Raw genomic sequence first — 66,070 nt, forward strand, 5'->3', positions numbered from 1 at the left:
GGTAGCACTGTCAATGGACAATGGATCGGATTTGCCCCATATAACCGAACCGATTACGTCCGTTATGGACTTATGGTTACGTGGACATGTGGTTTGTCTTCGTTCCGGATTAATAATTGGGCAGGCTTTGGGCCAACCGGTCAATGATTACCTACAACTGAAACACCTTTCGGGATCTATCACTTGCATGTATAACCAATAACGAATGAACACGTACACGATTGATCCGTACAATGCAGATCCGGCTTCTAAACCACCGCCAGCGCCAGGTCCATCAATGGTGATCTGCAAATCCACACATGAATAAGGGCCCCAACTCGATCTTATTACTTATATGAACAAGACTACCGTAGTTGATGAAGCGCATTGCGCAACATGCTTATCCGGTGTTCTTCTCGCCTATCGGCTCGTGGGCCATATTAATTCGTGAAAATTCTACTAGTTTTGCGGACTGTTTGTTTCTGTCCTTGGTTAATCTGAATCTGAAATTTCCCCGCGAATCTGCGAGAACAATCGAACCACATCCTTTTCCCGTTTCACAAGCTAAGGCCTTCTCTGCTCTCACTCTCACCTTCACTTACAGCTAAAAAAAGCACCCACGCCGCGAAAGAAAAGAAACCGAAACTACTCTCAAGCTATAACCAATACGCATTCAGAGGATTTCGTCTATGGCGTCGACATTTCCAGGCGTTCAGATTCGTCTTCCATCACTGTCGAAGAGTTACAGCAGAAGAACTGTTTTTGCTCAACCTCAATTCTCACTGAGCTTAAATGTCAACCCTAGAGCTCTAAAAGCTTTGAAATCATCGAGAGGTTTGAAGACGACGGATGTATTCGTCACAAGAAAATTGGACGGGTTCAGGAGGAGTTCGCGTCCTTCCGTCGTTCGATGCGAAGCTTCTAAGGATGGAAGGGTAATTGTCTAATGTCTATGCGTTTTCATTACTTTTCCTTCTTAGCGATTTCATTTTTTCTTTAAATTGATGTAGTTGAAAGTTTTTTTGCTATCGTGTGTAGTATCTGAAACAGATATGAATTAGTATCGCATGTGACAAATGAAGAGACATGTGTATATGTAGAGTGTAAATTCTGTTCTGTTTGAATTTATCCTTGAATTCGTATAGGATAGTTCTGTTTTAATTTCGTTATGGATTTTACTCGTTGATATTTAAGTTTCCAAGTTTTTTCCTATGTTGTCATCCACTGACGAAAATTTGTGAACGTTCTTATTGGATTTAATTATCTTTTTTTTTTTTTTTTATTCCTATGTTTGTTTTTTTTTTTAATTTTCTTTTTGGTTCTTGGTTAGTATTACTCGAGTTGATTTTTTCATTTGGTGTGAATGTTCCTTCATAGCTAAATTATCTTCCCTCTAGTTCTTTGAGAAAAAAATGATAACATAGAATTTGTTTCTCCTGTCCATGATACTGGTAATAGATCTCTGCACGGATTGGTTTAGTTGAGTATTGAATTTGATTTCTGAAATCTTGACAGATTACTCAACAAGAATTCACTGAGATGGCTTGGCAAGCAATAGTTTCTTCTCCAGAGGTGGCAAAAGAGAACAAGCATCAAATAGTAGAGACTGAACATCTGATGAAGACCTTGTTGGAGCAGAAAAATGGGCTTGCTCGTCGAATCTTCTCCAAGGTGGGAGTGGATAATTCCCGCCTTTTAGAAGCTACTGATAGGTTCATTCAACGGCAACCAAAGGTATATGCGATGATCTTGGGTTTCCCTGACCCTTTCTTGTTGAACAGTTGCAGTACTAACTGTTATTCCCAGTAAAAGGCACCTCGTTGTCTTCTGGTAGGTTAACGTCATTTGACTTTATACATTATTGTTTATTTGGTGTCTTAACTTTCTATCAGGGTCCATCCAATCAAAGCCGCACAAACATTGGACATGGTTCTTGTATAATTAGAAGCTCTGAATATTCATGTTTCTTTTTAACAATTGATGAAATTTGGAAACTTAGATGGTGTTCATCATCAATTCTTCACCACGAGGTGATTAATTCAGGAATTAGTTTGAGACGAAAATGATTCTTTTGCAAACTCAAATTTCAGCTTCCAAAATGCACTCCTGAGAATTAGGTTTGGGGAAGGAGACAGTAATTCTGGTGGTTGTTGCATATCTAAACTTGATCCCATCTTTAGGAGCACGATAACCACTAAAGTGTATTCTCAAAAAGGCCTGCCAAGTACCATTTCAAGCTTCATATTTTGAAACATCAGGATGACATGAAATGCTTTGTGGTAGAAGACATGAGGTGATGGATGGTTACTAGTCTAATGGTACATATGGGATTTCCTATGTTAGAGGCTTGCACACCTGTCTGTTTTGCGACATTTGCTCTTAAATTGCATATGTTTAAATTGTGTATATTACTTCCTTAGTCATGACTTGAACATATCTATACTAGCACATACCCTTTACACAGACAATATTTATCTGAAATAATGGAGTGGCAAAACAGGATTCACGTGGCTAACCCCATATAGTTGGGATAAGGCATGAATGATGATGATGGTCCAGCTGTAAGGATCCTTACATAAAGGACCTATGCCATTTTATGTGTCAAGATTCCACCTGATCTTGACTCTTAAGACTTTGACAGATCAACTAAACTGGTTCCTTAGATTGCAGATGTATTAAAAATTTCTTGTACTTGTTGTATGAGAATGTAAGGCTTGGTTGTTCATTGAAATGAAGCATTAGAATTGAATTTTGAACATTTTCAACTCGATATAAGGTATCCAAGGTGAGTGCTTCACCCTGATTGACTACCTCATTTGAATCATGGGGCCTCCTGACATGCAAACATATTTGTTTAAAAGGTCCTTTGCTCAAGGAAATCTCCCTCCTTCAGGGGTGTGTGGGAGACCCTACTGTGTAAGGGGTGCTTGTGATCTGCTTTTAGCAATCCTGACCAGAACTAATAGATGCTTACTTTGAATGCCCCCTTTTGATTGTAGGGTTGTTGGATTTTACTTGTAATTTTTTTTGTTTAATTTATGCAACTAAAACCTCTGTTGGTGCCCTTTATTTCAATATTTCTATCTGATAGCCTGATATAATTTTTTTTTTCCGGGGGGGGGGGTGTTATGTTTTCCTTTTGTATAATTGTGAAACTACAATAGGTTCTTGGTGAGTCGGCTGGATCCATGTTAGGACGGGACTTAGAAGCTCTGATTCAGCGATCCAGGGAGTACAAGAAAGAATATGGGGATTCCTTTGTGTCAGTTGAACATTTAGTCCTTGGTTTCGCACAAGATAACCGTTTTGGGAAACAATTATACAAAGATTTTCAAATTTCTGTGAAGGCCTTAAAATCTGCTATACAGGCTATAAGGGGACGCCAGTCGGTTATTGATCAAGGTGAGAATGGCTTCTATTTTTGACTTTCCATGATGATGTTATATCTACCATTTTAGTTCTATATAGTTTGAAGGAAAAGACTTTGAATAGAAGAAGAATACCTGCATAAACAAGGTAAAAGTTACAATGAAGAAGTATCCCACTTACTTCCACCTAAGAATCCGATCCTAACCATCTTAGTTTCTATCCCCTTTTCTCTCTTTCTTTTGATACATTCTGAAGGGCTACACAACAGGGGGGTAGGCCATCCCTCAACCCATACCCCCCCCCCCCAATCCAGGTGCAGGCGGGATTTGATCCCAAGTCTCCGCTAGGACCACTACCACCAGCAGGAGACCTTACCAACCAGCTGGTTGGCACCTTGCTATCCCCTTCTCTTTTGTCTTGTGCCATTCTTTAGACTTCTTGCTTTGACCACATGGGATAAGCATTTATTAGGTTTTGGTCAATTGTGTAACTCTGAGCCTGGGGGATATTCAATATGAGACATAAAAAGGAGAATTGAGTTCATTCATGCACCAATGCTATGTCATTATGGTGCTAATATGGAGGGAGGCTTCTTTCATCCTCCAATGCTGATGCGCATATTTAGTAGTGTAAATTTTTTTGGTCAGAGTTCTGCCAATGCTCAATGAAAAGGCCATTTCTCCCCTGTCCAGCTTTCTTCATGGTTCTTAATGGAAAATTGGAAATACACCTACTCCTCTCTCATTCTTGGTCAAAGTTCCACCTGTCTAAAATAAGAACCTTTTGTTGGGAAGCAGATCCAATGCAAAACCATTATCTATAAGATGATCCAAAATAGTTTGAAGACCTTGAACTCCTGTGCTTGCTTAGATACATATTGTGCAATACAAGGAATGAGTCAACACATTACCAATTTATTTTTTGTGACCATACTTCAAATATTTGGAACATTTGGTTTAGGACAGGCAGGCATTTGGCAAGCTTTGACGCCTCTATGTATTGCATTGTGACAGATCCTGAGGGGAAGTATGAATCACTAGAGAAGTATGGGAAGGACTTAACAGCTATGGCAAAGGCAGGAAAACTTGATCCAGTTATAGGAAGAGATGATGAAATACGGAGATGCATACAGATTCTATCGAGGAGAACAAAGAATAATCCTGTACTAATTGGTGAGCCAGGGGTTGGAAAAACTGCAATTTCTGAAGGGTAAGTGCCTATTTTTCTTTTTATACTTAAAGAAGGCAATGCCTTTGAAGTGCAAATTCAGATGGGTTAGGATATATTGGCTTGACTTCAGATCTTAATCTAGGGCTTGAAGTCCCTAGTTTGGTTTTCAAGCTCTAGCCCTCTAAGGCAAGGGAGACGTGGCACTTGCCAGTCTCACTAAAAGGGTGCTTTGACAGATTGTGTATTATATGTAACTAACTGATTCTTTTCTACTTGATAAAATTCATGTTATCCTTCAAAAACATAATTTCTTAATCTCAATATTTTGATGCTTGACCCTGCTGTGATCTGGCTAATCCAACTGGAATCTTTCCAATCTTATTTTTGCTCAAGTATCATGAGGATCTTTATTCATGGAAGATGCTTAGTTAACCTTTGCTTTCTTTTTGACAGGTTAGCACAAAGAATAGTGCAAGGTGATGTGCCTCAAGCTTTGATGAATCGCAAGGTGCACACTTTGTCAAGAGGCCTTGGTTATGAGCTATTTTGGAGAAAACTTGGTTTTTTTGTGGTGTAAATTGACATTATCCTTTTTTTCTGTTCTCAGTTGATTTCTCTTGACATGGGTGCACTTATTGCTGGAGCAAAGTTCCGGGGGGAATTTGAGGATAGATTGAAGGCTGTGCTCAAGGAAGTAACTGAATCTGAGGGACAGACAATCCTTTTCATTGATGAGATCCACACAGTTGTTGGGGCAGGTAATGTTTAAATGTTTAATTTTCAATTCTTTTAGATGCTCGTTAGTCGTTACCAAGGCTTGCTATAAACAAAGTCTACAAGTTAGTAATCAGTTCACATTCAGGAGACATGTTTCTGACCTGAATATCCAATTGAACTTTTCAGATATACTTGTTCATGTGTGTTTTATGCATGCCAGGCATTGTGTCTCTTGACTATGTTGGGTTGGCAAGTTTGTTTTTTGATCAGTAGAAAAGTAATTTAATTAAAATTTGGAATGAAGAAATGATTAGTACAGCTTTTTAATCAGAGTGCTAATCCAAATTACATGGGTGCCCAAAACAGTTGTTGCCTCATAACCCCTTGTTTAGCTAGAGAGTCATTTAAACCATTTGCACACCTTCTAACCCATTTAAATTCAACCACTATTTCTTTTGCAATGGTTTCCACTTCCCTTGGTACATATTGAAGGGACCAAGGAATACGCCTATTGGATTTAGGATATGATTACTTGTGAGTCTCCTTCCACCTCAATCATCCTAAATCCCAACTGCTTAGCTAACCTGAGCCTTGCAATAAAGCCAACAGTCCAGCCTTCAAAGAATTTCCAAGTCCAATTGGTCCTGAGAAGATAGGCAAGATCAACCTGATGTATTTTGGTTTCTGTCAGGTGCTACTAATGGTGCCATGGATGCGGGTAATCTTTTGAAGCCTATGCTCGGTCGTGGAGAGTTGCGTTGTATTGGTGCAACAACACTGGATGAATACCGTAAATATATTGAGAAAGATCCAGCCTTGGAGCGTCGCTTCCAGCAAGTTTATGTTGATCAACCCACTGTGGAAGATACAATCTCTATACTACGGGGATTGCGTGAAAGGTATGAGTTGCACCATGGGGTTCGAATCTCTGATAGTGCACTGGTGGAGGCAGCTATTCTTTCAGATCGATACATCAGTGGGCGCTTTTTGCCTGACAAAGGTAATTAATTTGACAAGTACTATGAAATTCGGTATTATTCAATAAATAACAGCAAAGAAAAAGGAAAGATGGCTATGGCCAATTTGCCCTAATTAGGCCATAAGCTTAAAAATGTTCTAGCTATAAATGAAACATCATCTCCTATTTTCTTTCCCCATTATTTTCTTGTTTATGTTAACTTGTGTTCTGTTTCTTGATGTCTGATAACTATATTAAAAAAAAAAAAAAAAAAAAAAAACAAGCAGCACTGCCAAGTGGAAATGTGGGGAGACTGGGCTGGTGACTTGACAATAAAGGAGATCACTAACCTCATGGAGTTCTGAATTTGTTACCTTCTGGTTTGCAGACATTCCAGCATTACTTTCTAGGTTCTATTGGTTTCTAATTTTTCCAAGAGGACATGATAGATGTGGCTAGTAATATTCCTATTGGGCTGATCCATACAATGGCTTTTCCAGATATGATCTACTGAAATAACTGTCTAGATTCCATTTGCTCTATCCCTATATTCTGTTTCTGGAAGGCAAAATTAACGACTAGATTATGAAAGATCAGAGTAAGCTGAAATAGTATATTCTTCCAGGTGGGAAAGCCTGCCTGTAGAAGGAGACTTCTATTAGATCGATTGATGGCTAAAATAGAAGGCCTGTGGATCATGAGACACTTCATTAGAGAAGAAAAGGACTTAGCAACTAGGCTGAACAGCTTGTTAACATGGATTCCCAGATACCCAATGACATTGCTGCACCATCTTGGGAGATTGTGGGCAGATCTGAGCTAGTTTGGGGGATATAAGGTCTGGGACTTCAACTACAGGGCTGTGTCATTATTCTATTATATTTTATTTTATTTTTGTGATTATTTGCTAAGCACATTCCTGTGTTTCCGACCTTTTAATCTTTTTTGTAGGCCTGAGATTTTCTCTATTTTGATCTTCCGTAACATTAATAAAATCTTTGATTAATATTATTGTTAAAAAATAAAAGTCTATCAAGATGGTTCTATCATGTCTAGAGAACTACCCACTGCACCAGTGACAAGTGATTTGATGCACATTCAGGGTCCTAATAGAGATTATGGCTGAGCTGACATGGTTGTAGTCAGAAAAAGATGTGAGATTGATGAATTAATAGAAGATGTGACACTGAGAGGAGCAGAATGATGGAATGGGATTCATGTAGCCAATCCATAGTGATAAGGTTTAGTTGTGTTTAGGAAAAGAACCCTTGTTAGTTAAGTGAAATAAGTTTAGTATGGCCAATCACAAATTGTTAGGATGAGGCTTTGTTGGCTCGAGTGTGTTAAAACTTAAAAGGTGTGTGACTCACCTTGGTTTGAGGAAAACATTCTGAAGCTTGTGCTAGAAGTAGAAGGGCACATGATTCACACCTTGAAATGCCTTGTGTCAAGAAATGTGTTTCATAAATTAAATCAAGGCGGGTCTACAGGATTAATTTAAAGTAAAAGTTAAGTTTTTGTTATATTTTTCTTTTTATTGATTTGTTTATTTAAATTTTTAGTTGCTGATTGTCTAACAAAGGCTAGGGTGCATAGAGATGGATTGTATAGTATAATCGAATGCATAGAACTGAATTGTATAGTGTAGTCAAATGCACTGATTTTTGTTTAAGTGCTTTTTATTGGGTTCATTCTGTCAAGTTGATGTTGGAGGACCTGAACCATGTTATCCATTCTCCTTTTCACTTTTTCATATATTCTGACTTGTTTGTATGATACATATAAGCAACCTAACTAGTACATAAAATTAGCTGCAATACATGACAATGTTATAAAACATTATAAGTAATAGTTGGGAAATTAAACCTATATTGTATGTCAAATTTATGCAAGCAACAGTATGAGAATGCATGTGATAGATGAACAATGTGGTGCCAAACATTGTCCCATTGGATTTTCCCACCGTTGGTATGCAACATGCATTTTTTGTTGTTGCTTCCTTATTTTGCCTGTTTATACTCTTCACTTACATTTTAAGGGAAATAGAATTTATATGTGCACTATCTGGTTCTTTTGTTGCATATTTGAAAGGCCAATGTCAAGTATACAAAATTGTTTTCTTGTATGCGTTGCAAATGTATCATATACCATGCATTTGGAACAGTTGTTTTAAGTTGGTCCCCTGCTGTCACTACATACGGATTCCACATGCAATATTCATGTACAGTACATTTGTAAGAAATGTAAAAGAGTTATGATTAGCTGGGTGGTGTTAGCATTTCTAGTTGCTTTGAGAGGTTAAAAGTGCTAATGCATTAATTGCTTGTCAGCTATTGACCTAGTTGATGAGGCAGCTGCAAAACTGAAAATGGAAATAACTTCAAAACCAACTGCTCTCGATGAGATCAACCGTTCAGTGTTGAAGTTGGAGATGGAGCGCCTTTCTCTCACTAATGACACAGACAAGGCTTCAAAGGATAGGTTGAGTCGCCTTGAGGCAGAACTCTCCCTCCTGAAGGAAAAGCAAGCAGAGCTTACTGAGCAATGGGAACATGAAAAATCAGTCATGACACGCATTCAATCTATAAAGGAGGAGGTAGATATAACTCAGTTGTTTTTGTTTTAAAGTTTATCAGTATGAAAACGCCATCTTATATTTTACATATTTGGGAAATAAAGGGGTACATAACATTTTTTTTTCATAATTAATAAAGTCTTTCATTTAAAAAAAAAGTTCCTAGTCAGTAGACAATTTTAAGTAACTACGAAAGTACATGGAAGAATTTGGCAAGTTTAAGATCTGTTTCATCTTTTGTAGGTTTTCTTACTAGCATTATATTGAGCAACTTTGAATGTCTTCCTAATTTTGCATGATAACTTCTTTTCAATGTATATTACATGATGGAAAATGAAAAGCTTCAGATGTTTGCACTTTTCTTTTTCCCTAGTTGGAAAAAAATAGTTCAACCAATTGCCAAGTTTCTAAACATGATCAATTGATAACTTTATATAAATTGTTATTTCACTCAATTTGAATGTTAAACTCGTCATTCTAATTGATTCCTATTCTCTTAATGCAGATTGACCGGGTAAATCTTGAGATTCAACAGGCAGAGCGGGAATATGATCTTAATCGGGCTGCTGAACTGAAGTATGGCAGCCTCAATACTTTGCAGCGCCAGCTTGAAACTGCAGAAAAAGAGTTGAATGAATACATGAATTCTGGGAAGTCAATGCTAAGAGAAGAAGTGACAGGGAATGACATTGCTGAAATAGTGAGCAAATGGACTGGTATCCCAGTATCGAAGTTGCAACAATCTGAGAGAGAGAAGTTATTGCACTTAGAAGAAGAGCTACACAAACGTGTTGTGGGTCAAGACCCAGCAGTAAGATCAGTGGCTGAGGCCATCCAACGATCTCGTGCAGGTCTCTCTGACCCTCACCGTCCAATTGCTAGTTTCATGTTCATGGGTCCCACTGGTGTTGGCAAGACAGAACTAGCTAAGGCCCTTGCTTCCTACATGTTCAACACTGAAGAAGCTCTTGTGCGGATGGATATGAGTGAATACATGGAGAAGCATGCTGTTTCAAGATTGATAGGGGCTCCACCTGGTTATGTTGGGTATGAGGAAGGTGGACAGCTGACAGAGACAGTTCGGAGGAGGCCATATGCTGTTATTTTGTTTGATGAGATTGAAAAGGCTCATTCTGATGTTTTCAATGTGTTTCTTCAAATTCTTGATGATGGAAGGGTCACAGACTCACAGGGCCGCACTGTGAGCTTCACCAATACTGTCATCATTATGACTTCAAATGTGGGGTCGCAGTACATACTCAACACAGATAATGAGAACTTGTCAAACAGTTCAGCTTATGAAACTATTAAGCAGAAGGTAATGGATGCTGCAAGAGCGATATTTCGTCCCGAGTTCATGAATCGAGTTGACGAGTATATAGTTTTCCAGCCCTTGGACCGCGATCAAATAAACAGTATAGTGAGATTACAGGTAAGGCATGCTAAATTGATGTTTTTCCTTGTTGGATATATTTTTTGTTTTGTTTTCTTTCTTTTTCTTTTTTGCCATCAATACAAGCATAAGAAAGAAACAGGAGGGTAGAAGCTGAAGGTCCTTCTTGGGCATTGGTATCTGCTGGTTACCTATTGATGGGGTTTCCAATAGAAACTCACCTTCGAGTAAGTACAGATTCCTGCACAAATGCAGTACGCAGTATGTACTTACACACTTAAGGTGAGTTTCTATTTGACATCCAGCAATTGTTACTGCTAATAAGGTAACCAACAGATCTGGAGTGTTTTTTTTGCTGTTGTTGGGGGTTTTAGGGTGGGTTGGGGGGGGGGGAGCTGAACCCATCCTTGAAAGGGGCATGCAAAACCAAGATATAAGATATGGCCAAAGAAATGGAGCTTCTACACATTGATAGAGGTATCTAATAACAACTAAATCCCCAACCTTTGTTGGCTTTACTATCCACTATGCCCTATGGAGTTGGCTGGTTTAGGGATTCATGTAAATGAGAGTCACTGGTGGAAGCTAATCCTTTTTTTTTTTTGGTAATAAATGAAAAAGAAAATTTATTAAGAAAGCAAAGAAAGAGATTACAAGAGAGGTGATAAGAAATCACCCAACTTACAGAAAAAAGGGACCCCAAAACCCTACAACCCCTTTGAGACTTCCTACCTTCCAACAATAGCTTCCACCAAAACAAGACAGAGAAAAATACCCAACCTTGGCCCAGATAAACCCCAGCAATACATCATATATTTGAAATTTAAACCGCTAAATCACCTGAAAGAAACAACCTAGCCATCTGATCTTCCTTGAAGCAATCCTCCATCCACTACATAAAGTTCTACGCCCATCAAGCACATTTCCCATCAAAGAGTCTGCAACGCCAATTGTCGAATTACTACCTTCCAACATCAGTCACTGTGGAACTTAATCCTTTACCTCTAACGGAATGTTTTGATCTTCAAAGTAGTGCTAAAATATCTCGTTCTCTAGCTAATGATCATCCAAGTCACTTGAGGTTGTTCTTTTATTGACAATTGCAAAGAATATCATACTTACTATTTGATGACTGTAGCAGCATTAACTGGCAGTTTGTGGTTCTTAGGTAGTAATTACCAACGGCCATCTCCTGACCTTATCAACTTTTGAGAGGATATAATAATTAACTAAGGATGGAGCCTTCAGTGTTATTTGAGTCTCTTCAAATTTTTTTTTCTCCTCCCTTTTCCAAATTGGTGCTAAAGCATGTTTGGGTTATTCATGCTCTTTAATATTATAACTAGTATTATAACTTGGTTGTTACCTTTCTATCTGAAGTTCTCTTTAGCTGAACAACACTTTCAATGTTCTCTGGAGTTGATTTTTTTTTTTTTAACCCAGATTCGTGCTCTTTAGTATTATAATTAGTCTGTACAAATAATTTTATAGTGGAAAATGTCCAAATAAATTATAGATAGGTAATGTTTTCTGGAGAAATGTAATTGTGAAAAACATTTAAATTTTGTAATCATACAATACCTTTTTTGAGTGAAGATCATCTCGTCTCATTTTGGAATTGACCATTATGGAAGTCAGATTGAATGATCTAATTGGGGTAGGGATTTCTAATAACAAGGAAATGAAGGAATACTCTAGTGGAAAACATGTCTTATCTATTTGATCTGGGGTGTATATTCCTTGTTGTTATTGGAAGAAATTCCATGCTGCTATTGATGATAATATTAGTGGTTCATTGCATCTCCTAGATTTTCATTCTGCCAGTCTAATCGGAAGCTCAGACACATCCCATTGCCACACTATTATCCAATTCATTCTTGGTCTTTCAAAATTTCAGTTCATCTTTTGTGTTAATATGCTTTACTGTAAATATGCTATTGTCTAACCTCACTTTGGCATTCCAGTTGGAACGAGTGCAGAAGAGAATTGGTGATAGGAAGATGAAAATTCAGGTAACTGATGCAGCAGTTCAGTTGCTAGGGAATCTTGGGTATGATCCTAACTATGGTGCCAGACCAGTCAAGCGAGTGATCCAACAGAATGTTGAAAATGAGCTTGCCAAGGGTATTTTGAGAGGAGAATTCAAGGATGAAGACACAATCTTAATAGATACAGAGGTAACAGCATTTTCAAATGGCCAGCTTCCCCAACAAAAGCTAGTCTTCAGGAAACTATCTTCTGATTTAGACATGCCAGAAGCAGAAGATGAGAAAGCATTTTCACAAACCGTCTGATTGTGACTTCAAAGTGTTTCTTCTCTCACACTCGAGCGTTGTATAAAGAAAGCACAATTCCAGGCATCCACTTGATAATATTTTGTTCTCATAGCACTTACAATCCTGAGAGTTCCTCTGTCCAGTCCAAAGTTGGAAAACGAAAAGAAAGAAAATAGTTTCTACTTATTCATGGTAGGTATCTTTTTTCAATGAGTAACATTTCATGAAATTTTATCAAGGTAAGTTGATGCTATAGAAGTCGCAGTAGAGATGGTAGTGTGCCTTGGCCTCGTATGATTAATGGAACAAGCGCTGAGAGTTCATCAATGAAAAGTTGGGAAACTTGGTGAGAGTATTTATATGTATCACATTGTATTGTGCGCATACTTGAAATACTCAGAGTTTGGGGGTTTTGAATGTTTCAGATGTTAGAAGTCATCCTCATTAGCCAAATTGTCAATTATTAGGCTGGCAAAACAAAAGAAAAAAAAAATAGTATCCATTGTTCGAAATACACAACACACAACACAATTCATTTTCGTGTCGTGCAAGTTATATTTTAAGCCTTCGTGAGATAGATTTTTAAAAGACAAACATCTAGCTTCACGTCTGGAACATCTCCCCACGTTAAGCCCATCAATTTAAACATAGGGTAAATTACAAAGACCCCCTCTACTATGGGGTCCATGAAAATTTCCCTCTGGATTCTCATTCAGTTGTTTAATTTTTTATTTTAAAATTTCAAATTACACTTTTGTTATTCATTTGAATGATTTATGATTGGATTTGTTTTGTAAATATAATATTGAGATCCTCTCAGTGGTTCCTATAGATCCTTGCAGATTTTTGACTGGATTCAATATCCAAATGAAATGGTAGAGGTTTGTTTCTGATAGATATAAATTTAGGGTTTCATTTGTTTTGTTTTTTTTTGTTTTTTTAGTTTATTGAAGGAAAGAGTGCATAGTTTTTATATTTTAAGATGAAGGGATATTAACAAAATTTAAATAATTTTTTTTTTATATTAATAGAATGATTCTTATTATTTTAGTTGGTTTTGTTTGGAGAAAATGGAGGTATTTTTAGGTTAAATAGGGTATAAGAAAAAAGAGAGAAAAAATAAGAAAAGTTTAAATAGGTATTTTGGTAATTAACATATTATGTTTAGAGAAAATAGATGTATTTTTGGGTCAATTAGAGTTTAAGAGAAAAGGGTGAAGAAAAGAAAATAAAAAAAATTCAGGCGAGTATTTTTGCAATTTAACATCATCTGATTTGATGGTCAGGGATATTTATTGTAAAGTATAAGTTCAGGGGTTTTGTTGCAAATGAAAGTTCAGAGAGGGTAATATTAATTGACCCAAAGATCTTAAATGCATAAGATATTCCTGATGTGCGGCTGAATGCACAAACTTTGATTTTAAGAGATCCGGGCTCTAAACTTAGGTTGGTTTTTACATTGTTCATTGTATCAGTTTATTTGGCTAGTGCAATTGTACGTTAACGTTGCTCATATCTGTCTTATGCTTTATGTTATGGGCTGTCCTTGAAGTGGTTTGGGTCACGGTTCGTCAACGTAAGTGTTAGTCGTCAGATAATTGAACTTACCATGAGCCATCTGATAAGTGATAATTGATATAAGGAACTATTTATGGCAGGTTTTCGGCGTTGAGCAGAATCGGCTCAAAATTTATAAGTCATGAAATCGTTCTGTTTCATCGGTTTTTGGGTCAATGATTTAATTTTTTGGTTCAAATAGATGGTTTATTCTGATAAAAAAAATTAAAAATAAAATAAAAATAATTAAAAATAAAAAATGATAAAAAACTATTAAATAGTTTGATGGATCAGTTGTAGGTCAATGAATTATTGACTGATTCAACATTATGGCTAAAGATCAGATTTAGAGTAAAATGAAACCGATTACTTGAATAATTCCCAAGCCGAATAGTTTGACCATTCGAATCAACGGTGGTTTGAAAACCATGACGATCTCTTGGTTGATCACGTAGTGGAGTTTCCAAGCTGGGCGTTATGTTAATCTGATCAAGTGATTAAACTGAGACAATGGCAAGATCACCAACCTCATCTAATAATCAAGCATATACAAAATTGCTGGTTTTCCCTAAATTGGTCGACTGCTCTTGTTTAATCGGCTTCTCTAACCATGTGCTATACATGGTATAGGCACCATGGTATCCCTGAAATGAGTTTGGGCTGCTTCTCAAATCTCAATTTTGATTAATCAAAATTGAATTGACCATTTGACCCATGCTCACCCTACCCAGTACCCCATCCTGAATGACCCCTGTACCTGGTTTTTAATACATTGATTTTTTTTTTCTCTCTGTCTTTGAATAAATCAATAAAATATAACATGACAAATAGTGTAAATGTGGTATAAGGAGTTGGTCCACCTCTATGATAATCAAAGCATCTCATTTTCTTCCAAACATGAAAAAACATTAAAATAAATTTCATATACACCAAGTTCTAACTAATGGACAAAAATACTTTATTGTTGTAGTAATAGTAGTAGGAATCAAGGTTTAAAGTATTGATATGTATTAGCCCGTAATGATTGATACGTATTGTTCCGAGACTTCACCGATATGTCCCTATAGTGGGTGTATTGGGGATCTGACTGATTCAGGGGATGGAGGAGACCTAAACCAACCCTTTGAACCAATTTCAGAAAAAAATAAAAAGACAAAAAAATAATATTGATTTACCCAATACACCCATACCAACATATCAGACATATCGATATTTTTAACCTTGCTAAGAATGGATGGAAAGAAAAAAAGTATGGAAGTGACAGGAGTATTCATGGATTCAAGCAAGGAATACCTAACTCTTAAGTCTTAAGAGTTTGGTAAACAATGAATTTCAATATACATATCTTTAAATGATAAGAAATTACAAACATGTCCTGATCCTCTTCATCTCCCAATACCAATGGTATACCCATAAAAAGTTTAGAGCCTTTATACCACCAAAAAAAACATCTATGTAATTTAATTAAATTATTAATTCTTGTCCTACTGAGGATAGAAAATACAGTGCAGGCTGTACCCCTGTTTTCTAAAAAGGTGGGAATCTTCCAAGGCAAAGAAAACAACCTCTCTCTCTCTACCTACTGCACCAAATGTACCACGCTTGGTTTCTGAAAGTCTTTCTGGGGTAGTAGTATCGACGAATATTTCTATAAAAAAGAGCTTACCGTTCGGTGCCAAAGAGCTAAGGAACTCATGCCGACACGATGAATCTGACAGCGACTTGCTTGTTGCTTTTCACCTGACCTGACTTGATCCTTTGTTGTAATTGTTATGGTTGGTGACGAAAAGAGTAGAAGCAAAGCAAACCCACTAGAGAAACTTCCTTTTTTTCTAGCAAGAATCGTGCCATCGTTAAGCTCTGTTGTCCTTCAGAAAATCAGAAGGACCAGTCCCAGGTTCGATGTGATGTGATCTCCCGACGCTAGTAGTGCTGAAGTATGGTCAATGACTCAATGAAGGTTGGTTTTTTCCACTTGAGTTTCTTTGAAAGTTACTATCCTTTGTTGGGAGCTCTGAGTTAGGCGAGAGATTTGTTGCTATCGAATACAACTATAAGTTTAAGATACAATTTCTCTTCTTTTGATTTGTATAGAGCTCAATCTCTTATCCCGGGCTATGACTTTATTTTTTTTTTGTTTTGTTCATTCACCAAGCGTTCCAATTTATAACACTGCTGCTTTGATTTTACTACTACCCAGATAAAAGTTTACATATTTTATTAGTAGAGGCACCGACACCGGACATAATTTCTGTCGTTCTGAATTGCTTATAGATCAAATTTCAAGATCCATTTCTTTTATTAACGATACGCTTAAGGTTTTTGGTGCAAAAATGCCTTCATTTTCCGCTCTTCTCTTTCAGCTTTTATTGCTTCTTGAACCACCACTTCTCTGTTCTTGACTGGTTAATACGGTGATCTGGTCGTAAGGAAGAGAATTCGGGTTCTGTACACTCAATTTTCTATCTATTCGCAAGTTCAAATTGCATAACATTTACTTCTGTCGGTAGAAACGGAGGATGGTGTGTATCAGATGTTAAGATCAGCCGTTTCATTTGTTAGTCATTTTTCTTTTGGTTGCAGTTCATTTAATTTGGTCGCATCGTAGCTGGAACTGTTGTAGTGATCTTAGAATGGCTTCCCATCTCTTTGTCTTGCTCTTTCTTGCCTCTCTTCCGGGGATTTTGGCTCAAGAGACTGCAGATGCAACAATTGTAGTCAAGGGGTCTACAATTATAGCTGAAACAGACCATAATTTCATCTGTGCTACTATTGATTGGTGGCCTCATGATAAGTGCAACTACAACCAATGCCCATGGGGAGAGTCTTCTATTCTTAATCTGGTATGAGTTCAACTTAGATCTTTGCTGTTTCAAGTTATGATTTACTTTCAGTAAGACCAAGACATCTGTCTAATATTCCAGCTAATAATAGTTTATTTGCTGTTTTTCTTTCCAGGACTTGTCCCATCCTTCTCTTGCTAACGCCATTCAAGGTTTGTGGTTATGATTATTGGGTTAGCATCACCAATTACTTGTCTGTGGCTTTTCATGATATTTATGGTGTATTTAGTTCTTCAGGACAGTTTCAGACACCTAATACTCTTCCAATTCGTATTTATGGTGTGCAGCTTTCAATCCTCTGAGAATAAGAATTGGAGGCTCTTTGCAGGACCAAGTTGTGTATAATGTAGGGAGTTTGAATTCTCCATGTCAACCATTTCAAAAGAAATCAGATGGGCTGTTTGGATTTTCAATGGGTTGCTTGAACATGGATAGGTGGGATGAAATCAACCATTTATTCAATAAAACAGGGTAAGGATTTGCATTTGCATATTAATTTCTTTTCCGTTTAATTGTTATGTCTTCTAAGTTCATTCATAAGCTGGAAGTAAACACTTAGCTTCTTAAGAAATAGGTAAACAAGTATTTTATTCATTGATTTCTTACGGTTTGCAACCGATAGTTGATCCTACTATTTTTGTTTGTGGCTAAAGAAGGAAACTACATCTGTTTTTTTTTTTTTTTTTTTCCAATGCTTGCAAGGCTATATTAGTCAGCTGAAACTGGTGACCTAGTAGATACTTGAAAAATCTAAACCCTTTTGAAGTCTACAAACATTCTTTTTGAAACTTTGGTGCCATAAGATGTATTCCAACTTAATCAGATTTCTAGTACAGGGGCTTTCCTCCATTTACAAGAGCAGCAGAAATGCTAGACCTTGGAAAAAAAAAACGTTTCTTGGAAGGGATGTGATACAAATAGACCTGGCTCTGCAGGCTATGGTCAGAACTGTATATTCTGTGTGATGACCACCTTATTGGGAAGGTGCTTTACATCAAAGATCTCAGACCCAGTATAATGAAATAATATAAATCTGCAATACCCCTTCCTTTTTCTTTTTTCAGAGTCTAGGCCATTGGATATTCTGTCTTGTTTCTTTTGGAATCTCTTATAGTTGTTTTATGAGAGCTGTTCTTTGAAGATCTTTTCGTCAACAGAGAAGTATTTGTTATACTGTATATTTTTGTTATTCTGGTTTCTGGTCAAACTCAGGAAACGTTAAACAAAATGCAGATCTCCTTTTATTGATTAATCAAGTATGAACTTAAGTTCTACCATCATCTGTTTGGGCATTTAATGCTTTTACAGGAGAGCTTCCCATCCTCATGATTCTACTCAATGCTTTAATGGAATCTAAAAATCCATGGTTGCAGAGCAATTATGACATTTGGTCTGAATGCACTTTATGGAAGACACCAAATCAGAAAGGGTGTTTGGGGAGGTGCTTGGGACTCCAGTAATGCTCAAGATTTTATAGAATACACCATTTCCAAAGGATATGAAATTGATTCATGGGAATTTGGTAGTGTATGATTTATAAGTGAAACCTTTTAAGTTTCCTTCTCATCCTATTTTCCCTCACCTCTACTCCATGTTTACTCTCTACCAGGAAACGAATTGAGTGGAAGTGGGGTTGGCGCAAGTGTAAGTGCTGAGCAGTATGGGAAAGATCTGATCAACCTTAAATCTATCATCAATAAGTTATACAAGAAATCCGACTCTAGACCATTGCTTTTAGCACCAGGAGGATTTTATAATCAGGATTGGTATGCCAAGCTTCTTCAGGTTTCTGGGACAGATGTGGTGAATGTTATCACACATCACATTTACAATTTGGGTCCTGGTATGTGAGGCAACATACAGTCTGCCTTCTATTTATAAAAATCAGTATGACAATATGAGTGATTTTATCTAACATAAAATTTATGCATAGAATATACAAAAAATTGTTTAAAACAAATGTTCACTGATTTTATTTTAATAATGGACTCCAACCTATATGATTGGTACCATTAGATAATTGATTTGTGGAAAAACAGACTTTACATAATCACATATGGGGAAAGGGTCTACCCTAATTTTTATTTCTAGCCATTAATGGAAGTTTCTTTATTTAGCCGAAAAATTTTTGTTCGTTGATACCCATGCTACTTGTTCTGTCAAAGAAGTCCACATTTCCAATCTGTGCAAGTATTCATGTACTTCCAAAAACATTCCTATTCTTTGGTTATTAATTTTTCATTTTAATTTTAAATAGGAATGCATTTATCAAAATAATTTATATAGGGATGCAGATTTTACCGAATTTCTCCATTTGTTGTATATACAAGTTTATCAAATTACTACCAAAGTGTAAAGTGATTTTTTAAATTAAAGGTCTGCATTACCCTGTTTATTAGGGTATTGTTTTCAAAGAAAATTCGACATATTTTTAAATTTCAAGTTAAATAAACATCTTAAAAAACCTATAAAAACAAAAATGATATAATTTTCTATCCGTTTCTCTAGAGATCCAAATTGCATTGAAAAAAGCTCTGATTGAAAAGAATCTCAAAGTTCATAGAAACCAAGTTATTCATTTAATCAGACGATAATAATGAATCAACAAAAGTGATGCTTTGAAAAGAAGAGCCATATTAATATTCTAATATCTAAAAACAAAATAAATGCATAATATTTTATTGGTTTTTATGTAATGCTTTAATTTTTTGTGGTTATCTTGTATGATATTAAGGTATACTTGATGCTACTGTTTGTAATTTTTTAAATCATTCTGCTTTATTTCATAATGACTAACCTGTCCCACCTCAGCCACCTCTTAGATGAAACAATTGGATGAGAGTAAACATCTTCTATGAAAGAGCATTTTTATTGAAATTGCACCTTATTTTCTCCGAAAAAGTGTACCCTTACATGTGTACTGCCTCAATAGTTTATTGTGCCTTTAAGCACCTCTTACCAATACTATCTGTAATTTATGACCTCTCTTTTCAGGTGTTGATCCACATCTTGTGAATAAGATATTGGACCCTCATTATTTAAGTCAGATTTCTGGAACATTCAGAGATCTTGAGGTCAACATACAAAAAAATGGTCCATGGGCTTCTGCATGGGTTGGAGAATCTGGTGGGGCCTACAATAGTGGTGGCCGTCTAGTATCTAATACATTTGTAAACAGCTTCTGGTAACCCTGTTCTCTAATATCCTTTTCGGCCTTTATACATTCCCATCCCATTTTTAGGGATGGAGTGGATATTTCTATCCTGCTAGCCTCACAAATATATGCATGAAACTTAGGTACCTGGACCAGCTTGGAATGGCATCCAAATACAATACAAGAGCATACTGCAGACAGACTTTAATTGGTGGGAACTACGGTCTCCTCAACGCAACCACATTTGTTCCCAACCCTGACTTTTATAGGCAAGAGAATTTAAGGCTATATACATTCTTGAATGATACAATAAAATTTGAACATTTTGCTAATGTTGAATGGATTGGTTATGACAGTGCACTTCTCTGGCATCGGCTAATGGGGAAAAGTGTCCTTACTGTTGATAGTGATGCATCGCCATTTTTACGTGTTTATGCTCATTGTTCAAAAGGAAGAGTAAGTCTGGTCATATTCTGTTCATAGACTTCCTAATGTGATGAATCCCATTGAATTTCAAGAATTAGGGTCCATTTGGTTTGCAGGAGTAGGGGTCTGGAATCGGAATGGCCCATTCCAATTCCAGCACTTCGGTTGGGCAGAATGGGATTCCAATTTCCGTTCTTGGTAGAATAGCGTTCCTCCATTTGAGGGAATGGCCATTCTGGCATCCCCCTGGGAATGAGAATCACATTCCAGCCGGCAAAAGTGGACAAGTGACTCAAAAACCCCAAACCCTATTTCTCTTTACTGGACGCCAATCCAATCCTTCATGGGAGTTGTGCATATCTTATGGATCCGATTCCGATTTCCAGTATTTTGATTCCAACCACGACCATCATGCCCATGATTTTTCTGGATACATAAGGTGCCCAAAATGGATTCTATCTATTATATCTTTTGTCAGCTCAGATATGCCTGGACCCAAATTAATCCATTTACTTCCGTAGGATATCTAGGTTTTGTTCAAGTGTCTAATTATATTTACCAAAAGGTTTCCTAATTAGGTGAATTAGGGAAACTTACTAGATCATGATCCAATCCATTGACAACCATAAAACTATACAGAGTTTCCCACCCTGAATCAGACAAAAATTCATCGAATATGCCTACATATTTTATCCGTACATGTAAACATAATGGCATCTAAACCAGCCCCACCAAATTTAACTTAGATTAGGTTAGTTGGTTTTGTTGAGCCTGCCTCAAGCACATAGTTGGAAGTCCATAATCAACTTAAGGTGAGGACTACCATTATTATTTTAATCCCTTGGTTATATACTTATATTAGTTGGGGTCTTGTTGCAGGCAGGGATAACTCTCCTCCTGATCAATTTAAGCAACCAGACAGACTTTAGAATCACGGTCCAAAATGATATCAACATCAATGTACGAAGAGGAGAGCAGACCATTCAAAGAAAAGGCTCTTTCATTCATGGTCTGAAGAGAACAGTTTCATGGGTTGGAAGGAGAGCATCGGAAATCACAACTATGAGAGAGGAATACCGTTTAACCCCAATGGATGGGCAGATCCGAAGCCAAACCATGGTTTTAAATGGCACTCCGTTAGAGCTTACTGAGAATGGAGACATTCCTGCATTGGATCCTGTTCTTGTCGATGTAGAATCTCCTATATCTGTTGCTCCCTTGTCCATTGCATTCGTTGCACTCCCCCACTTTGAGGCTGCAGCTTGTGTATGACTTTCTTGTACATTAATCCCTTTAGCAGATAAGCTCTTATACTTGTGTATTGTATTCTATATATATATTTTTAGTGCAAGCTCACAACCAACTCAATGTACCTAGTGGTTTCCAAACCTAGTGTTTATTGAGAAAGCTTTTTGAGATTCTGGGGTGCATTGTTTCTTACGCTGATGCAAATTTGTTTTTGGTAAAACTGGTATGCTTATTTTCTTTGAAGTGTATGGATTTCATATTTGCTCACTGTTATGAAATTTGATTCAACTATTTAATTTCGTTTTTTTTTTCTGTAAATACAACTATCTAATTTCAAACCATGTAACTCTGCAAAATGCAAAATATGCTTTGACATTGACAGACACTTCCTAGTATTTAAATAAAAAAAGGAAAACTTTACTTCAATGGGGCTTCCATTCTCCCTTTTCAGCCCCCAAAACTTAGCCTCACAAAATAAATAAAAGAAAACCCTAAAACCTAATATCTATGTCCAAAATAATCTCTTAACCGCAGGCGGAGCCTTGAAGCCTTGAAGGGTGGCAAAGACGACTGAATCAGGGGCAATGTTGATAGGGGAAGAAGGATCAACCTTAATGGGATTCAAAGGTGGGATATCTGAATCTTCTGTGAGCACCAAGGGCGTCCCATTCAGCAGCACAACATCACTCTGAATATTACCATCTTTGGGTGGCAAAGACGACTGAATCAGGGACAATGTTGATAGGGGAAGAAGGATCAACCTTAATGGGATTCAAAGGTGGGATATCTGAATCTTCTGTGAGCACCAAGGGCGTCCCATTCAGCAGCACAACATCACTCTGAATATTACCATCTTTGGGAGTCAAATGGTACTCTTCTCTCTGTTGTCCACTTTGAGCCTTTGAACTCTGCTTGTTTTGAGATAGTGGGTACAGGTTTAAATCGTTGACCACAGAAACATTGAAGGAAGTGGAATTGGACATATTAATCAGAAGAAGAGTTATGCCCGGCTGTTGCAAATGGATATTTGAATTTTTCATGTTAGAACTCCAAAAATATCAAAAGAAAATAATTTTGAAGGAAATCTAGAGAAGTTGCATTGAAGTTCAGATTAAGTGTTACCTGATGCTTTGAACAATGAGAATATACACACAAGTAAGGGGAGCCATTGTGAGTTGTTGAAAGAACATTCCTTCCCATTAATCGGTACCAAAGAAGAGCACTGGTAGCAGAAAATAAATAAAAGGATGGGTAAAAAAATATAAGAGAAGAAATGATTATTTTCTTTTTTCTTCAATAATCAAGCAATGGATTAGCTCTCTAGAGGTAGATTTTGCATGAAATACCTACCCATAGTAATCTGGGTTGGGGATAAATGAGGTAGTATCGAGGAGAGCATAGTTTCGACCAATCAAAGCCTGTCTGCAGAAAACCTTGTGATTGAAGGTTGATGTCATACCAAGCTGATCTAAGTAACTGTTCGTGAACAATACCATTGAGACACCAGGTTCATACAATTCTCACTGGTCCACTGTAATAATGGAAAAACATAGCTAGAAGCTTCTGTCTCATTTCAATGAGAAAAAAAGGAAAATCAATCCTCACCAGAAGCCACTGACGAAGGTATGTGATACATCTTTGCCTCCACTGTTGTATGCTCCACCAGATTCCCCAACCCAAGCAGATGACCAAGGACCAAGCGCTGGATGGTTGTTAAAACGTCCTTGTATGTCTGAGCTATCCGACTAAGAAAATATGGATCCTGGACCTTGGAGAGCAATGCAGGATCGTTACCTGTATATATACCAGAAATATAATTTTCCATCAAAAACCAAAATCATTCATCCATGGATACAAAATTGCATTATCACTTCAGTCATACCCCATTCTGCTTCAATGTAGTATGAAAACTATGTTGAGAAAACAAGAAAGAGATACCTGGGCTAAGGTTGTAAATATGGTGGGTTACTCCATCGACAACATTAGGTCCAGAAGCCTGAAGGAAGACCGAGAACCATTCTTCATCATAGAAAGTAGAAACCTCCTGGAGCCAGTAGCTGTGGTCGTGTTGTGGCATCCTTGTACAACTTATTGATAAGTCGTCTGAGAATTTTTACGTCCTTTGCATACTGGTCAGGCAGTATTCTTGCAGCAACCCCGCCTCCACATAACTCATTTCCTGATGAAATTAAAAGACGATGACATTATATAAAAGAGAAATATGTCAAATTGTACAAATTCGGATTAAGATCTTAGTTACCCAGTCCCATGAATCAATCTTGCATCCCTTGGAGATGGTGTATCGCATTAAATCACGAGCATTCTTTGGGTTCCAGTTACCCACGTAGAGATTGTTGTCGTCGGATACCTTCTTCCTCCCAGTGAGGGCATTCAACCCAAATGTCAACAAAGCTCTGCAACCGTGAGATAATATGCCACTTGAGCTAAAATTCTAAACAAAGTTGAAAACAAACATTCTAATTTTGTTCTGACTTCTGGCAAAAGAGAAATAAAAGAAGTAAAGAAGATAGCTATTTAGGAATGAAAAATTCATCCAGTCTGTCCTAGGAAGCTATTGATCTGGTCCCATCTTTCCATTGTAAGGCAACCCTGGCTGAATCCGAACAACCCCTTGGTATCATTGCTGAAGCTGGGGCATTCTTTAATCGCATTTCCTACCTTGTACAAGATCTGATCTTGCAATGATCCTCCAATTCTTATCCTCAAAGAATTGAAAGCTGAAAATTTAATCTAGTCAATTAATAAACTAGCAAAGTAAAACTTCATAAGTGTTAATAGTGAGAATGAAAATCTATCAAGATCATCTAATCAAGCAGGAAGTTGTTTGTTTAGATGTATGCATAAGCTACATGTGAAAGAATATAAATCCCTTTTTTCTATTCTTTTTTTCCCTCTTCGTCCCCCTTGTGACGTGTAATTGTATATAACAAGCAGAACCAGAAAACAAAGCTAATCAATCAACCAGTAGTTCCCAAAAATTAATCCAAACCCACGTCACGAAATACACATTTCTTGTTGGACTCATCAACACTCAACCCCGGCTCGAGTGCCGAGTCTGTCGAATGGGTTTTTAGGCAACATCGACGGGATTAAGCTACATGTAATGATCTACTTACCCTTGACAGCGTTATCGAGAATTGTATTTAAATCCTGCAATCATGATAACTTCGTTTCGGTTTATACTACATGAGAAACTGAGAGAGAGAGAAGTAGGTTAGGTTACCAAATTGAGAATTCCAGCCTTTGCCCAAGTGTCACGGTCTGATACCCTTGGACGTCGCATGAGTTTCTTCCACTTCCACTTCTACTGTACATCTATCCCGTAACACAAGGGCACTGGTTGTAGTTGCACTTGCCTGTAGGCCACCAATCCAAAGTTGCACAGACAAAGTTGTCGTCTATAATAGCGATAGAGGTCGTACTTTTGACTGTAATAGTCACATCTTCTGCTAGAGAGAGTAGGAAATCTCGAGTGCCGTTATAAATTCACCTCGTGACTTCTCAATATCCGAGCAAAGCCCGCAAATTTCACTTTGTGACTTCCTAATCCCATTTTGGAGCAAACCCCGCAACTCTCTTGAAACACCCTGGGTGTATGCAAAATATAATTTTATAATTTTAATTGATGGTCATGTAAATACATGTTTTGAGACTTTGAGTGTTCATATATGCGTATAAATTTGTCTAAATTCTTTACAACTAAATCTTCAATATAGAAATGTTAATAATGTTTAATGCAAATGCCGGTTTAGTGCATATATACACTTGGGTTCAGCTTTGCAAGTTGATAAAAATACATTAGTGTATTTGCATTGAAAATGACAATAATCATAGATTTTAAGATATGTTTGAATTCAAAATAAGAGCAAAGTGTGAACTTTTTTTTTTTTTTTTTTTTTTTTTTTTTTTTTATAAAAAAGAGTTAGGAACTTTTGAATGGTTAAAATGCTTTGTTCATCCTCTTATGAAAATTGTTTAGATAATGTGGGAGAAGATGTATGGTTATGGTAGCTGTAGATGTAGGTGTGATAATATGAGTTGTAGTAGGTTTTAGTTGTAATGAATTCTTATCAATCAATAGAAAAAAAATCTAACAAATTGATAAGATAGCTAAACACATACAAGATAAAAAGAAAAAAAAAATTGTGTATCAAATACAAGTAAACAAGAGAAAAAAAATCAAGGTTTTAAAAACCAGCCCGGAATTGAAACTTCTGGACACCGATTTCTAGGTCAATGGTTCAATTGTTCTGTTCAAATGGACAGCTTGTTCCAACTTAAAAATAAAAAAAGTAATTAAAATAAAATGACCAAAATCCATTGAATGGGCCGACAGTTCCACTGCATGGGTCAGCAGGTTGTTGATCAATTCAACTGTTTTTGGCTAAGGATTAGAGAATAAAAATTGGTAGCATGAATGGTTCCTGGGCCAAACGGTCTGACTGTTTGAGTCAACGGTGGTTTAAAAACACTAGAAAAAAGTAGAATTCACATATGGTTGTATTATTTTTTACTTTGAACATTTATTTTTTATTAATTAATTAATAAATTAAATTAATTGACTAACTAAATTAATTAGTGGAACTGTAATTATAAATCCAAACAAGATATTTGCAGATTTCCGTTTTATATAACCAAGTATCACTTATACCAATTTAACTATACAAAGGTTGAATGAGAAGTTCTAGTAAAAAAATCAAGAAAATAAATTAAACAACAGAAAAAAATCAAACATAGCATTGGCAAAGTAGATGGATAACCGATGGATGTTTTCTTAGAGTAGATGAAAAATCATTGGAAAAAGTTATATTTAAACTTTTGAGAGCTCGAAAATCCTCAAAAAAATTGCTCCTTGAATGAGCCAAGAAAAATCCAACCTATGAAGAGTGGAAGTACCCTATATATATAAAAAAGCCGAGATAACAAAGAATACAATTCCAACTCCAACAATGAATCCCGCGAAATTCTCTTTTTTTTTTTTTAATTTTTTAAAGTAAATAGAAAAAATGAAAAGTACGAACAGGTCCAATGCAAATTTCCTAATTTCACTGCAGATCTATAAATATTCAAAATGTCAAAACCCCCCACTTTATACATCAATGCCCACTTGTGAATTGTCATCAATTCCGAGCTAGCACCTACCCCAACTGTACTTTGGGCCTAAAAAATCTGATCCTGGGCTGAATTGTCATTCTCCCTAAAAGGAACTCCAAGGGTTTTGGAGAGGATAATATAATTGGATATATATTTCCTAGATACAATCATCCTCTGTTGGAGAAGATATGGTTGGACTTGGATATATCTTACTTTCCTACAAAAAGAACTCGGTGAGATTGACTCTCTCTCTCTCTCTCATTTTTTTAAGTAAAATAAAAAGAAATTGACTCATGCGATGCACGGCTTTTGTTAAAAGAAATTGAAGCAAAAAGAGCGAGAGGTGCAACTGGGTGGGCCCAACCTGAGCCTGACCCAGCTCAACCAGAGATTTTGCCCATGTTGGGCTTGACCTTGTAAACTTCAACTTGGGCTTTAGGCCAAAAAACTCAGGCTTAACAAGTTGGGCTTGGGTTGAGCCCTTGGGTAGCTTGAACCCAACCTAACCCAATCAATTTGAGCATGTCCAACATTTTATGATATGCATATCTACATATTATCAATTTATTATACCTGAAAATTGGGCTACAAAGCTCAATACATCCAAGCCCAAGCCTGATTCGAGATGTGTTGGATTAAGCTTAGGTTGATAAATTTGGGCTTGACCTTGAGTTGGGCCAAGCCTGAGCTCGAGGTTTGAGACTTAGGATCAACCCAAGCCCAACCCACCCAAGTTGTACTCCAAGAAGGAGCATTGTGAAATTCCTACTTGCATTAGTTTTTAATTTTTATCAAACTATTTTAACTTTTACTAAATTTTTATTTAATGTTGATTTTTGCTATTTTAAATGGATTAGGGGATTTTAAAATAGTAATAATTAAGTTTCAAATGTTTTGTTAGTTTTTTAATTTTATAATAGTAAAGTTCAGTAATATTAAACGGTAATTTTCAGTATTATTAAAATTAATTTTCAAACCCATATGATGCACGGGCTTTGTTCAAAGAAATTGAAGCAAAAGGAGCTAGAGGTGCAAGTTGGGTGGGCCTAACCTGAGTCCACATGACTCAATTATTGACTAATTATTGATTAGTCAATAATTAATAATTTTTATTGTATTTATTTGTAGTAATTAGTCAATGATTAATAATTAATCGGTTTAATCGAAGCATATATAAAGCAACGTCACTTAAGTCACATGGGTTGGACTTGAATTTGATATGAGAAAACCGATTATACCTGATTAGGGATGGCAATTTTCCCCATTTCCCCAATCCACATAGTGATATGCCTTGAATGGGGTGAGAATGGGGATGATTTCCCCCCGCAAAGATGGGGATGGGGAATTTTTCATCCTTGTTGGTGAGGATAGGGCGGGGGTGGGGATAGCACTCCTTGCCCCATGGGATCCTCATCAATATATTGTATATATGTATGAATACGTTTATATATGTATATGTACACATACATTTATATATTAATATTTTTAAAATATGATTGAATATATTTATATCCTTTTTAATAGGATTGTAAATTTTAATTTAATTTATTTTTATTTTTAAATTAAAAGAAATCAAAACAAAATAATTGATATTATAAAAAATCATGGGGAGTGGAGATCCCCTGAAAGTGGTGATAACCTTATCCCCATTAGCGAGGATGGGGATGGGGAGAGGCTGCCCATCCTTACCCCAACCATGCCCCGTTACCATTCCTATACCTGACCCATTAAGCTAGGTCATTTAAGTTAAATGGATTGGACCCGATTTAGATAGAAAAGGAACTGACCCATTCCATTTAACCTACCTTCTTCACCCCATCCTGCATATACAGTGTTCACTCGAAAGGGCGAACACAACATATGTGAATGGTGTAGTGGTGCTGAAACGAGTGTTTCAACTTTCAAGGGCATAGTACCTTCAGATCAAGTAAATGGATATGAGAAAACCAAAAACAGCCTAAGAAACCATTGGATATTAGATTGATTTACTTGGGAACAATGGTCGGCGGATGTATGTTGGGATTCAACTGAACTGGGTTTATAGTAAGTAGTTACTAAAACTAATGGATATTTTACTAAGTACTATTAATTTCACTAATAAATTTTGAAATTTATTAATGATTCTGACTAACTACAACTAATTTATTAATAATAAATTGCTAATTTGTTGTAAGTCATGATGATTATTTATGATTTTTACTAATTTGTGTTAAGGTAATAATATTAAAAAAGGGAAAATTCCTGAGCAGTGTTCTACATTTCGGCTTGAATGATAATTTGTTCCCTGAACTTTAAAATGTGATAATCCAGTATCTGAATTTTCAAGATATGATAATCCAATATCTGTCATTAATCAGTCCATTAATCAGCGGTTAAGTGACATTGAAAAGTCAAAAATGCTCTAAGAATACCATCTAATTCTCTTTATCATCCATCCAAATATTGACAATAAAATAATCAGTCCCAAATTTTAGATTCTTCTAAACAGTCACCAACTTTTTTTGAGTAGAAGAGGCTGGGATTTGGGACTGTTTAGTTTTTTGTCAACATATGGATGGTTGATAAAGAGAATTAAATAGCATTTGAAGGGCATTTTTGACTTTTCAAATGACTGTATTGTCGCATTTTAAAGTTAGAAACCAAATTATCACTCGAGCCAAAGTACTGATTGGGAATTTTCCCTATTAAAAATTATTCAAAAATTTCACTAATTACATTATTTAACATTAATTAACTAATCAATGGTTGAATAAACCATTTGGGCTGGGTTTGGGTAAAAACGATCCAAAACGCTAGGTAGACCCAAATCATGATAATTCTACTTGGATTTGGTTTCGGGTATGGAGCGATGAACCCAGAAACTGGTATTTTACCTTCTTCTTCACCCGTTTTTCGCTATAGTGGCCGCTCGACAAAGCAAACACAGCAGCGAAGAACGGTTCCCTTTCACTATAATTTTGCTATCAAATCAACTCAAATGAATAGTTGGACATTCTTTGTATAAAAACTGACTCAAATAAGATAGGAACGCATACCTGGAAGGTTTTTTTTATTGTCATTGGAGGAGAGGATTGATTTGCAACATGAGTGAGCTGAGATTAATTTGAAGAACCAAAAGCACCTGAAAAACGAAGAGATGACATATAGCATTTAAATAGTGAGAGATGCACAGTGAAAAAATGAGAGAAAACTGAGAAGTAAACGAAGAAACATCGCATGTTCCATCGCTGCAACGTGCTGCTCATATTCCATTCCTATTTCTTTGTCCCAAACAGAGAGAGACGGAAGCAAAAGTACCTGCAAGATTTACTTATTTTTAATAGTAACCAGAGATTCATCTACCGGTTTGGAAGATTAAAAACCAAATCGAACGAAAACCGAATTGAAGACACCAAAATTTGTTGTGCAGCATCTGAAACATAAAATTTCATAATGAGAGAGAATGTGTGAGTAAAATGCAAGAAATGATCAGTCGAACCCATGCTTCAGTCAATTCTTTATCACAATACTTTTGAGAATAGTCAGATCATGTTTTATGGAAAGAAAACATGTTTTATGGAAACATAAAAGTTCAGTTGGTTTTCAAAAACACCTACTTACCTTTGTTTCTCCAAAGCTGCCGTTTTAAGGAAAGATTAATAGGTGATGGAGCGCAATCCGGTCGGTCTTAGCTGTCAACGAACTCGCCTCTGAGCTGGAGCGTCGGGGAGCCTGAAACGGGAAAAATGAGAGAACTCCGGGGGGAACCCGATGTGATAACTCCGAAGCTCAAGTCAGTAATCTCTCAAAGGCAAAGTGTAGACCAGATGGCGCAAAGTTCACATACCTTGTCTGTTGGGGGCAGAGGGCTCTTATAATCACTTCGCGCACTTGCTCCGAGGCCCTTGTCAGGTTGGGTATGATTACCCTTGTGAGGTGGCTGTTTAGAGTGCGGCCGTCAAGCGTCAAGCGTCAGATCCCAAGTCAGTCAGGTGCGGCGCCCTCGGGTACGGACTTCCTCAGTGTCAGGTGGCGGTGGCAGGTGGCTGTTTAGAGTGCGGCCGTCAAGCGTCAGATCCCAAGTCAGTCAGGTGCGGTGCCCTCGGGTACGGACTTCCTCAGTGTTAGGCACAATACGGTTTGTTTGGTTTTGGTGCCCTGAGGGTGATGTGGAGTGGTGAGCGAGGCGAAGTCTTGAGTTCGGAGGTAGGTATCGGGTAGGCCAGTTCGGCGAGGTGTATCCCGAACTATTACAAGGCAGGCCAGTTCGGCGAGGTGTATCCCGAACTGTTACAAGGTAGGCCAGTTCGGCGAGGTGTATCCCGAATTGTTACAAGGTAGGCCAGTTCGGCGAGATATGTCCCGACCTGTTGCAAGGCAGGCCAGTTTGGATCTCTGGTTTGGGGCCAAGGGTGAGTTCGGGCCCCTAGTAGGGAGTTCGGTCCGCTGGTTTCTCCCCTTGGTGTTCGCGCCTTAGGCTTGCTTTTGTGCCGAGCTGTTGTTTTTGCCACGTGTCACATAACTGTGAGGTCGGGCCAAATCTTCCTTCATCAATTGCCCCCCACTCCTCGCGTCAAGGGTCTTGCCCTGGTGCGGGGAGTTTTGTGAGGTGGTAGGTGGATTTGTCCCGTCCTTCGAATCTTGACTGCGCGAGTTGCTTTTGCCAGGGTTCTTCGGTTTTCGAGAAGCCAGGAAGCGTGCCTACTACTCATAAATGTTGATGGTTGTGACAACGCGCGTTTTAAATTTCAAAAATTCGTGCCGCTGGGACGTGACAGCGGGTCACTTAAACTTTGAAAAAAGCGCGTCACTGCTGGACGTGCGTTGGCGGTTGTTAGTGAGACGTGCGGCACGGTCAGTTTCAGCGTCGGCACGACGTCGGTTTAAAAAAGACGTGCGTTGACGTTTCACTCTTTTCGGAAAGACGTGTGCCAATCACGTCTCGACCTCATGGGACGTGCGGTCAGCGCGAATGTGGGCCGTCGGATCGTCTTTGATCTGCACGGTCGATTCTTGGTTACTGTAGCTATAAATAGTGGGGGACCCCAGTCGATTTGTCACTTCTGCGGTTTTCCTATTGAGCTCGCGTCCAAATTTTCAGCTCGCGTCTAGGCTGGTTACATAGCCTCCAAGGTTTTTTGGCTTGTTCCCGTCTCCGGAGCCTTCAAAACTTTCTTCCGGTAAGTACCTTCCTGAATCAACCTCTTTTCCTCAATGTCTAGCTTTGATAGCTCAGACGACTCTTCAAGTAGGACTGACGTAGGTTCTACAAACCGAGCCGTATCCCCCGACTGCCTTAGTGATCCTGAGGTGGAACTCGAGGACGATTATGAACCCGTAGGCCGAGTCGCTTCGGGCAGTTTGGCGTCTACCTCTCGCCGAGGTCGGATGCTAGACAGGTTTGGTCCCTCGACCATGATGCCCGAGGGGCTTCAATCTATACTTGTGTCTTACAATTTCATTCCTTCGGGTAGCTTTCCTTGGGAACACGGTTCTGATGAGATCGTGATTTTTCGAGAGCAGCTCACTGCGGGGTTGCGACTTCCTTTCCACCCCCTTCTCGTTGAAGTCATAAACCACTTCGGTGTCACCATTGGCCAGCTTCATCCGAACTCTATTCGGAACCTGGTGGGGACAGTCTCCCTTTTTTGCGAGTAGAATTTCCCTTTAGACTTAGAGATATTCTCTTCCATCTTGATGCTCAAGAGACAGGCGGGTTCTCTTCCTGGGGGAAGATGGGCGTATTACCTTTCTCCTCGCCCGGGCTTTAAGCTTCTGCGCGATCTTCCTAATAAGGTCTCGGCATGGAAGCGGGACTACTTCGGTGTGCGAAGTGCACAAGGATGGCCCTTTTAGACCGGGTGGGGTGAGGCCGCTCCTGATTCAGGTGTTACTCTCGACAAAGAGACGGTGAAGGGCCTCCGACAATGGACACGACAAGGTTTAAAGTGCCATCAGTACTTAACGGAGGCCAAGCTTATTGTGGCCGGCCTAAGTTCGAGTAGGTTTCTAGTTCTGCAGTTTCTTGCTTGCTTTGTTCCTTCATTTTTTCTGATGTCGAACTCGTTTCTGCAGGTGTGATGGACGCGGAGAGAACTCGTGGGGGGAGTCTATTCCAAGGTATGAAGAGGAGGAAATGGGTCGCTAAGCGAACTCGTACCGAGCTGCCCCCGGATGAGGAGCCTCAAGTTCCAGGCCACACGCCGGAGGATCTGCCCAGGGAGCCCGAGGTGACTCCACCGATGCATGAAGCTGCCGGGGCGCCTTACGCTGAGACCACTTATACGAGCGCTCCTGCATACTCAAGTGCTCTTGCTCACTCTGGGTCCGCTCGTACGTGGGCTGGGCCCTTGGGTTTGGGAGCTCAAGGGGAGTTCAAGAGCGTGTTGACGCCGAACTACGCTCTTCAGAAGAGTAGGGAGGCTACTTTCCCCGAGGAGATTGCGGCGTGGACCGATCTTCCTTTGAACCAGGTCGCCTGCCGCGCCGTAACACATGCTATGGTGGTAAGTCAGATTTCGTCTGCCTTTTTCATTTTCTATCGCTTTTGCTGTTATTGCTCACTTGTTTCTTTTGGTAGGTGAATTCTTCAATTCACGCCTTAGCAGCCCAAGAGGGGAGGAGCTCGCGACAGGCGCGAGCTGCTGAGGCTGCCGCCTATGCTGCTGAAGAGGCTTTCCGTGCCATAGAGGCGAATACCCGAGCTGCTGAGGCAGCCACTTATGCTGCCGAAGAGGCTGCTCGCGTCGCAATGGCCAGGCAGGCAAGGTCTCAGCGTGATGTCGAGGCCATGGGGGTAGTTGTCAAGCACATGGCGGACTTGAAGTTGGATTTGCAGCATCAAGTCGAATATCTTCAGGAGGACATCAGGGAGAAAACGCAGATTTTTTCCCAAGGCATTGAAGACGCCAAGAAGAAGGCCGTTGAAGACTATATTGCCTCTCCGCGTTTTGACGATCTGATGGTGGATTCTTACAGAAGGGGGTTCAAGCTGAGCCGGTGGATGATCTGAAACACGTACCCCGACCTCGATGTTAGTGCCATATCCACTTCGCGTATAACTCAGGAGATGGCCAATGCTGCCGATGGCGAGCCGGACTCTGAAGGAGAGGCAGGGCCTTCGGGTGTTGTTGAAGTGCCTTCTGATGGCGAAGAAGTAGCTCCGGGCATGTAAAGATAATATTTTTTTTTGAAGTGCCTTCTGATGGCCAATGTACTCCTGTTTCTTGCAACGGAATAGATAATCTTTTTGCCCAAGTGTTCCTTTTTCCCGAATTGATTCTTTGTCGAACGGATAATATGCCACTTTCTTGTCTGGGTTATTGTACTTTCGCGACCTATTTTTCCGCAAAGGCTTTTGCAGCGAACTGATTTTTTGCCGAGCTGATAATATGCCCGACTTTTCTTTGCTTGTTTACGCCGAGGTTCCTCTTGGCTCTGCATCGTGGCCCATAGGACCTTATAATGATTTCGTCCACTTCGCTTTGCGGTTTATAGGTAGTATCACCTTAAGTTCACGATGTTCCACGCTCGAGGTTCTTGTTTGCCTTCCAAGGTTTCGAGCTCGTATGCACCCCCGAGCGCTCTCTTTACTTTATAGGGCCCTTCCCAGTTTGGTCCAAGTTTTCCCACACTGGGTTCGGGCACCATAATCTTACGAAGGACCAGGTCGCCGACCCTGAAGCTTCGTTGCTTTACTCTGGCATTGTAGTAGCGAGCTACCTACTGCTGGTAGGCCGCTGTCCGGATATGCGCGAGGTCCCTTACCTCGTCCAATAGGTCAAGGTTGGTACGTAACTCATCTCCGTTTGCCCGATCGTCGTATGTTTCTAGTCGTAATGTTGGTACTTCGATTTCCGTCGGGATCAGTGCTTCAGTGCCGTAGGTGAGGTTGAAGGGGGTTTCTCCCGTGGCGGTTTTTTCTGTAGTTCGGTGAGCCCACAAGACACTTGATAACTCTTCGGCCCACAGTCCCTTAGCTCGATCCAGACGTGCTTTCAGTCCGCGCAGGATGGCTCTGTTCATTACTTCCGTCTGACCATTTGCCTGCGGGTGCGCGACTGATGTGAAGTTTTGCCGAATCCCCATGTTCTGGCACCACTCTTGGAACTTGATATCCTTGAACTGTTTGTCGTTGTCAGAAATTAGTACCCGAGGTAACCCGAAACGACATACTATGTTCTTCCAAAAGAAGTTCTGTATGTTTCGGGCCGTAATAGTTGCCAGAGGTTCAACTTCTGTCCACTTCGTGAAGTAATGTACTGCAACAACTAGGAATTTTCTTCCACCTGTTGCTGGCGGGAATGGCCCCAGGAGGTCGATGCCCCATTGTGCAAAGGGCCATGGGCTGGCGAGGTATTTGAGGTTGGAAGTAGGCTGATGGTGGATATTGGTGTGCTTCTGACACTTGTCGCATTTTCTGACGAGCTCGACAGATTCTGCCTTCATCGTTGGCCAGTAGTATCCTTGTCGAAGTGCTTTTTGGGTGAGTGCTCTGCCCCCCAAGTGCTTCTGACACTTGTCGCATTTTCTGACGAGCTCGACAGCTTCTGCCTTCATCGTTGGCCAGTAGTATCCTTGTCGAAGTGCTTTTTGGGCGAGTGCTCTGCCCCCCAAGTGTCGACCGCACAGGCCTTCATGAGTGTCGCGGAGTACGAACTCGGCTTCGGCAGGTCGCAGGCAACGCAAGTAGGGGAGCGTGTAGGACCGTCGGTATAACCGTTCGTCTATTATGACGTATTTGGCTGCCTGGCGCTGCACCCTCTTTGCCGCATTGCGGTCTGCAGGGAGGGTTCCGTCTATCAAGAAGCTCGCGAGTGGGTCGATCCAGCTCGGCTCTGCTTCTAGGATGGGAGCGACCTCCTCTGCCCCCTGAGAATACTAGGCCGAGGTAAATCCTCTATGTACACGGTTCTCATGTTGTTGTGACTTGTGCTGGCTAACCGGGACAAAGCGCCGGCCTCAGTGTTCTCTAACCTCGGGATTTGCCTGATGAAGTGTGACTGGAAGTTCAGCAGGGCCTCTTTTACTTTCGCCAAATATGCGATCATGGAGAGCTCGCGTGCTTCATACTCACTCGTAACTTGGTTGACCACGAGCTGGGAATCGCTGCAGATGACCAAGTGCTTTGCCTTTACCTTTCGCGCTAGGTTCAGCCCGACTATCAGTGCTTCGTACTTTGTCTCGTTGTCAGATGCTGCGAACTCAAAGCGTAGTGCGTATTCTAATTTTGTGCCGCCCGGGCCGCATAAGACTATTCCAACCCCGCTGCCTTGCTAGTTCGAGGAACTGTCCACGTGAAGGATCCAGGGCTCCTCATCCCAGTTCGCGTTTCGCCTAACCATGAGAGATGCCACACTGGCTGCCACTTCACGGGGTTCAGACTCTATTGGTTCAGGAGCTCCGGGTTCACCTGAACTGGGGACCTCGGGCTCAACCTATACGGCTTCGTGGCTAAAAGTGCACTCGGCGATAAAATTTGCCAAAGCTTGGGCCTTAATTGCGGTTTGGGGTTTGTACAGGAGATCGTACTCGCTGAGTTCGATGGTCCATTTCGTCAGCCTACCGGAGACCTCGGGCTTCAGCAAGACTTGTCTTAGGGGTTTGTCGGTTAAGACGACGACAGTGTGAGCTTGGAAGTATGGGTGGAGTTTTCGAGCTGATATCACCAGTGCGTAGGCAATTTTTTCTATCTGCGGGTACCTTGTTTCTGCTCCCTACAGAATTTTACTAACATAATAGACGGGCCGCTGGACCCGATCTACTTGTTTTACTAATACCGAACTGACCACTTTGTCGCTCGTCGAGAGGTACAGTTCTAAGACCTCGCCCTCCTCGGGTCTGACTAAGGTTGGTACGGTGGCGAGGTAAGTCTTTAGCTCGTCGAACACGAGCTGGCAATCTCGGGTCCATTCGAACCCTTTGCCTTTGATTTCCTTGAAGAAAGGCAGGCAGTGGTCTGCCGACTTGGACATGAAGTGGCTCAGAGCAGCTATGCGGCCGTTTAGCCTTTGAACTTCTTTTATCTTTCGAGGTGGTCTCATATCAAGGATGGCCTTTATTTTGTCCGAGTTGGCCTCAACACCGCGCCGGTTGACAATGTACCCTAGAAACTTATCCGAGGTGACACCGAAGAGACACTTGTTTGGGTTTAGTCTCATGTTATATTGACGCAGAATTTGGAAGACAGAATCCAAGTCTTTTATTAATTCTCGCGAAAACTGTGTTTTGACGACCATGTCGTCTACATAACATTCGATTTTCATGCCAATTAAAGGCCGAAAAAGTTTATTTACAAGTCTTTGAAAGGTCGCACCAGCATTCTTTAGCCCGAAGGGCATGACCTTATAACAGTACAGGCCAAACTCGGTAATGAAGCTGGTATTTTCTTGGTCGGACTGGTCCATCTTAATCTGGTTGTAACCTGAGTAGGCGTCCAGGAAGCTTAGCAGCTCGTGTCCCGAGGTCACGTCCACCAGGCGGTCAATTCGGGGCAGGGGGAAGCAGTCTTTTGGGCAAGCTCGGGTAATGAATTTCCCTTATGAAGTCCGCTGCGAGGAGCTTTTCGACTTCCTCGTCGACCTTCCTCCAGCGCTTCGGGGCTAAGTTGCGTTTCTTCTGTCTAATGGGTCTGACAGTTCAGTTCGCAAAGGCTCGTTGACGGAGGCACCGATCTGTAGTGTTCGCGCCGGATCTGTAGCCGAGGCCGGGACTGTGACTATTTCCTCAGTGGGCGAAGCTCGTTCCCCGCCCTGCTCTGCAGGTCGCTCTAGTTCGAGATCGTCGGCTGCCTTGGTTTTTCCCTTCAGGGCAGCAACATAGCATTTGCGGGACTCAAGTTGGTTGCCCCGCACTACCCCCACATCGAAGTCCGTGGGGAACTTCATTGCCAGATAATCGGTGGAGACCACTGCACGCAGAATATGCGTAATTGGTCGCCCTATTATGGCGTTGTATGGGGAGGGGGTCGTGACCACCAGGAAATCGTGGTTGAGTCTTACCGCGCACGACCATGTGCCGACTTCCACAGGTACTGTTATTTTTCCCAAGGGCCTGACTTCCTCTCCGCTGAAGCCTACCAGAGGAGTGTGAGCGGGTTTCAAATCGCTTTTCTGCAACTGCAATTGGTCGAACGCCGATTTGAATAGTATATCCATCGAACTGCCTGAGTCTACCAGTACACGCCGGACTTTGAAGTCGCTGATCCTTAGCTTTATGACGAGCGCATCGTCGTGGGGGTAGTGAACACCTCGCGCGTCGTCTTCTGTAAAAAAAATCAGTTCTTCCTTCTTCGGCCTCTTGGGAGGGTTCTGCTCCTCTCAGGCTGCTTCGCGAACTGACGTCCTTGCTGCCGCCGAAGTGCATCCTGCCACCACCGAACCGCCCACTATCACGTGGATGGTTCCACGGACTGGCCTTTCTTCTGGGGGAGGTCGCTGCAAGGTTTCTGTCGGTCTGTTGCTCGGCTCGGGGACATCCTTCCCGTGTTCCCCTTGCCGACCTGTTTTATTACTATTGTCATAATGTACAAAATTTCTTAAGTACCCGCGACGGATGAGTCCTTCTATCTCGTCGCGGAGATTATTACATTGCTCGGTGCTATGACCGTGATCTTTATGAAAACTACAATATAAATTTTTGTTCCTCTCGTTGGGGTTGCTCTTCAGGCGAGGTGGCCACTTTACGTAAGGGGCATCCTTGATCGTCATCAGGATCTCGGTCCGCCTTGTGTTCAATGGCGTGTAATCCGTCCGGACTGCTAGGGGAGCTCAGGACGGCTGGCTTGGCTTCGCCTCTCGGTTATGGCCTCTTCTGTCGTCGGGGTTGGAGGGCTCGCTTTCCCTTTTTCTTTTTTCAACCCCGCCTTCATTTCTCTAGTTGATCTCTTCCTCTGTTCTCATAAACTTGTTCGCGATCTTGAGGAAGTTGGCCACGGTTGCTGGCTGGCTGGCCACCTTGTGCCATTTGAATTCTTTGTGCGTCACCCCTCTTTTGGCCGCGGCGAGCTGTACCACGGGGTCTAACCGAGGGATCTGCAAACATGCTTCATTGAACCGTTTGATGTAGCTCCGGATGGGTTCTCCCTCTTTTTGGATTACCCCGAAGATACTTTCCTCGGTTATGGGACACCTTTTGCTGGTAACAAAGTGCGCAGTGAAGATCTGCACGAACTGGGGCTAGCTTCTTATTGACCCGGAAGCTAGGTTCCGGTACCAGGTGCGGACCACCCCTCTGAAGGTGGTGGTGAAGGCCACACACATGCATGACTCGCTTGCCCTAACAAGGTGCATTTGCGACTGAAACGCGTCGACGTGATCGTTGGGGTCAAAGGACCCATCATACTTGTCTAGAGAAGGGAGTTTGAAATCTCTAGGCAAGGGGACTGCCAAAAGTTCTGCTGAAAGGGGGGAATGAACTAAGAGAATGGGGACGGTTTTTACCTTGCTCGAGCTCGTTTCTTCCTTGCCTCTGAGCTCGGGTAGCACGCGGGTAGCAGTTTGGCGACATCGCCGGTGCCTTCTTTGAGTGGGCCTAGTGCTGGCGCTGCTTGCCTCCGTGTTGCCGAGCTCGATGGGCCCGAATTGCTGGCATGCTGCTAAGGCACTGAAGCAGTTCTCCGTGAGTGGGAACTCGGGCTTGGAGCGCCGATGTGACTTTGTTGGCGAGGTTCTTGACCCACCCGAGGGCTGCGAGGCGGGGGTGATCTTTCTTTGCTTTCGGCCCGGGGATGAGGCCTGACTGTTAGGGGGGTTTTGTGATCAGGAAGCCTCTCCTTGGTGAGGTCATCCACCTTGAGGGGAGGCCTTGACCGGCTTTGAAACAGGGTGTCGGGGGGGGGGGAGTGGCTGGTTCAAGGGTAGCTGAGGGAATTGTTGTTGATAATGGTGTTGGGAGAGGTGGTGCAACACCTGGTGTTGCTGGAGTTGGTGCTGCTGGAATTGCTGCATTTGGGCCTACATTGCCCGCATGCATTGCATCAGATCATCTATCTGGTTTTGGCGGGCTGCCAGTAGGACAACAGTTGGTTCCGCGAAGTGCGTTTCGATGGGGAGTGGAAGAGGGATGTTCAGCGCGGGAGTGTTCCGAGGTGCCATTGCATGTGGCACATTCAAACTTGGGATCCCATCCACTGAAAGGGGGATGGTGATCTGCCGAATGCACACCGCCGGAACATGAAGTTGCTCTCCGGTAGTGGCTGTTTCGGTTCCACGTCCGGCACTGCTGGAGGAGGCCATTTCGGTGTTGGAGTGGGTGTTGGAGTTTTTGAAAGAAGGGTAGGTAAAAGATATTTAGAGGGAGGCTTTTAGAAGCATTCCCACAGACGACGCCAATTGATGGAGCGCAATCCGGTCGGTCTTAGTTGTCAACGAACTCGCCTCTGAGCTGGAGCGTCGGGGAGCCTGAAATGGGAAAAATGAGAGAACACCGGGGGGAACCCGGTGTGATAACTCCGAAGCTCAAGTCAGATGGCGCAAAGTTCATATACCTTGTTTGTTGGGGGCAGGGGGCTCTTATAATCACTTCGCGCACTTGCTCCGAGGCCCTTGTCAGGTCGGGTATGATTATCCTTGCGTCTGTCAATTCGGCCGTCGTCCTTTCTGTGGGGACAAAACCGTCACTACCTAACCGTCTCTCTAACTGGAGACGGCGGTGTCAGGTGGCGGTGGCAGGTGGCCATTTAGAGTGCGGCCGTCAAGCGTCAGATCCCAAGTCAGTCAGGTGCGGTGCCCTCGGGTACGGACTTCCTCAGTGTCAGGCACAGTATGGTTTGTTTGGTTTTGGTGCCATGAGGGTGATGTGGAGTGGTGAGTGAGGTGAAGTCTTGAGTTCGGAGGTATGTATCGGGTAGGCCAGTTCGATGAGGTGTATCCCGAACTGTTACAAGGCAGGCCAGTTCGGCGAGGTGTATTCTGAACTGTTACAAGATAGGCCAGTTTGGCGAGGTGTATCCCGAACTGTTACAAGGTAGGCCAGTTCGGCGAGGTGTATCCCGAACTGTTACAAGGTAGGCCAGTTCGACGAGGTGTACCCCGAACTGTTACAAGGTAGGCCAGTTCGGCGAGGTATGTCCCGAACTGTTGCAAGACAGGCCAGTTTGGATCTCTGGTTTGGGGCCAAGGGTGAGTTCGGGCCCCTAGTAGGGAGTTCGGTCCGCTGGTTTCTCCCCTTGGTGTTCGCGCCTTAGGCTTGCTTTTGTGCCGAGCTGTTGCTTTTGCCACGTGTCGCATAACTGTGAGGTCGGGCCAAATCTTCCTTCATCAATAGGCCTAATTAAGATTGCAGGAAAAGAAGCATTATCAAGTGATTATAATGTTTGTTGTATTGTGTAAAAAGTTAAAAGAAAAATAAAGGATCATTTTACAATTTGACCTAACGATGCTGCATTTGAATAAGACTGTGATGAGAATGAAGTAAATGTTGAGAAAAGGAAAAAGAAGCAGAGAGTGAGGCAAGATAGAAGGTTCTTTATGAAAGCTAGGTTGATGGTAGCTTGAAAACGGGAAACTCGAAAGTGGGTAATCCATGTCTCATGGAGAGAGAGAGAGAGAGAGTGATTGGGCTGGGCATGCTGAATTGTTGATACGAGAGAGGGAGAAGAGAGTGATGAGATGACTTTATGAGGGAGAAGGAAGTCCAAAATGGGAAGGACTGAGAGTTCTCTATCGGAATAAGGGAGGAAACTGAGGCCACCTATGTGGCACCTTCTACTTTATATATATATAGATAAAAAGTACTCAACGTCTTCAGGGTTTTGGAGAGGATATAAATTGGATATATATTTCTTAGATATATTCAGCCTTGTTGGAAAAGATATAAGGAGAACAAAGGTTCTTTAGGCTCAAAGTACAATTAAGGTGGATACCAGCTCGGAATTGATGCTAATTGATGGATGGACATTGATGTATAGAATGGGGTTTTTGACATTTTTATACATCTACAGTGGAATTTAAAAATCTACATTGGGCTTGTCCTATTTTTCTATATATTTATTCTCTCTCTCTCATTTTTTAAATAAAATAAAAAGAACTCATGACTCATGTTGTAGCTTATCCAACAAATGTGACGGAAGCATGCTTCTATTGCTAGGACCGTCAAAGGAGTCGTTTGGGAGTGATTATTGGATCAATAATTTAGATAAGTACTTGCATGTCCTCATAATGTTTGGTGGAGGATGAAGAAACCCTAACGGATCATGGGCCTACCCGCATCTGTCCATAAAACATATGTAGGACAAGTGTCATGGCAAATTATACTAAGGGTGCATTCCTTATTTTAAGGAATTATCTTCTTTTTGTAGTTAAAAGAGATGAGTTTTTAACAACGAAAAAAAGATGAGTCCTTAAAATAAGAAATCAAATGCAGGTCCGGATGTACTAGGCACGTTAGGTTATGTGACACATGTCCCAGTTAATGTGCCTTTCATCCAAACGATTTTGATCTATTAGAAATTATCCATTATTTTACTATCTTTGTTAAAATAATTAAAAATAAAAACAATGAAAAGGGAAAACCTAAACGTGTTGGGAGTTGGGACTCATTTACATTTTTCTTTTTCATTATTTTTTATTTTTAATTATTTTGACAAAGATAATAAAATAATGGATATTTTATGTCTAACGGAGTAAAAACGTTTGGATGAAAGGCACATTAACTGAGACATGTGTCACATAGCTATTATGTGCTCACTCATTGTTCTTACCTAACGTGCCTACTTCATCCGGACCTGTCAAATACAACCTAAATCTAGAATGACATTTTGACCCATATTTGCGAATCAATCAGCTGAATGGTTTCTTTCTCTCCAGACATATAAACAACGTGAAGATGGTTCTGATCCCTTAATCTTTCACATTTATTGAATTAAAGAAGCATTATTTCCATGAGGTTTGATGGGGGCGGATTTAGCCCTCCAATGACATTGTGACACCTGGCAACCTTATGACAACTAAGTGCAGCTTCTTGACAACTAGACAGCTCGAGCAAGCCACTAGGAAGCTTGCCACAGGCAGCTCGCCATAAGTAGCTCACCCTCATGTAGCCTAGCACCCCAAAACAACTAAGTGACACCTGGACGATAACTTATCTTTGCTAAGTTGATGGTGTCCCACCAGGCAGCGGCTTGGCACAATAGCGAGCTGGTAGCCTGGCCCTGGCGTGACCTGGCCCTAACACAAGCTGTCAGCCTGGCCTTGGCGTGACCTGACCTTGGCACGAGCTGGCGGCCTGACACAGGCGCCAACCTGACAACCTTGAGGAGCTCATCACCGTACCCCACATTTTGTGGGATTGTGACTTGTAACGGCTATTAACTCACCCACTCCCTGGTTCTGACGAGAAGGAACAATTTTACCGTTTGATGGCATTTCACCTACCTAACATGCAAGCATGTCCCATCACAATGGGAACCCAGGAACTGCTCCACCTAACCCACGAGGACTCCAGTATATAAGGACCTCACCCCCCAGGGGTGAAGGTAGGAGGCTAAAAAAGATGTTGAAGGAGGAAGTGGTAACCCCTGCTCTCTAACTCTTTCATTCTCTAATATCATTCTTCAAGCTCTCTTTACTAATTGCTAACTTAGCTATCAAAGTGACCTCGTTGGGTAAACACCCCCAGGTCCTCTAACATCTAGCTCCTTGCAGGCCCTAAAAGAGCAACAGAGCTCAAGGTAGCTCACCTCCAAGTAGCTCATCAAGGTATCTCACCTCCAAGCAGCTCATCGAGTTAGCTCACTTCCAAGCAGCTCATCAAGGTAGTTCACCTCCAGGCAGCTCATTAAGGTAGTTCACCTCCAACCAACTCATCAAGGTAGCTCACCTCTAGGCAACTCATCAAGCTCATCAAAATAACTCACTATCAAGGCGGCTCGGCACTAGGTAGCTTGCCACCAGGAAATTCACCACTGGATAGCTCGCCACCAGGGAGCTCATCTTCAGCTTCCGAGTCACCAACCACATGGGAGCAGACGAGATGACGAGGTACTTAGTCAAAAAATTGATACATCACAAAAAAATGATATGTGACAAAAAACGGTTAATTCAAGGTTCATCTTTTCCCATATGACTGTCCACCTTGAGTTTTGAATCCCCTTCAATCCAAATGTTGTCAAAACCACTTTGTGTTAAATCAGGATTTGCTCCTGACAGTGCGCCTCATACTGACCACCTTAGAGACGAAAGATGTTTCTGATGTGCAGCTGGGAGGCATTGTGAGGAGTGCCCCTGTAAGAAGCAGATCTGGACTTCTTTGTGCTGTTATTCTATGAGCTTCAACTGCTGCCCAACATCCTTGACGCTGCCTTGGTTTGAATTGTGGTATTGCATTGGATCTTTGGCAGCCATTTCCACTATCTTGGCTGGACCTCCAGATTTATCTTAGAATATTCTCATACAACGTTTTTTCCAAATAAACCATAGAACATAACAGATTTTTTCCTAAAAATTGGGCCAAACTTTGTGATCTTTGTTCTCCTCCATTCTTTTCTACCAATCCATAAAGTTTTCATTCTTGTTCATAGGGACTTCAAACACTTCATCCACCAGCATCCAAACTTCCCTTATATGATGACAATCTCGTAGGATGTGATGTGATTCATGTTTTCCACTTCCCAACAAAAAATACAGTCTCTATTTGGGATTTAATCGAATTGGATCAGATTTAAAAAGGGGTATATCCAAATCCAATGTGATAATGCAAACCAGGTCCAATCCAATCTGAAGATTCAATCGGATCTCATTAACACCGATCTGAATTTGATACAATCCAATTTAATTTTTAAAATTTTTAATAAATTATTAAAAGAAAAAAAATATAACAATTTATATAAAGAAAAACAAAAAAAAACAAGTACTTTTTTCAAGTATTTTCATAACCTTTAAATCATATAAAAATTACAAAAATGCAAGTCCTAGTCCTACTGATTTGTCATTTGAATGCGTAACCCTTAAATTTGGTTAAGAAGCTTGAATCTGAATTGTTGTTGGGTGATTAGGTCAAGATCCGTGCTATCGCTAGAGAAGCCTGTAATCAGAAAATGACATGACCAAACACCAATCCAACCTAACCTAACCTGACCTAACCCCATTTTAATGGGCAAAGGTCAGTAGAAACATTCAATCGTTAATTAAATGTAATAAATGAATAATATTCAGTGCACTTCGATATTTAGACTAATTGATTCACCACCAAGGATCAACAAGTAATTGATGTTTGACCAGTTATTATTTCCTTAATTACTTCTTGTCTTAGACCCATATCTGGTTTTCCATCTGAATGCTTGCAAGAAGTTCACAACAATGAATTCATTCCATAATGTTGAAGATTCAGTGTAAACTATTAACACACATTTTTCTCTTTTCAAACAAATGACACCTTTTATCTGATGAACAATCCATGGAAAAGAAAATAAAGTGTGCTACTTAATAGAAACTACAAAACTAAAACAGAAAAATTACAAATAGTAGAATCCAATTGACTCCAAGAATTGGCAAATATTGCAATTTTACGCAAGGCAAAACAACCTTGTATAGAAGGATTTAAAGACCCCAATTAAAATGTGAATTGTGACTGGATATGCTTCAAGTCAGCTGCCAACTATTCCTTGATATTCACCAACATCTGCTCCCGCTCTTCCGCTCTATTCCTTCAGCAAAACAAAGAGCAAAACTGGACCAATTAAACCGTTGTAGTCTAGCAGAAAGAAGCATGAAATGTATACTCTGTCAATTAAACCCACCTGTCTATGATCTCCACCCCAATCTGAACTGCAACTCACAAAATAACACAACCACAGCTGTTCTGCTTTTGATGATACGATGCTTTCTTCTCTGTTTAATTTAAAAGAATCGTGGCTAATCATGAAATCATGGAACTAAAGAATTAAGAGGCATAAGGGGAAAACAAAAAACAAATACAGGGTATGCTTAATGATCATCCAAAGAAAAAAAAAAATTCCCCACTTTGCCAAAAACATCAGACTGACCATACACAACACGAAAGGAACTTAGAAAGCTCAAATAAGGGGAAGAGTACGTTAAAAAAGTGGAGAATAAAGGTTCATCTGCTGATAGCTAGAAATGTTAAGTTTGGTCTTACTCTATTCAAGGAACGCCATTGTATGAGCACTAAAATTAATGGGTCCTGTAAATTTGGGTCGTAGGGAGCATAATATGTTTTCTTTTCCTAGCCATAGTTTCAGAAATCTTTTAAGCATACCTGAACCTCTGTCTGGAGGAGGTTGAACAATAACGTGCATGGTTGTAACTCCCCCTGGGATACCATATATTGGGCTCCTGCATTCTGCCAATGTCTTATTGTTCTCCAATATCTTTCCTGCACTTATTATCTTGAGGTCTTTTACTGTCCTTGGACCATTCTCCTTCTCTGGTTAAATAGACAACCGGTTTAAACTTATTGATAATGCCTAATTGATTTCCCAAGTATAGAAAGCAACAAGAAAAATAACAAATTAATTAATCCACAATGGAATTATAGTACTATAAATAAGAATTAATTGAGAGAAAGACAACAGTTACAATATTAAACAATAGTAATTCGAACTTTTGAGTTCTGCCATGTTGAGCTTGTCTTACATAGCCAATTCCAAGCCGGGATGAAGGAGGGTTATGCCAGGTTGGCAGCCAGCCTTAGAACTTTTTGCCACCCTTATGAAGTTATGAGCATGGTTCCTGAAGAATGGTGGAACAAGATTCATATAGCTGACCCCATATAGTTGGAACAAGGCTTTAGTTGAGTTGAAACACATGAACTTATTTTGAGAGTATTGCTTTAATCTCGTCTTGATGTAATTAGTCTGTTCAAGTGTATCTTTTACTACTACCTATTACAGCCAGGTCCTGGTCTTACCCATGTACAAACAATGAACTTAATCATCTCACTGGGGATTTTCTATGCTCCTTATTTCGGAAGCTAGTGTTGTAGAATAAGACTGAATGGGAACCTTCATGTGAGGCTCCTCAACAAAAGTTGCAAGGGGACCTTGTTTAACCATGGATTAGCTGTTTCCCTTCAGGAAACACCGAAATAGAACACCCTTCAATGACACATCTAATGAGATAAACGTACTGATCCTGTGTCATTTGCACAACCATCCTGTGCAGCAGCAACATCCAGAAGCATCTATCACAAATTTTAGGAAAGTCAATGTAGAAACTTCCTAACAAAGGAGGATGCCCGTAGATGACTAGAACCACCAGATTGATTGACTACAACTCTCAATTAGTTCCTGTTCCTTATCCTGAATTGTTTTGTAAGATAATTCTACTATAAAGAAAATATATGGTGTAAGAAATCTCGATGCTCAAGGACTTCTGAAGAAGGCAGAAACTAGAGAGGGAGGGGGGCATTTGTGGATAAGCGAATTGACAGAGAAGATCATTGGAACTGTTCTGATAAAGATCATTTCTAAAAGACTTGTAGCAGAAGAACTACAGATCAAGTACTGAATGTGTACGGCGAGAAAACCATTCAAGTAGATTTTCCATAGAGACCCATGTTAATTAAAGAGATTAAATACACCATCCTAACTGTTGCCTTATGAAAACATGGAAAACCAGTCAACTTGATAACAAAAATCCATGACCACTGCAATGATTAAATTTTAATAAATGGTTCGGGATTAGACCCAAATTAAAGAGGCTTCAAAAAATAAATAAATAAAGAGAAAACTCGTCTACCATGCCTTCCCTACAAAGCCATGTCCAACATAAATGAAAGAGAGAAGTCAAACAGAGAACCAACCTTTAGGCCATTGGGCAATGATGCTTTCCTTCAAGGTGGCAACGTTAGTAGCAGCCGGATAACTTTTAGGGCCGATATCTGACCCGTCGATCAATCGGAACTTGATCTCTATCTGATCCTGCATTCCAGACATCTCTGAATGTGTCACAGTTTTTCAGAAGCAAACCTCCCAAGATCCCCAACTGGGTATCCTCTAAAGGACTCAATCAAGAAGATAAGATCCTCAGCTTGAATTGGGCTTTCTGTCAAGTATGAGAGATAAAAACCTACTGAACTGAGATTTTTGAGATGGGCCTGCACAAAAATTAAAAGATAATCCGAATCTTCAGTAGGGTGTCATGTAAGCTGAATAATATAAAACATCGGAAAGTTAAGGTCATAATAGAAATAAAACGTGTGATATTGGAAATCTACAAAAAGAGGAAACTGCACCTAAATTATCGATGAAAAAAAAATCCTAAATTGGTCATAAGATATGAAAAGAAGAAGAAAAGCAACCGACGCGGATATTGATTTAAATTCTATAGAAAATATTGAATATCACAAATAGAGAAAATTAAAAAAGGAAAAGAAAATAGAAAATCCTCCCTAAAACCAAAATCAGCTCTTTTTGTAAAGCAAATTACACAACAGACCCAAAAGGATAAAACTGCGCCCGGGTCTTCTGAGAAGTGGAAAACCACTAAAATCCTCAGCTGGGCTGGCGCAAAGAGGATAAAAAACCGCACCAGAAAGTGAGAAACGATCATGGGTTTGTTTACTCGCCTCCAAAACAGATCTTCCTTAATATTTATCTTTATTTTATTTTAATTCTGGTTCAGAAAGATAAACCAACGAAACCGGTGCTTTTATCGGAGACTGCGGAGCTGAATAAAATCCCCAGAGACGAGGCGACTTCGGAGATTTCAAAGTCATCGAAATCTGTGGTCAATGAATCCATCCCCGCCATTCTATTCCAATCTCCTAAGAGGATGGAAATCGACTACGAACTCCCTTCCCTAACTTCCATAGATAGAATAGTGACAGTGACAGCTTCTCAGCCTTCCTACTTCCTAGTTCATACCCCTATACAGCTCACAAGAAGCTCTGGTGGTGGGCCATCTGTAACTTCTACACTATGGTATCTCACTATGTGCTGAAAAGGCTTTATGGGTCCGGGTCAAACAGAAATGTTCAGATCAGAAGGTCCCATCCTGACTCTCAACGGAGGAGATCTCACCATGTGCAGAGAATTACAATGCGTCACATATACTGGATAGTTTTGAGTTGGGCCAGGTGGTTGGGATATCAAGAATCAAAGAACCACCCTTGTATTTGGCTTTGGAACAATTGGCCACCAAAGCATGCATAATGCAACGACACATGCTAATCTATTGGTGGTAAGAAACTAATAATTCAACTAAAAAAGTCATCAAATTGGTTTGGAACTAATAAAATAAATCACTAAAAGAATGTTAAATGTGCCAAAAGGGTTCAACCAAAGCAATCAGGGTGCAATTTTACCTTCTTATCAGGCGTATTAGTGGTAATCATTCTTTCTATAATGAGGGCAATTTAGTCTTTTAACTGCCTAGGCTAGACATGAAGAACCTAACCATGTGGGGTAGGGAATTTATTTAGGATAACTGAATTTGTAAGGGTTTTCTTGTCCTTATCAGCTTAGCAAATTCTATTAGCAAGAAGAATCTCTTGTTTTGAACATCTTCTTTAAAAAAAAAAAAAAAAAAAAAAAAAGAAAATCCACTTTATTCTATTTACTTGGTCTTGTTTTCTTCTTTCGTAGGTTAATTCGTCCTTGTTGATTGATGTGTAATGAAAAGGAACCTGTTGTCTGGGTCCAATTATCTGTTGCACACGCAAGTTCTGGTTTAGCACATCCAAATTTTAGTATTTTACTAGGTGGGTAATGGATTTGACCTGGAGAGATGAAATCATGAGAACTCCAACTGTTTGTTGTTGGGTCGAGCCCAGATATCTTCTTCAGGCTGTGGTTGGATCGAGCTCAAAACCATGCGAGTAAAGCGGTGGAGATTTGTAAGATTCACAAACAAGCCCCCTCTTGCAAGCATACGAGTAAAGCGGTTTAACTCTTTGGAGCCTCTACACATTGTAACAAGAGGAGCTACCAAAAGAGGATAGACAAGAACTTCTCAGATTTGATAGATGATATATTCAGATTTCATCTGCAGCTCCATATCATTGTGTTCTTTCCTTGTTTAATTTTGTTTGGTTAGAATTTGCATATTCAGTAAAGGGTATGGATTGATGTTGAGAGTTCACCTTCATTCATATTGCACTGGCTTGAATATGAATGTGAATTAAAGCGACTCGTAACTGCACTTGCTTTACACATCTAGCTGCAGGCAGCATTTGACAGATCAAGGAATTACTTGGTTTTAAACCATGGCCGTCTTGATTGGCGCAGTAACATACAGCTAGATTCAGCCAGCCAAAAACTTCATTAGGAGGAAGAATTCAAGCTAGTAGATTGTGGCCATTAGTCCCACTCGAGCAGAAAAACAAATCCGACTGATTTACTGACATGAGTCGGCACTAGTTTATGGCCACCAAGTTCCAGTTCTTCACAGTTGGGTCATCGCATTTTAACCTTGGTGTACAATGTTAAAGTCATGTCTGCCGGTGTCTAGAGAGAGAGAGAGAGAGAGTGAAAAGGAATAATCTGCATATTTTTAATATTATCATGAATCCAGACTAACAAATACCCTAATAAAAGCTCTCAGTCTAATAAGATCGGTAAAACATCAATCTCCATGACCCACTTCATAAGAATCAAAAAATGATGCAGAGAGAACAAAAGAGAAAAAGAAAAATCTGCATGTTTTCAATATTATCATGGATCCAGAATAACAAATACCCTAAGAAAAGCTCTAAAATCTGATAAGATCCGTAAAATCTCCATGACACACTTTATAAGAATCAAGAAATGATGCAGAGAGGACAAAAGAGAAAAAAGAATAATCTGCACATTTTCAATATTATCATGGATCCAGAGTAACAAATACCCTAAGAATAGCTCTCCAATCTAATGAGATCCGTAACACAGCAATCTCCATGAGCCACTTTATAAGAATCAAAATGATGAATACAATACCAAAAAATTAGGGGGCTCGGCCAATATTAAAAAAAAAGGGAAAAAAGTAATTGATGAAAAAAAGGATATCCAAGAGTGGCTTACAAAGGAACCAGTTCAAGGCTTCCCATTTCTTTTATATATTTGTATATATAATTGGCATCCAAGTTCACATTTCTGAGTGGTGCCATTACCCTTATTCTGCATTGCCTGCACCCAGCACTCTTCCAGCCAAGAGACAAGGTAACGTCAAATATCCCTTGGGAAGACAAAATTGAAGATTGCCCTTCTTTAACCAAACAAATAAAGCATGGATTACTATGTTACAGATGGAAAGAATGTTTCTCATGCCCACCAGTAATGAAGGTCCTCGTCTTTAACAGTGGAGGGATGACAGAGTATCTGAATCCAACAGCATTGCCTGCATGACCAAATTTCTTGTTTTCTTAAATGAATGTCATGAAAATTTTGAGCGGCAAATCTAATGGGAACCCATCCCAATTAAATCTTTCTGTCTCTCTCTCTCTCTCTCTCTGTTTCTTGCTCTTCCATTTATCTACTATGACTCCAAGATGTGGCAGTTCCTTACAAAATCATTGGAGTAATTGACATACTTGGTCCAAAATGGCCGGAGCTGCTCAAAGCCAATCTCTAGCCATGGCTTGGACTGGCCATTGTAGTGGATAACTGCAGCTTTCTTCACACTTTCAATGTCAGTGTTATTCTGGTAACCCAAACCAAGCATGTGCCAGGAAGGATCAATTGGGTGAACATGGTCTTTGAATGCAATAAGAGCAGGTGGTAGTGTCCCAAGCTTCCACATTGTCAAGTTTGACTTCAGATTCTACACCAGGCCAAAAAACCAGCAATAAGAAATAGAACTTTCAAGCAGACACAGTTATAGTTGAATCTAGGTGTTTGAATTAATGACCTATGTATAAAACAATTGAAGTTGAAAACTAGGGAGAATGAAGCCAACTAATGAACTATGCCTCTACAGAACAGTGGTTGAACCGTTGAAGTTGACCAATTTCCAATTTCCCACATTTTCTAAATGGGAGGTCTTACGACCCTACCTATTGTACCACTTACATGGCAGCACACAATGTGCCGGGCTCCTGTATGTCTTACAACTAGGACATAAGTAACCAGATATCCATGAAAAGCATGTTCTCCTATCCTTGTGAAGTAAGAAAAAAAACCAGCGATGATGATAATGATGATAACAGTAGAACTTGTCCTTTACCTCTTTCAACCAGGAATGATATGTCTCTCTGATATTTGTCTTCCTCCATGCACGTAGATCAAAGATGTTCATCCCATATGCCCATGCACATTCATCAGGGTTCAATTTCTTTGCTATGAGAGGATGAGAAAAATTGAAGTAGTTCTTGAAACGTTTGGACATTACCCAATCATCTTCACCTTTACAGGTTTCTACAGCCCCATTAACCTTGCCCTCTAAGTCAATCTCCCACAGTGCTGACAGGTCACGCTGAATTACAACATCATCATCTAAAAAGACCACCTTGTCAAGGTTTGGGAAAAGCTGTTCATAATACACAACAAAGTAATCAACAAGAACACAATCAGAAATATCTATACAAGAACAACAAAAAAATACAAGGTAAAATATTCTAGGGAATCCTAAGGTCTATAAAAAACATTACAAGCATTGACAACAGGAACTAAGAAACACTTGCATCCCAAATATTTGGCGATGGCCCCTCCACATAATAGAGGGAAAAATGATGAACACACACCCCAAAAAGGAACAAAACCCACATAGCAAGAACAGCAACTCACAAATCAATCTTATCCTCTTTAGACAGAAAGACATTGGATCAGCCTGACCTTTCCTTCTAGTTATTGCTCACACATCCAACTTCTAAAATCTTTTCTCTTAAAGTTTGTCGCATTTTCCATTGGGTATCATTTTTTTGCAGGAAAACATTAGAAAGTAAGTTTTCTTATATCCATCATCAATAAAGCTCTTTAATCATTGTTATTGTTCAAATATTGTTCAAATAGAGTTAGAAACAAAGTACTTTCCAGGATTTTACAATGTTCCCAGTTTTTGGTTTGACAAAACTTAGAATTTTTGGAAACATTTAACTTGAGAGAACTTGAGAACAACTTCCTGAACTTTTAATAGGGCATTGTTTTCCAAAAGGCAGAAACGAGTAGGAAGACAGGGGGTTCCTAGTGCTCTTGTAACTCTCTCTTCTCTATTAGTGCGATATTTTGAACAGTGGGTCTCACCCAGTTGGGTCTTTTGATTGATTTGATCCACTTGGAAGAAATGGTGGCTGAACATTTGTTAATAAAAAGCTCTATTTTGTCCAAGTTCTTTAGTCGATCATAGTCTTCTACTATTTTCTAAAATGATCACAAACAATAAGAAAGTAATCCAAGAAATAAATTTTGACAAGAATTTATGACGACAAAATTTTTTCTAGAACTAAAAAAAAATCAACAAAACAAGCAAAGCCTTGGGAATATAAATATAAGGAAGCTTCTGACAGTCCAAATAAAAGAAAATGGATTTAGAGGCACAGTTATAATCATTATTTGAATTTTGAAAAGCTGTGCTCACATTTAACATTTTTTCCTTTCTTTCTTTCCCTTTTTCACAGGGTGCATCTTCCAATATAAATAAACCGGATGAAAATAAATAATTGCTTTGATGTTTCCTGTAGCAAAACGAAGAATGCAGAGACAATTCAGGAAACATATCCAGATCGCTTTAAGGGAACAAGTCAGAGAGAATTAAAAATATTCACACTTATGCAGTAAGCAAGTAATGTAGAAAACATTTTTTGGTCTTTTTTTTATCCTTTTTGTGGCTTCCTTTCTTTCTTTTTTTGATTATGCCAAATCATATACATATTCCCAAGAAATTTTCAAACTCATTATCACTTCAAACGAAGTTCTTCTAGACTCAAGAATCTTAAAATTCAAATCTCAACATGCAAAAGAATAAAAAAGGATCTGATTTTACATCCAGTTACCTCTGGGAGATAAATGCGGAGATGGTTAAGTAATGAAATGTACTTCGGACTTCTCGACTGCAATTTTGAAGCAAATATCCGTGGAGTAGTCTCACTAAGATTGGCTCCAACATTATGGTTCCCATGGTAGTACTTTCTGATCCCATAGTGGCTCTCTATGGCTTCTAGTACAGGTACATTCTCTCTTGTTAACCAGTCAAATTGATGAACACCTCTGACCTCAACAATTGCTGGAGGGAGAGGGTTCAGTGCAAACCATGAGTGCATACCCGCATAAGTCTTTTTATCAGTGATAACATGGAAGACTATTTTCTCAGGTTTTTGAGAGGACTGAGCAGTAGAAGTGACCACAACAGAAGCTGCCAGGATGTTATCAGATGCCAATATGAAATGATGGTAAGAGTTGTCAGAGAGCAAAGGGAGAAACTCTGGGGATGGCAACTGTCTGCGTGCATGCGCATTGGAGGAGTACTCATCAGTCAAGCGCAGAGAGAGACAATGGATGCCTTTTGGAATAGCACTAGCTGCAAAATGCTTGTTTATCAGTTCCGCAAACTTGGATGCCTTGGCCTCCCTATCAAATTTCTCCATCTGCATAATGAATTTCTTCAGTTGAAACAAGTAGACATGCATGTATCAAAGAAGCACCATGCAAAAAGAAAATCACCATGTCCTATCTATACCGGAAGCATTTCAGAAAAATATATTGGTATTTTGGAGGACTAATGGTGCCAAAATTGTAAGGAAAGAAAGGGAAAAAGGAAGGGAAGAATGAACGAAAGGAACAAAAGGAAAGAAGAAAAGGAGAGCAAGTCACAAAAACAGGGTTCTGCATAGTATCCATGCATCGAAAGGTCAAAGCAAGTGACCAACCCATACCACCTCAGTTTTTAGTTTTCCCACATGTTACCGTTGAGTGGAAGTTGACAAAAGAGGGAAGGAGAAACATAATCTCTAATAATGATGAATGCAACAGTAACATATTGCTGTACCATCATTTATCAAGAAAAAAAAATTGCTGTACCATTTTAACAGATTCTAACATTATTTAATAGGGGGTGTAGAAGGCCTATGCTTGGCTACATTAACGATCAGTTTTGAGTAAAGTAATGAAAAATGACTACTAGAGTCCAAAGAATGTAGTGGCAGAAATGCATACGCTGAGATAGATGAATGAAAAAATAGAAATGACAGGGAAATGAAATCACTCAAAGGAACCTAGGGGTAGCTCCAATAGGTGATTAAATGAGAGAAAGTACACTAAAATGGTTTGGTCATGTGCACAGAAGACCTTCAACAGTACCCATAAGAAGTGATCTGTTGCAAGTTGGAGGGGCTAGAAGGGCTAGGAGTAGACCAAAAAGGACAATGCTCAAAGTAGTAAGAAATCATTTAAGCGCCCATACTTTAACATTGGATATGGGCCATGTGGCATTAAACAGAATGGTATGGCAAAACAGGATTCAATTTACCAACCCCAAATAGTTGGGATAAGGCTTGGATGATGATGATGACCATGATGAACGGATGAATGAAAAATGACTAGAGAGCTACAATTTAACCATAGATAGACGTAGATAGAGTGGAAAAACAAAATGGGATTCTTGTGAACTGACAGCCCCATGTAGTTGGGACAAGGTTTTTGTTGTTGTCGTTGCAGCTGCTGCTGTTCAATTATCAGATTATCGACTCTTTTAGAGCACATTACAGCTTTTGGAACCGGAAAAAATGACTAAAAACTAGAGGAGAAGTTGGACTGAAAATAAGGATGACTAATTCCAATGCATAATGGATCACTTCCAAACACTTTCCAATGTACTAGTAAGAATTGCCTTTAACAAAAGTGGATAAATTTGGACCTAAAAGAGTTGTTCAAATTTGTTATCATTTACACATAAGTTGAAACAAAGATAAGACAAGCAAAAACGTCTCAGATTGACAAAATTGAACAAATGATCAGTCAAGATGATGCTGCTAACAGAATGAGCACATTTAAGATTATTGTGACTCATCTATAGAGATTAGACATGGCAAAAAGTTGACCCAATCTGAAACCCGACCCAACCCAACCCGAAAAAACAGGGTTAGGGTCTCATATTTAGCTACCTGAATTTGAGAATGATCTGACCTGACCCAACCAGGAAAAACTGGGTCGGGTTGGGTCATGGGTCCACCCGCTGATGGGACTATTTATTTATTGTTAGAAGTTTCCATTTTTGATCTTTACTTTTTATCTTTTACTCATTGAATTGTTGAATGTTCAAGTTTTTTATTTTATGTTTGGAATTTTAAGGTTAATTCCTTCAATTTTGGTATTTAGAGGTGTAAAACAGGCTGTGCTGCCCTCCCCAGGGATAATTTGGGGACTCAGATCGGCACAGCCCAAGCCCGTGCCACGCCATGCCGCGGGCCTGGGCCAGGCGGGCTGAAGGCCGTGTTGTGGGCCAAACAGGCCAGACTGGTTTTTTTTATTTTATTTTTTTTCTTTGCTAAGTAAAACTAAAATATTTAACTTTCCTTTGGGAACTATTTGAAAAAATAAGAAATCTAACAAAGAAATGAAAAAAAAATACTTGACCAAATAAGAAGTGAAAGAGACAAAGACTCAAAGTGAATAACAAATTGGAAGAAAAATAGGAATTTTATTTCATTTAAATTTGAATGATACAAAGCATACAATGGTTGGATGAATGAAATATAAAAATTGGAAAATAGAATAAATTAATAAAATATAAAAATACAATATAGTTACAAATTGAAAATAAAAAATTACGTTATTAAAAAATATCAAATAAATTAAATAAAATTAAAACAAAATTTACAATAATTTGAAAAAATGCTATACAACTATACAAAAAATATTGATTTCATCATTTTCTTCTATTGTTCTTGACCTTGATCATTGTAGGAATTGAAAATGGTGGAGGATAGGGCTTTTTATAGGAATTGTTGAATTCGTGTGATGATAATGGTGGAGAATAGGGCTATTTATAGGAATTGAAAATAATTCAATTGCCCAAAATACCCTAAAAACTAGTCATTTTTTAGTTGTTGGGAGGGGTATTTTGGTCATTGTAAAGTTATTTATCACTTTACCCAAAATGCCCCCCAAACTAGCTGCTATATATCTGTTGGGGGCATTTGTGTCATTCTTTCTCCCCCCCCCAAAAAAAAAAACCAAAATACATAAATACCCCCCTATATAGCTGGTTATAGCTGTTGGGGGGGGGGGGGGTATTTCTGTAAGAAAACCCAACAAAAACTGAAATAGCCGTTGGGGACCCCCCAACGTCTAGTTCAATGGGTAGGCCGAGCGTGGCCCATGGGACGTGCCGTGCCAGACCATGACGGGCCGGGCCGTGACTGTGCGTGCCGTGCCGGCCCGTGGACCTGGAACCCCAGGCCCAGCACGGCCCGGACCACCTGTATTGGCATTTTCATGTATTTTTCTTTATTTTAAGGGATGAACTGAATTGACCCGTGGGTTAACCCAAACATTTAGTATCAGGGTCTAGCATTTGCCAACCCAACTCAAAATTCAACCCGACTCGAAATCAACCCAAGGTGTCTTAACCCAACCTGAACCCGATCCATCCAACCCAATTGCCAGGTCTAATAGAGATCCAAAAAATCTCCAACTTGATCGGCTTCACCTAAAGAAGGGTGATTTTCCACCCTCACTGCTATGTTAGATACCATCAGAGTACAGACACCAATTCATTGGCATCAGACACAACATCGTAATCTATTAAGATGCTAGAGTTTTGAAACTCTGGAGCTCCTGATACCACATTAATTTTATGGTCTCACTTCAGACTGGTTGGCCCTCAACGGAAAAATCTTAAAAAGTTAAAGATATAGTGGTTTTCATAAAGTAAAATCCTAGATCCCAAGTAAAAGAACATGTTGATAATTCATGAACATTGTCCAAATTAATATTTATGATAACTTACAGGAAGTGTTACTGAATGATTGATACAACTCTTAGGACTTCTAATTGAAACCAGAAACCATTATGATTATGACTGCACTTGTGAACGTGTAGATGGAGTGCAGCTTTATAGATCAGTTGAAAAGGAAAGATGGAGTGTCAGATTACTTTTTGGATCATGCTTACAAGGAAGTTTATACTTTTAATTTTTCTCATTTTTTTAAATGATGGTATAGTATTATTTTTTATTCTGACGGAACTCCCGGGTAGCCATTCATGTGTAGTTCTCCTTCCTGGGTGGTTTCAGAAGCTATTTCTCTTTTTGTATAGCCTTTCTCAGGGATCCTCTCCCTCTTTTTAATACAAATATATATCTTTCAAAAAGAACAATTAAAATAATAGATTGACAACATACCATTGCCTTTAGCTTGATAGCAAATGTCTTGGCATCATATTGGTTGTTCTTCATTTCAGAAACAAGTTGGCTAAAAGATTCTGGAAGCTCGAGGTTAGGTGGTATTTCCTCAGAATTCACTTGGTTTAGTACCTTGTATAAATCTCTAACCAGCCTCTGCATATGACCACCCAATATGAACAATGTCACCAAAAGTTTCCAGACCATTAAGTCAGTCATTTTAAACTTTACCATAAAATATAGTGTGTACATTTTTAATATTATTAAAATAAACTAAAAGTGCATAACAAGAAATAGATACTTACAATTGAATCATCAGCCCTACCAAGAAATCTGGGTCCCAATCTCCTGCCCAAACAATCTGAAGCAGAAAGACATAAAAATAGTGTATCGATTGTGTAATCAAAAGAAAAAATAGACAGTTAATTGAAGTACTGAAAATGTATGCAGTAAGATGATTAAAAGAAGAAAAAGTTTGATGCAGTCTACTCCCTAAGAGTATCTCTTCCTCCTTTTAATTCTATTCAAGTTTTCATAATACCTGTCAAAATGATAATAGGATGAAGGAAAACTATAAAATTAGAATAAAAACTAATAATCCCGAAATGCCAATTGAATCAGGGACCAAGAAATAAGCAAACAAAATTGAGCATACTAATGTTTGAATTTTCATCCGTATTATCTCAGTACTGAGGGTAAGCCAGTTCAAGAGGTAACATATGAATATGAATGACTAGAACAAGATTCAAACCCTACTTTCTAGTCATGTGATGGGTTGTAAACCTTGACAAATTTCCAAAAAAATAGTGAATGGGACTCATAAAGAAACCCAACAATCAAATTAAAATTGCAAAACAAAGTTCATGAGAACAAACGCCAATCACAAAAAAGAAATGCAGAAAAGGACTATGACTCCAAAAGTGAGCCATCAAATGGAGAATGTCAGTCCCACATGTGAAGCAATTCAATAGAACTGAAAAATCCAGAAAAGGGGGAAAATAATAAGAACCTAACCGTGGAATATAATCAATAGCCACACGTAAAAAGGTTTGTAGCCCAAATCAAATGTAGATATAAAATGTAGAAGATAACAAATCCATATTCAAATTCAACCAAAGCACCTCAAAAAAAGGAAATAAAAACAAAATCAACATCACGAGACCCTCTGAAAGATCCATAAGTCTACCAGATTCCCAACAACCCAATGAACTAAAAGATCTTAATTTCAAATCCAACTCATCCGAAGAAACTTACCAAAAGAGCCAATAATGTTTTTCCAATGGTACTGAAGCCAAATTGAACCCAATTTCAATTTCAAAATAATCTCAATTTCAATCAAATCAAAAACCAAGAATATGCGAAATGATCCTAGTGTGGCCATTACCTGATCTTCGAACAAACCAAACAACTACTGGCCTCAAAACAAGAACTACTAATGGGGAAAAATATGAAATGCAAATTACAAGGAGATAACTGACTCGTTCAACTGAATTATTGGAATATTAGCAGAGCTAGATAAAACCAAAGAGAAAAACCATACGCACCAAGTGACGAGCACTTATTGACACCTTCGAGGGTGACAAGTGCTGTGAGAATAAAGACGAAAGGCAGCAAGAAAGCAAGGATGAGGACCGTATGGAAGAGCGTCCGATAAGAGATGTGGCGAGCTGCGACCTTGATCTTCATGAAGTCAAGGAACCCATTGGTGCTGGAGATCGTGATGCTTTTCATGCTAGGCGAGAAATGAAGCTGCATCGTCGTCTCTGCCGCCTCCTCGTCGTCAGGGCAACGAGAACCCTATAAACCCAGCTCAGATATTCCCCCAAAAATGCAGCGTAAACAACCATCAGATCCACTGAGACGAGAACAAAATCAACAAAGATGGCGAAAGATATTGAGATCTCTTCTGGGTATTCCTCAAATTGGGTGTCCCGGGTCTTTTCGAATCCGGCATTTGAGATTACAGATGGGTTTCGATCGATTTCAGTTAAAGGGACGAATATCGATTGACAGAGAATAACTGGGTTCCTCGTTCTCTCCCATGGAGAAACCGGAGCAGCGAGAGAAGAAGGAAAAAAAGAGGGACGGGCTCTATTTCGTTCTACTTAATTTTTCTTTTGTTTTGAGAACTTTTTGATCGCTGTTCAGTCGGTCGGACCTTATTTTTGCTGTATTTTTATGAATTTTGTTATTATCACCCATCATTTTTTTTTCCACATTTCTGACTTCTCTTTCAGCTAAAATTAAAAAATAAAGAAATTAAAGAAATCAAAGAAATTAAATGAAATTATTGAATTTTTAATTAGTAATTTATTACTATATTTTTTAGTCAAAACTCAAAAGCGTGAATCCTGTATCGGGGGTGTGTCCTTGGAAACAGAGAGAGAGAGAAGGGGGTGAGGTGGGGTTAACTTAGGGAATTGTGGGACTGTTTGACCTATGATTGGTTTAGGCACAAAGGAGGTGAAAGTCTACTAAATTTAGAAAACTCCTAGATGGTTGGGGATAGAGAGGAATCATGTGGATGTGATTTGCTTTTACCTAATTATAGCTTTTATTACCATGTTATATTATTCTTTATGAGTCTGTGACTTCGGGTCATAGATGGGAAAAAGGTTTTTTTGATGAAGAAGTTCAGCTTTTAAAATGGAAGTGATCATCTGGGTCTGACCCATATAAATTTAGGGGGGTGGGGGTGGGGAGGTTTATTTTAAAGAGTAGCCTCCTCAACCCCAAATTAGCCTAATGGTTAATTTAGGTTAAAATATCTGAGTAGCTTTTCTTTTTTTAATTTCTGGGTGATTAAATATGAGGGTAGGTTAGTTGATTGGAATATACCCACATGTATATAGTTTTAGAGAGAGGTGGTTATCAACAGTTAAAAATTAAGCTTCATTTGAACATTATTTTGGGGTATAATATTTCCTTTCTGGGTTTAAAAAATTTATGCAGACAGATTCTTTGTAAATTAAATTGTAATGAAAAGGGAAAGAACTTAGTAAGATTGTCATGTAGAGGCTGTAGCTGAAGCCACAGTAGGAAATGCTATATCTGTAAATAAATGTGATAGACAGGTGGGGTAGTTTGCTAGAAAATTTTAAGAACAGTTTGTCTGTAAAGAGAGAATTGTCACAGATTTGTATAGTGAATACAAGTCAAACTACTTAGCCAAAAACAAAATTGAATAAAATAAACAGTCAAGCTTGCAACATTGGGAGAAGCTGTAAGCTGTGGTGGAGATTGTCTACTGTCATAGTCCTGAAAAGCAGATAGAAATAAACAGTCTGTGGACTGCCAAAAGTCTTCATTTTCTGTTACCAATGGATGGTATCCTGTTATTTTCAAGCTTTAATTTTCTTTCAATCTTATTCTAATAATATTTAACAAGTCAATTCTAAAGAATCGACATTTAAAAATGAAGTATTGAAAAGTAGAATAGGAAAAACATCCACCCAATAATTAACTGCCTGTACAATCTGAACAGAAAGCAAAAGCAAATCCTTCCAAAAGAAATAAAGCGAAAAAACAAAGTATCATTAACTTATGGTAAAGAACTAGGTCGATGGTAAAATCCATCTTTCCAACTCTTAGACCCAACATTACTACGCTTATTTGGTTGTCATTCAAAGCTGATTTTATAGGGTAACTATCTGGATTCATTATGTGCTCAATGTCCAGAAGATGTCAGCTCTACCGGCCGGTTGTATTGGAAAGTTTTTTTTTCTTCTTTGATTCTTTCCATATGTTCAATTGTGAAAACATAGAACCAGCTTTTTCCTTCTTTTTTCTTTTTTTTTTGCCACCTGGCAGACGCCATTGGGCTCAAATTTGGTTGCTCCAACTAGCCCCATTAAAGCGTGGATCACTTTTGGCCGCACCACAGGTCCACAGCTGCAACATAAAGGCTCTCCAGACCTCAGTCATGATTTGATCTTTCCAAACGATTCCTCTAACAAATCCATGCCTTTTCATTCAGTTGAAATTGGAGTGGCACAACAGAAAGTGTACCAACACGTTATTAACATCATCTGTGTACACACATTTTACCAGAGTTCGGCTTCCATCAGGGCAATGCCCGTTCGAGCAGCCTTTACAGCCTTGCATTGGGAATATCTTCCTACTCGTGTGCTTTATTTCATGGGGAGATATTCCCAATGCAAAATTGCAAGAGACTGTTGAGACGGTGTGAACACGGGCTTGCTCTGACCCCAAAGCCGATCTCATTTTACCATGAGTGTAGGACCTACCATGACTGTCATGTGTGGATACAGATTATGCTGGAACATTATTTGTTATGAATACATCCGGCTTAGTTGAAATTCAGGGTAACGTCCTTTTTAGAATATTATATATATTATTTGATTTCCTGCTCACGTCTATCCACATAACATCACAGTCACACATAGGATCATCTCATCTTCTTATATAGCATTATGCACGGAAAGATATTCCCAATGCACAGACATAATGTGTTGTGGGTAGAGTTTATGTGACAAATTTGCTTTTCTTTGTTATAATTAGGGAAGGGTTGAATTAGGGTTGATGCCTTGAGCAGTTAAATCCAACCCCAATCCAATATATCTATTTATTTTTACATATTTATTTATTATATTATATAAACATGTATATGTATGTGCATTAATAATTTTACATTTTAAACTTTGAGATTTTCTAGTTAAGCATAAATATAATACTCCTAAAGCATATAACTTTGCCCCATATATAGTTAATCAGATACTCCGAAAACTGAGAAGCAAAAACATCTTTTATAGAAAAAAAAAAAAAGAGTGAATAAATTTACCAACCCAAACCCATCTAATGATTGTCTTCAGTTTGGATTAGGGTTAGGGGTAGGCGTTTAACAGCCTGCTTGGATTAAGGTTGACATTAACCTAACTAACCCAGATTGAGACCTGCACCCTAATTACATCTGTACTTTAGGTTTGGATAAAAAATGAAAAAAAGGATTTTTTTCATAGAAATATCCAACAAAACCACCTCCTCCCTGCAAAGTAAAAGACCCATTTTTGGGTTGGCACCAAGGTTGCATTTGGTTGCATGTAGGACAAAAGAACAAATTGATCTCATTGGAAAATGCTATTTAGGTTATGTTTGGTAAGATAATTATTTCTTTGAAAAATGAGATTCAATAAATAGAGATATAATAGTGTCGTAAGATAAGAATCAATCGAACCGGCTTCTCTTTGAAAAAGATAGAACTATCATAAGATCATCTGCTTGCTCTTTTTCCTTCATTTTACTTGCAACCATATGGAGCTTCAATAGGACAACGTATAAAGACCATTACCCATTTTGGTCCCAGCTACCTGAGGTCTTGGGAGGGGTAGAGTGTGCATACAGTCCTAATCTTTATATCATGGTTTTAAAAATCGGACCGGATCAGATGCTTGTACCAATTGACCCGAAACCAGTCATTGGTCTAGATCCAGTTTTAGACCTCAAAAACCGTTTATCCTGTTGGGTTTGTACCAAACAGTCAGATCGTTTGATCCGAGAATCGATGGCCAAAATGATTTTATTTTCAGTCTAGTTTTGAAAACCATGCTTTATATTTTTTTCACCAAGTGGCTCCTCTCATACTAAAACCTGCATTTTCAAGCTTGTCAGCTCAAGATTTTAGTGTTACACCAGGTAATGACCCATTTAATATAGGGCCATTTACTAAAATACCTCCTATGGTTTCATTAATTTACTAAAACCTACCATATAGTTTCTATTTTATTAAATCATCCCATACCATTTGCAATCAATTTACTTAATCAACCTTTCATTAAATGAAAAGAGAATATGACAGTTTTAACCCTAATATCCATTCAAATAAATTTAATTAAAAGAAACTAAAAACAAAAATATCATTTTTGTCCCTAATAAAATACGGATAACCACTATTTTTCTCTATTTGGTCAATTTTATTTTCCATACAAAAGTGTTAGGAGTACTTTTGGAATAAACAACCATGGGTCCCTGCCCTTGAACATTTTCCAGTTACTTTAGGTGATCATATTACTATTTTCAAATGGCAAAATAAATAGTTCTTAATGAAAGGTCGATTAAGTAAATAGGTTGCAAACTATAAGGGATGTTTTAGTAAAATGCAAATTATAGGGTATGTTTAAGTAAATCTATGAAACTATAGAGGGCGTTCTAGTAAATGACCCTTTAATATAAAAATGTGTCATTTTCCTAAATTTGAAATGGTTCAAAAATATATAATTGTCGTGTCATTGCAATTGAGTTGAAAATTCACATTTTAGAAAATTAAAAGGGATGCCATCTTCCTATTTTACTATTTACTTTGGAGAATATTTATTTTCCATGACCATTTTACCTGCACCCAAACATCATAAAATAACAATTTTAACAAAATTGTTTGTTTTCCACTTTTTCCTCATCTTATGTGCAGTCAAATGGAGCCAAAATACTTGAAAAAAAAAAAAAAAAAGAGTTAAGAACCCCACTAAGCACTATGAAGAAGCTCTCAATTAGATGGTGGGTCTTAAGTTTTGAGGCAGGTCACTGACCAGACATGAATGATTGTTCAGGCCTGAGTTTCATTGAATAGGCCTTGGGGGTTTGGAGTCGGACAAGGCCCAGACTACTGACATCCATATCAGAATGTTGACATTTTCTTCTTATCTTTTACAAAGGGGATGAAAGGTTTGCTTCACCATTAGTGTGATAAATGGGCTCCGTATATGGGTTTTGTCGATCCCCACGTGCTTGCTCTCGGCCCATGAAACTGTATCAACCATTGGATTGGAACCTGAGTTTGTACATCTTCTTGGGTGAGAATGTGTTTTAGGCACGCGTTTTTCAAATCAATGTCTTCATATTATGCTTGATAAGTATTGTTAGATAGGGGTGTCGATTGGACTGAATTTGGACCAATCCGATTCAGTCCGATGTTAGTCCATTACAAGTGGATCAAGTCCAATCCAATCCAATAAATAATTTAAACTATTTTGGACCGGTTAAATTCAATGTTTGGACCATTCAATTTGTTTAAATTCATTTTAATGTAGATTAGTTTCAATCCAAACCCGGTCCACTAATATCTATATTCTTATTTTATATCAATGGACCGGATAGTAATTTAATCCAATCAAATCCAATATAAATTTATTACGGATGGATCAGGTCCAGTCCAATCTAATAAATATTTTGAACCAAATTGATCCAATCCACTATATCTTTTCGGTCCATCCAATCCATCCAAATTGATTTTAGACTAGACGAGGTTTAATCCAAAATCGGTCCATTAACACCCTTACATTAAATTGGGGCCTGACAACGCTGCTTCCATATATTTATTTAAGTTTTAAAAGGTGAAAGGTGTATGAACGCCAAGTGTATGTCAATACTGATCAGTTAGATGAATGGAAATTTTCTCATTCTTCTTAATTTTTTTTTTCCATTTTTCTTCTTTCTTGGGATAAAGAGGCATATGCCCCTTATTATTCCATTGCCAAATGGACTAGCCCACTACATTTTTTCAACTTTCATAAACTTATGGCAACCATGGTTCAAAGTAGGGATGTCAATGGACCGGTTTTGGGTTGGACTCTATCTAAATCAAAATCCATTTGGACGGATTGGATGGACCAATAAGACATATTGAATTTGGATGGACTGGACCGACCAATATAACATATTGGATTGGACCTGGTTCATCCATAATGAATTTATATTGGATTGAGCCAATATCTGGTCCACTGATAGAAGATAAGAACATAGTTGTCAATGGACCATGTTTGAGTTGAAATCAATCTAAATTAACAGGAATTTGAATAGATTGAACGGTCTCTGGACCGGTCCAAAATATTCATTGGACTAGATTGGACTAGGTCCATTTTGTAATGGACCCACATTGGACTGGACCGGATTGGACCAAATCCAGTCCAGTTGACACCCCTAGTTCAAAGTATCGATACGTCTCTGCGTATCGGTACTTAGATACACACGGAAATCATTTATTTTCAAAATTTGGTTTTTGGGGAGTTAAAAAAGGGGGGTCCCGATACAGCTGTTTCGGGACCCAAAAGATATGATACGGTACGCCTGATACGGGGCATATCTTATCGA

At 39.3% G+C, this 66,070-nt stretch overlaps 4 protein-coding genes and 1 pseudogene across 9 annotated transcripts; 2 read left to right on the plus strand and 3 right to left on the minus strand.

Annotated features, from left to right (window-relative positions):
- Positions 1-360: 360 nt before the first annotated feature.
- Positions 361-12,861, plus strand: CLPB3 (casein lytic proteinase B3). The gene is made up of 10 exons (XM_088985924.1): positions 361-914; positions 1,495-1,713; positions 3,144-3,381; positions 4,362-4,557; positions 4,972-5,026; positions 5,126-5,276; positions 5,927-6,235; positions 8,524-8,789; positions 9,274-10,200; positions 12,126-12,861. Exons 1-10 carry the CDS (start codon positions 669-671, stop codon positions 12,453-12,455), a joined length of 2,937 nt encoding a protein of 978 aa, XP_088842050.1. The 5' UTR covers positions 361-668; the 3' UTR covers positions 12,456-12,861.
- Positions 12,862-15,371: 2,510 nt separating this feature from the next.
- LOC148854415 (heparanase-like protein 1) lies at positions 15,372-21,835 on the plus strand. The gene is made up of 10 exons (XM_088941043.1): positions 15,372-15,954; positions 16,578-16,837; positions 16,953-16,989; positions 17,125-17,308; positions 18,211-18,359; positions 18,447-18,680; positions 19,832-20,021; positions 20,135-20,260; positions 20,348-20,447; positions 21,297-21,835. Exons 2-10 carry the CDS (start codon positions 16,628-16,630, stop codon positions 21,687-21,689), a joined length of 1,623 nt encoding a protein of 540 aa, XP_088797169.1. The 5' UTR covers positions 15,372-15,954; positions 16,578-16,627; the 3' UTR covers positions 21,690-21,835.
- Positions 21,836-21,936: 101 nt separating this feature from the next.
- LOC148854416 (heparanase-like protein 1) lies at positions 21,937-24,062 on the minus strand (annotated as a pseudogene). Its single transcript, XR_016094826.1, has 6 exons — positions 23,926-24,062; positions 23,604-23,844; positions 23,271-23,459; positions 23,016-23,141; positions 22,788-22,887; positions 21,937-22,675 (listed from the first exon to the last, which is right to left on the minus strand). The product of XR_016094826.1 is annotated as a heparanase-like protein 1 (transcript).
- Positions 24,063-45,046: 20,984 nt separating this feature from the next.
- On the minus strand, positions 45,047-48,578 carry LOC148854417 (membrane-anchored ubiquitin-fold protein 1-like). Of its 5 annotated transcripts, none has more exons than XM_088941048.1 (5): positions 48,285-48,578; positions 47,520-47,813; positions 45,975-46,142; positions 45,496-45,586; positions 45,047-45,396 (listed from the first exon to the last, which is right to left on the minus strand). In XM_088941048.1, exons 2-4 carry the CDS (start codon positions 47,650-47,652, stop codon positions 45,531-45,533), a joined length of 357 nt encoding a protein of 118 aa, XP_088797174.1. In that variant the 5' UTR covers positions 47,653-47,813; positions 48,285-48,578; the 3' UTR covers positions 45,047-45,396; positions 45,496-45,530. The 5 variants fall into 5 exon arrangements, with proteins under 5 accessions (XP_088797174.1, XP_088797171.1, XP_088797173.1 ...); XM_088941045.1 differs by having other exon boundaries at positions 45,047-45,402; XM_088941047.1 differs by having other exon boundaries at positions 48,155-48,549.
- A 1,909-nt stretch (positions 48,579-50,487) lies between these two features.
- Positions 50,488-60,344, minus strand: LOC148854418 (putative galacturonosyltransferase 14). Its single transcript, XM_088941049.1, has 6 exons — positions 59,512-60,344; positions 58,273-58,328; positions 57,968-58,123; positions 53,622-54,212; positions 51,857-52,159; positions 50,488-51,454 (listed from the first exon to the last, which is right to left on the minus strand). The coding sequence occupies exons 1-6, from the start codon at positions 59,720-59,722 to the stop codon at positions 51,170-51,172; spliced, it is 1,602 nt and encodes a 533-aa protein (XP_088797175.1). The 5' UTR covers positions 59,723-60,344; the 3' UTR covers positions 50,488-51,169.
- Positions 60,345-66,070: the final 5,726 nt, after the last annotated feature.

The sequence above is a fragment of the Nelumbo lutea genome, chromosome 4 (assembly GCF_056320005.1).
Source record: "Nelumbo lutea isolate HS-2025 chromosome 4, American lotus-T2T, whole genome shotgun sequence".
Lineage (NCBI taxonomy): Eukaryota > Viridiplantae > Streptophyta > Magnoliopsida > Proteales > Nelumbonaceae > Nelumbo > Nelumbo lutea.

What these genes read in the sequence shown, in the direction of transcription:
- CLPB3 (XM_088985924.1), top strand. Translation starts at nt 669, where the DNA reads ATGGCGTCGACATTTCCAGGCGTTCAGATTCGTCTTCCATCACTGTCG. An exon ending in AAGCTTTGATGAATCGCAAG is followed by an intron (nt 5,027 to 5,125) that starts GTGCACACTTTG and finishes TTCTGTTCTCAG; the next exon opens with TTGATTTCTCTTGACATGGG. An exon ending in TTCAATCTATAAAGGAGGAG is followed by an intron (nt 8,790 to 9,273) that starts GTAGATATAACT and finishes CTCTTAATGCAG; the next exon opens with ATTGACCGGGTAAATCTTGA.
- LOC148854415 (XM_088941043.1), top strand. Translation starts at nt 16,628, where the DNA reads ATGGCTTCCCATCTCTTTGTCTTGCTCTTTCTTGCCTCTCTTCCGGGG. An exon ending in AGTCTTCTATTCTTAATCTG is followed by an intron (nt 16,838 to 16,952) that starts GTATGAGTTCAA and finishes TTTTCTTTCCAG; the next exon opens with GACTTGTCCCATCCTTCTCT. An exon ending in ACATTTGTAAACAGCTTCTG is followed by an intron (nt 20,022 to 20,134) that starts GTAACCCTGTTC and finishes CATGAAACTTAG; the next exon opens with GTACCTGGACCAGCTTGGAA.
- LOC148854418 (XM_088941049.1), bottom strand. Translation starts at nt 59,722, where the DNA reads ATGCAGCTTCATTTCTCGCCTAGCATGAAAAGCATCACGATCTCCAGC. An exon ending in CTATCAAGCTAAAGGCAATG is followed by an intron (nt 54,213 to 57,967) that starts GTATGTTGTCAA and finishes TTCATTATGCAG; the next exon opens with ATGGAGAAATTTGATAGGGA. An exon ending in ATCATTCCTGGTTGAAAGAG is followed by an intron (nt 51,455 to 51,856) that starts GTAAAGGACAAG and finishes GGCCTGGTGTAG; the next exon opens with AATCTGAAGTCAAACTTGAC.
- LOC148854417 (XM_088941048.1), bottom strand. Translation starts at nt 47,652, where the DNA reads ATGTCTGGAATGCAGGATCAGATAGAGATCAAGTTCCGATTGATCGAC. An exon ending in CATTGCCCAATGGCCTAAAG is followed by an intron (nt 46,143 to 47,519) that starts GTTGGTTCTCTG and finishes CTATTTAACCAG; the next exon opens with AGAAGGAGAATGGTCCAAGG. An exon ending in TCCTCCAGACAGAGGTTCAG is followed by an intron (nt 45,587 to 45,974) that starts GTATGCTTAAAA and finishes TAAATTAAACAG; the next exon opens with AGAAGAAAGCATCGTATCAT.